This window comes from Scomber scombrus, chromosome 2 (assembly GCF_963691925.1).
Source record: "Scomber scombrus chromosome 2, fScoSco1.1, whole genome shotgun sequence".
NCBI classification, from domain to species: domain Eukaryota; kingdom Metazoa; phylum Chordata; class Actinopteri; order Scombriformes; family Scombridae; genus Scomber; species Scomber scombrus.
Window position 1 is genome coordinate 10836548 of NC_084971.1, and position 71610 is coordinate 10908157.

The 71610-nt window shown below is 38.3% G+C and overlaps 7 protein-coding genes across 7 annotated transcripts in view; 5 read left to right on the plus strand and 2 right to left on the minus strand.

Annotated features, from left to right (window-relative positions):
- Positions 1-1799: 1799 nt before the first annotated feature.
- rasd2b (RASD family member 2b) lies at positions 1800-3131 on the plus strand. The gene is made up of 2 exons (XM_062437053.1): positions 1800-2433; positions 2587-3131. Exons 1-2 carry the CDS (start codon positions 1800-1802, stop codon positions 3129-3131), a joined length of 1179 nt encoding a protein of 392 aa, XP_062293037.1.
- Positions 3132-8461: 5330 nt separating this feature from the next.
- On the plus strand, positions 8462-15960 carry LOC134001718 (uncharacterized). Its single transcript, XM_062441074.1, has 6 exons — positions 8462-8928; positions 9048-9153; positions 10150-11002; positions 11099-11106; positions 12360-12431; positions 14064-15960. The coding sequence occupies exons 2-6, from the start codon at positions 9060-9062 to the stop codon at positions 14993-14995; spliced, it is 1959 nt and encodes a 652-aa protein (XP_062297058.1). The 5' UTR covers positions 8462-8928; positions 9048-9059; the 3' UTR covers positions 14996-15960.
- Positions 15961-17338: 1378 nt separating this feature from the next.
- On the minus strand, positions 17339-19983 carry LOC133987847 (GTPase IMAP family member 7-like). The gene is made up of 2 exons (XM_062427321.1): positions 19817-19983; positions 17339-19711 (listed from the first exon to the last, which is right to left on the minus strand). Exons 1-2 carry the CDS (start codon positions 19836-19838, stop codon positions 18858-18860), a joined length of 876 nt encoding a protein of 291 aa, XP_062283305.1. The 5' UTR covers positions 19839-19983; the 3' UTR covers positions 17339-18857.
- Positions 19984-21616: 1633 nt separating this feature from the next.
- On the minus strand, positions 21617-23071 carry LOC133987838 (GTPase IMAP family member 9-like). Its single transcript, XM_062427310.1, has 2 exons — positions 22904-23071; positions 21617-22798 (listed from the first exon to the last, which is right to left on the minus strand). The coding sequence occupies exons 1-2, from the start codon at positions 22923-22925 to the stop codon at positions 21936-21938; spliced, it is 885 nt and encodes a 294-aa protein (XP_062283294.1). The 5' UTR covers positions 22926-23071; the 3' UTR covers positions 21617-21935.
- Positions 23072-25074: 2003 nt separating this feature from the next.
- Positions 25075-26933, plus strand: LOC133987867 (claudin-9-like). Its single transcript, XM_062427345.1, has 2 exons — positions 25075-25162; positions 25413-26933. Exon 2 carries the CDS (start codon positions 25655-25657, stop codon positions 26321-26323), a length of 669 nt encoding a protein of 222 aa, XP_062283329.1. The 5' UTR covers positions 25075-25162; positions 25413-25654; the 3' UTR covers positions 26324-26933.
- A 3678-nt stretch (positions 26934-30611) lies between these two features.
- On the plus strand, positions 30612-43790 carry slc25a10b (solute carrier family 25 member 10b). The gene is made up of 11 exons (XM_062427333.1): positions 30612-31012; positions 37601-37720; positions 38304-38418; positions 38636-38684; positions 38795-38836; positions 38933-38976; positions 39071-39141; positions 40142-40234; positions 40342-40419; positions 40536-40592; positions 41510-43790. Exons 1-11 carry the CDS (start codon positions 30923-30925, stop codon positions 41609-41611), a joined length of 861 nt encoding a protein of 286 aa, XP_062283317.1. The 5' UTR covers positions 30612-30922; the 3' UTR covers positions 41612-43790.
- Positions 43791-63839: 20049 nt separating this feature from the next.
- Positions 63840-71610, plus strand: part of gcgrb (glucagon receptor b) — a 44498-nt gene continuing 36727 nt past the window's right edge. The window contains exon 1 of the mRNA XM_062430548.1: positions 63840-63864. The gene's annotated coding sequence lies outside the window, so the exon portion shown is untranslated. The remainder of the gene's footprint in view (positions 63865-71610) is intronic.

Sequence of the window (71610 nt, forward strand, 5' to 3'; positions counted from 1 at the left end):
ATTTCTCTTTATCCAACAGGGCCTGATTCGTTTCCATGGCCACAACAACAATTAGCAGTCCATTGCTTTTGTGTTTGACTTCCCATCCTACATGTTTTCTTTACAGATTCGCAGATTAATGCTTTATTGCAGGGGGCAGGAGATGCCCTTGGCCCTTAAAGAAAGAAATTGCTGCAGCGCTAACAGTACGTCTTTGAAAAACACTCTACCAAAACACTGAACAGTACAGAATTATTTTATGGTTAAGATTTGGTGTATTTCCTGCTCTGATTTAAGGCACCGCATTATTATTATATTTGTATTATATATTATTAGATTATATTCATACACAGGTAAAGTACAGTCCATTCATTTTCACAGACAATGCTCTAAAACAGGTGAAGAGGTGACAGTCAGAGAGGAGGAAGAGACGGACAGCTTACCTGGATGAGATAGTGGTCTTAACTCCTTCGGTGTCTGTCTGCGGCTCATCTGTCTCAGTTAACAAACGCACCCTTAATGCACATTAGCATCTAGCGTTAGCTAAAAACGCGGTAGCCGTGCTAAACTCTGCGATAAGCTTGATGGAAAAAGGCTGTTCTCGCACAAAACCTATTATTGTAAGTCGTGTATCGGTGGGTTACGAATCTGATGTTTGGCAAAACCCCTGACACTTCCATATTGTGTTCCTTTTTTTAGCTTTACAACTTAAACCAGTTAAGGTTAAAGTTTTCTGTCGAGCTTCTCTCCGTTTGTCACCTGCTGCTTCGTAACCATGGTAACGGACGCTTAACAACCGAAGAGCAACAGAGTTTCTTGCTTTCTTTCTTTTGTCAATATCTCATTTTAGTTCAAGGGGTCATACTGTATACAGCCCAATTTGATCTCAAGTGGGCCGGACCAGTAAAACCATGACACAATTACCTATAAATAACAGCCTATATAATATAGATATAATATATAATATATAGGCCTACAGTAGGCTATTATAACGTACTACTATAATAAACAGTCTATTTACAAAACAGATGAACAGCCTCAGCTGTCTTAAAAAAAGAGGGCAATTTCAACAATATCATGTCTCAGTTTTTTTCAGATTATTTTGCACAGAAGCTGCTGATTGACGTCATTTTGCATGATATTCACTGGCTATATGACTGGTTAAAATATGTCAACAATAGTTGTTCATTGTTTTTCAGATGATTGTATTCTGGTCGGAAAACCCTCTGAAGCAGCAGAAAATTTGGAATTACTTTTTTGCAATCTACATACTCTGCAAAGCTATCCCGTTGGCCGAATTGGACCCCTTGGAGGGCCGGATCTAGCCCACGGGCCGTATGTTTGACACCCCTGGTTTAAGAGTTAGGGAACAACAATTAAGACAAAAACTAAATTTCAGACACATGGAGGTATAAGGACAGAGGAAGAGCAACGTAAACAGGTTATAGACCGGGATATCATTATCATCATTAATTGTTGTTGTTGTTGTTGTTATTATTATTATTGTTATTATAGTCTAGCATCTAAAAGCTAGCCTAATATTAGGTGCACACTTCAAGTTACTGAGGTGCTTCAGTAAATCTTAGACCAGAATGCTGTCTGTGGTCAGCTGTAGTCTACATTAATTCCTCGATACACTGTGTTCTCCTGAGGAGCGCAACAATATTCTGTCAATCATCGTGACGTGGATGAACCACGAGGGTAAAGACAGCCTATATAAGGACGGACATCAGCCACCGCGCCACAGAGAAGTTTGAGCGTCTCCAAAACGCCTCATCATAGTTTCTTTCCACCTTGTTGCGCGACACCATCCCAAAACGATGGAAATGAGCCGCATGTCCACCAGCGCACACAGCTCCACCATCCGCACTTCCATTCCGCACCAGCTCAGCTGCTCCAAGCCAGATGGCCCCCAGTTTCATGGAAATAGGGACGGGCAGTGCGCCGGCTCCTCCAAGGTCTTACTTGCATACAAAAACGCATCGCAGCACCTGAGTTCGTCAGGAATTAAAGCGGGGTTGGGGATAATTAAAATGGCCACGTCTCAGTGGAAACAAGACAAGAAGACGCGATCCGGGGCAACCGTGAGGCAAATGACAACTGCCAACAGCAGCAATACTTGCAAGAGATCCCCACTGGATCAGCTGGCAGCTCTGGTTCTGCACGGCCAAACCCGGCAACGCCAAGTTGTCCAAGAGCACCGACAAGACCCGCTGCACTCCACCAAACCGCAGAACTGTAAGCGCATCGTGGTTCTTGGTGCGCCACGGGTCGGCAAGACCTCCATCCTAAGAAGATATCTTCGGGATGGATTTGTGGAGGAGTACAATCCCACCTCCGAGGATTTCCTCAGGAAACTCTTTCGTATCCGAGGGGAGACATACCAAATTGACATCCTGGACGCGTCCAGGGAAAGGGACTTTCCAGCCAAGCGGCGACTGTCCATCCTTACTGGTGCGTATTGGCTCAAGCATAATCTGTAATAATCATAATAATTGATCACTGTAAGAGATGATTAAATTAAATAAGTATTACATAAAGAAAACAATCTATTAGCGGGAAATAAGTTGATTTTTTTTTTTTTCATTTTAATATTTTTTTTTGCAGGGGACATTTTTCTTCTAGTGTTCAGTCTGGACGACCGGGGCTCTTTCGAAGAGTTGTGCGCACTACGAACGGAGATTCTGGCTGCTAAATCCAAGCTCACCAAATCCTCCATGCCGGATCAGTGCGCACAGCTGCAGGTGCCCCTGGTGGTCTGCGCCAACAAGGTGGATCTCCTGGAGTCCGAGAGAGAAATATCTCAGGCTGAAGTGCTCCAAGTGCTCGGTGATAACTGTGCGTATTTTGAAACGTCAGCAAAGGAGAGCACTAATCTGGACAGAGTCTTCGAGACTTTAGCAAAGCGAGGTGGGCTTCCGACTGAAACTGGCCCGTCTCAGCACCGCAAAGTATCCCTCCGGTCATACCAGGCAATACGGACAGGCCGTGTGCTGGGGATGGGCAGCCAGACGCCTGGGCGAGATGATGCCTGTGGGGCCTTGTACCCACTGGCCCGTAGGCCGAGTTTTAGCACGGATCTCCGACAAGTAATTGGGCCACAAACTGCACGAAAGAGCGGCAAAGCACTGGAGAAATGTCAGATTCAGTGAAAGACAAATGGACTACTAATGAAACGACAAATACAGCACTGATATCCATTTAATATGAATGAATTGTAAAAGTTACATGCACATAATGATAATGATGATGTTTTCGAAATAAAATCTTTTTGTAATAGAATAATGGTCTGTTTATTAATGCAGGAGGCAGCATACAGAGCCAAACAACACATGAGTCTGGTTACTCCTTACATTGCTTGCTTTTTGAGTCTTACTTCTACAACTGCCTATTGATTTACATCTCTTTCTCTCTCTGTATTGTGTGTGTGTGTGTGTGTGTGTGTGTGTGTGTGTGTGTGTGTGTGTGTGTGTGTGTGTGTGTGTGTGTGTGTGTGTGTGTGTGTGTGTGTTTGTGTGCTAACTATTCACACAACTGTGATGGAGAAAGTGGGAGGATGTTGAGTCAGGAACTTGATTATTTGATATATTGTACGAGTATTGCATAACCTGCATTCAGAAATCTATTAGATCTATTAGATAGCAACACTTTGTCTCGCCCACTCTTTTTTCTTCTTTCTCTTCCTGTGTGAGTGTGTTTGTGCTGGAGTCGTGATTTCCTGTTGGCATATACCTTCCCATCCTACACTGCTCTATAAATGACTTCTCAGACAGGCCTGCCACTCAGTGGGCCTTTCATGCTCCTCAATCTTGAATTCATACAAATTATTTAGCTTTTATGCCCCTATATGCTTGATTGTTAGCTCAGTCTTGATTTTGTGAAGCTACAGAATGAGCCTTTATAAAAAGCACTGCTCTGTGCAAGACAAGGTCATGAGGGAGAATCAGTGACAGGCAGTCATCTTGTCTCCCAAAACAAAGAATGGTTGTGCTGAGACATGACACAAATAATATAAAAAATTAAAAATACAAAGTCAAGAGAAAAGACACCAAGCATCTGCCCCTTTGTAATTGATGTGTGTGCTGCCTGTGGAAAACAAAGGACATTTATTTCTCATGCTGGAGGTACTGTTGGGGGAAAAAAAGACCACTCAGGCTTTACTTTAACAAAAGACCTCATCCCATTTATTCCTTTGTGCCCATTTGTAAAAAGCAAAAATAGAATTACGCCGCCTCTGATGGGCAGTGACAGATGGATTAATAATGGCCTTCTCACACGGTCACCTAAATGCGTTAACTGTCCAACCTCTTCTCTACGCATTAAACACTCACTATCAAAGTGCCCCTGCGCATTTTTCTCAAAAAAGAAAATGTGTGACAGTAGTTTTTTTTCTTTTTTACTTACAGAGCTCTAATTGGGTGTACCATTGTAAAGAAGCGAGGCTTGGATATGTGAGTCATGATGTCTGAAAGCCTCAGAACAATGTCTGTACCAGGATCAGACACACATACAAAACTTTTTTTCCCCCTCTTTGAGTAAAGAGAACCGCTCTTCATAGTGCATATACTGTAGGGTAGAATCAGGCTAATATCTATAATCATCTGAAGAACCATAACCTTTTTCTTCTTTTGTGCCATTCAGTGGATGAGCATTGAGAGTAGTTCCCCACCTTAAAAACCTTAAATCCTCAGTTCACCTGGTCCAAACAAGTTATAGCTAGACACAGATGGTAAGCTTGTGTTCAAGTAATCATGCATTGACAATCAACATTTCATCATTGTCTATTATATTTATGTCTTATAACTCACCAAAAGACAAATAATATTTTAACAGAAAGAAATAAGTTATTGTTTATAATCCCTGCTTCCTTATTCACTTGTAAACGTTCTTGCATGGCACATAACTGAGTCAGATTTATGACTCTGATGTGTTTGTAACATTTAAAATCACCAAAGTAGGCCATTCATTTCTAGACTGTGGATTATCCGTTTTTCCGGCTAAACTAATACCTGTCTCTGGCAGTTTTTACAACATTAGCTCCATGAGTTGGTAAAAAAAAGCACCTTGTCCAGCTTATTTTGTTAATGTTTCCAGATGACTTGTTTTTAACTAATCAATCTACAAGTGACTTGAATATGTAGCTGATGGTTACGTGCGTGATAAACATTGAGGCTAAGCCACAGGTGAAACATCAGCAGCCTCATTAGTTCATGTAGAAGACAACAAAGAAATAAAGAAACAAATTCTTGCATTGCACAGTAGAGCTAGCTTGTACTGTAAGTATGACAAAGGAAATGAAAATGTAAAACAATCAATGAAACCTTTTTGCAAGTGAAAATATAACTTTTCCATGGAAATGATTTGATAAATTGAATTGTCTGATTGTGTCTGCTTGATCTATGTCGAATGGTCTGTTCATGGTGTCTTTCTCTGCAGGTTGAACTGAACCCTTTTGGGTATTTTCACGTGCTGGGAAGTTCACATTGCAGGAAACTGCTTCCATATTCACTCCTGTGTGGCCCCAGAGACTTTATTGCACGTGCAGTGGCACTTTTTCTATGTTATAGCAATCACTGCAAACACACAAGACAGACACACACACACACACACACACACACACACACACACACACACACACACACACACACACACACACACACACACACACACACACACACACACACACACACACACACACACACACACACACACACAATTGTACAGCTAAACACTTATGACAAGATGCTCCTAGCTCTGTTTACACGTGAGGAGGATTCACACACGCACACACACAAATTGCTTCTAAACATGGACCACTGAAACGTGATGCTGTTTTTCTACTTATCATGGTCCTTCCCTAGTACAATTGCTTTTCTACAGAGGCAGATCACAATCGTCAGCTGCCCGGTCTGCAAACCTGATGTGTAGCTTCGTCTTTTGTTACTCACACATTGTGGATGATTGGCTGGGCACACAAACTCAACATGGAGGCCATACTGTTGTTTTGGTTTAAAGGTGGTTTAAGTTTGGTCTAATAGTAGAGTTTGGAGGATCTGAGTTTGCAGCTCAGGAAGATAAATTAATGTGTTTTTACTACCTGTTGCAGTTTTCTGTTCAGTTTGTAAAATCATGAAATAATCTATAAGTCTTTTTCTTAAATTGCATTGCTTCCCTTTTCAGTGGCGTTGTGACATGTTTTCCTTGTTTTGTTGAGACCTTGTGCTGGTTTGGGAACTGATGCTGACGCAGCCCACAAAGCCCAGTGAGATTTTAAGATTGAGACGTACCGATTAGATAAAATTGAATTGTTGATTTTTCTGTCTCTCTGCCACTCTGGCTTGTTTGTAAAAGTCTCATCGGGAACAAGGCTAGTCTATTAATGTTAAACTTATCACCTGCCAATTGATGATTCCAGGTCTACCGATGTTTAAAGCACAAGAACAGGGGTATCAGAACATCTACCAATGCAATCAAGACTCATCACATCATTTCCTGACTTTCTATAACTTCAAACATGAGGTGGAAATGTTAGAACGTCTACACCTGGTGTACACAGAGTTGTGTTTGTCAACGGTCCAATCAGTCACTAGTTCACAGTAGCTGGGCAGAGATCATGCCATGAAGATAAGGATGGATGGAGGCGGGCAGCTTGTCACGCAAATAGATGACAGACATATTAAATGATAGTGAGGGAACAAGCACAAACACACACACTGGCACCTGCCACCAGTGGATCCTTTTTTTTTTGATTGGTCTCTTTGGTTTGGCCTGCTCAGTGGGTATTTGTTTCAGTTGGTCTTAGGGCTGGATATCACTACTCAATACCTGTAAGGTATCAACTGAAATAACCCAGTACTAAGTAGTATTCAAACTTCTCCAGTCAAACATTCCCTGCATTCGATCCTTTTTATATAGATCCAGAAAAAAAATACTATTTGTATGGTTTTGCTAGCAGCCAATCACTGCAAGCGCTCTTCAATTTAATGCAACATTAGCCGACTACCACAGAAGCTACAACCCATATAGTCTGTGGTGGTGAAGTCAAGCAGGGTGTGTATTTGACAGTTGGCAGTTCAGTGTGCTGAGATACCAAATACATAAATGTTTTAATAATTTTAACATACTAAATATACTAAAATGCACTCATGTAAAAATCATTTGGATGCGGAGGAGTGGTGTCATTTTATGACAATATCAACAAAATGCTTCCATTTATATGATGGGTACTCCATTGGTATCAGTATCACTTTAAGGGTTTAAGGTACTGGTTTCACCATTTTTTAAATGATACCCAGCCCCAGTTGGTCTTTAATAGCTGTTTTCAAATTGAAATAAAATTGTGTGATGCTAATGTTAAACATGAAACTTGAACACTTCAACACAATCCCTGCCTGTGTTCTATACTGGGCTGTAAAAAGATCCTTCACCTACCAACAAATCACATAGTTGAAGAAACACTTGCTTTGGTAGGTTGAAAACATTTTTTCCTCCAATAATGGAATACTTGCCTATATGAGTATAACCAAATAATGTTTTTAATTACAGTCTGATTTGTTTACAATATTTTATTTGAATTGAAAGTCAAACTTTTTATCTTTTGAGATTATAGTTACAGAAAGGAAATGCTTTGACCTCGAGTTTCACCCTGCTTGTGCTGATCACAGTATGTGGGCAAATCCTGACAGCTCACAACCTCAACTCCACACTCAAAACAAAAGTAAATCATATATACAAGGTTAAAGGAGCCATAGATGAGGACTTTGATTAAAAACCAAACAAAGTGACAGTGAGAGCAAAGACTGTCATACTGTATGTATGACAGGAGAGAAGAATGAATGATGAATGTAGCTTTACTTGCCGCAGGCTGCAATGCTTTCTAATTCCCACTGGAGGGCAGACAGAGTACACAGATTTGTATTCAGGAGTCTTTTTTTTGTTTTTTTTGTTTGTTTTAAAATCAAGTCAGAGGAGATATCTTTAGAATATGAATCACACACACATCATTTAATTGAGTAATTTAATCACTGACACCAGCGTTCTTTATAAATGGTCTACAGATGCTGGATGACAACAAAGGAGAACAGACTCATAAAATGAGGAGGAGGAGGAATACTTTACAGGAGAGACGGTATCCAAAAGGGAGGCAATTGTCCTCGTAAAATGGCTATCATGCAGTTTATTAAGAGGGACTAATTTTACATGCAATATAGTTGAATAAAATGTCTTCTAACTTGTAACTTGAACAGAGATACCTGCCTTAATGCATATATTTACCATCGACAAGTTCCTCAGTCCTAGAAACATTTTGCTTTCTGATTATAACAGCAAATGTAGTAGCTTTAAGTTGAGATCCTGGCGAACAAATCAAAAGTAGGACAGCACTCCACTTAAATAGTTCACAGGTGAGCTGTATACACCTTGTTTATTGCACGGATTAAACACACACGATATTTGTTATTAGCAGGCTACAGGAAAAATGAGATTTGTAAAGTGTTTTTTTCTGTCCTAGCTGCTCATAGGCTACTGTAAAATCCAGAAAAAGTCAGAAACCGAAAAGCATTTGTTCTGTACTAAAATATGTATCCAACCTAAATGTCTGCATTGATACTAAAACTGACAATTTGTCACTTTTTCAAAACGTCTCGTTGTTGGCGTGTCTGAGCGGCTCAGACAAGCTTTATCTTAGGGGGCGGACCACAGTGTTTTCAGTTCTGCTTCTAGTGAAATGAAACTCAGTGATAAATCAGTGATGTTTAAGCCAAACCTGAAACTGTACCAGGAAACAGTTCCGCATCAGATACATGGGTGTATCCTGGTGTGTGCTATAAAACCTCATGTCCACCTGCACACATAAACAGCTAAAAGTTTGCTGAGCGAAGTTTGCAGACTGCGGAGCGAACCTGAGGAAGCTGCAGGCGAAGCACGTTGTTCGTTTGAAATAAAGTCACAGTAAGTGACACTGTTCAGCGTATGTTGGTTAATTTTTTACTTTTCATTTATATTTGCAGGTAAGAAAGATTCTTATCCTAAATCTTGTTGACCTTTATTTACTTCTTACTTTAACACAGACTACACCAGAGATGTTGCGAGGAAAAAGTTGGATCCCAGATTGCGTCCTGCTTGTGCTGGCCACGTCATGCAGTCAAACTGCTCACTGCCAAGATCAACACAGAGGTAAATAATATAAAGGTAACACTGTGTGTTTGTCATGAGAATGAAAGACATGAAGCCCTTAAACTGAATGAAGTAAAAGCTCAAAAGGTATCTATCAATCAGTTAATAAGTAAATGAATTTATAGTATAACCTTTATTAATCTCACTTGTTCATTTTTATTTAATTTTTAAATTACTTTTCTAAAAATACTGTTGGCTAAGCACTTTCTGCATGCAAACTACTGTACCTGAAGCTAACATAAATCATATAACTGCACAAGCTAGTGCAGGTCATGTTATCAAAAATAGCAAAATAAGATTAAAAAGCTGATCAGTGAGAAATCGACATTCAGCTGAGACAGCATTAAAATGCCCAAATAATAAGATAACTAAGAAATATGTGGAGTCATGATTTCTCACTGTGTAGTTTCCTGTAATATGATTTATGTTTAGTGAGGGTGGAACATCCTCTGTTGGCTACACTGTTGCATTTGATTTTATAGATAAGCTAATTGTGCATAGTTGTAACATTTGTGCCAGTTTGAACACTGAGGAACAGCAGGTCCCTCAAACAATTTAAGTGGAGTGCTGTCCTACTTCTGTTTTTTACTTTGAATATTATGTACTATACGTGCTGATGTTGAGCGCATGTGTTTATACCTTATACAGTGTTGACATTCTCAGCATGTTAACTGTGACTGCAGTGAAATGCTTTATCCTCATAACAAATGCATACCTTAACTTCATCAAGGACCACAATGTAAAAACGTATTTTGTCATCCTTAACATTTTGTAGATGATGATTTAATGTCTCCTTTCTCATAATCAAACCAATTAAACTAAAAACTGCACTAGCTTGTTAGCTTTTTCTTTCCAGCTGTTGTAAGAGTTTTTTTTAGTGATAATACAGTAGTGCAGTGGGGGGCTACATTACATGGAGAATGAACATCACCTCCACTGGTTGGTGTAGTTTTAATGAAAGTTAATACTAACCAATGGCTGATTAACTGTTCACAGGTTCTACAGACCTGGAAGACCTGAGACTCATTCTGGTTGGAAAAACTGGAGCAGGAAAGAGTGCTTCTGGGAACACCATCTTGGGCCGTAAAGATGCCTTTAAAGCGAGCATGTCACCTGAGTCTGTGACTAAAGGCTGTAATAGACAAGAAGTACAAGATGATGACAGGGATATTGTTGTCATTGACACCCCAGGGCTGTTTGACACAAACTACACACAAGCAGATCTGAAAGTAGAAATTGAGGAGTGTATTAATCAGTCAGTTCCCGGACCTCATGCCTTTCTGCTAGTGATCAGTCTGAAGTCAAGATTCACAGATGAGGAGAAGGCAGCTGTGAAGTGGATCCAGGATAATTTTGGCACAGATGCTTCTCTATATACCATTGTCCTATTCACACATGCTGACTTGCTAGATGGGAAATCTGTGCAAGACTTCATAAAGGAGAGTAACGATCTGCTCAGATTGATCAACCAGTGCGGGGGGAGATACTATTCGCTCATCAATGACAAGAGGCGGAGCAGAATGCAGGTCCAAAACCTTCTAGAGATGATAGACAAAATGGTGAAGGATAATGGAGGAAAACACTACACCAATGAGATGTACCAGGAAGCCCAGAAAAAACTTAAAAAGGAGATGAAAAAGAAGAAGGAGGAGGAAGAACGAACGAGGAAGGAAGAGGAAGCGAGGATCAGAGAGGAGGAGAAAATGATTGCTCGTTGTAAAGCGATGGCTCTGGTTTCTGTAGCGATTTTTAGCACAGGAGCATACTATACCTCTTATTTTCTCATGACTGCGGGTACAGCTCTTGGACTCACTGAAGGTTTTAATTGCACTATGGATATGTTTTTTTAGTTGTGGCGCCTGTGACTACAAGAAAATATAAAGACAAACAGAGAAACACATAAATGCCTTCAGACAGACCTTTTTATGTTTTTGGTGTTGTGTAGTATGTCAAGTATGTCAAACAGCAATATCAGGCTATCTTGGCTCAATTGTTGAGTGTCTATGGGATCAAATAACATTATGATCTCGTAGGCATCCAGGAAATAAAACTTTGAAAACCCCTGGTTTAAGTACTGTTTAAGAAAATGAAACCAGAGTCAGTGATGTTAAAGTGAAACCTGAAACTGTACCAGTAAACAGCAGGTGTGAAAAAAATTAGGTAACAGGCATGTAATTGCTGGCTTAAAATAGCCCCCACTATGATTTCTGTTAACTGAATCTTGAATTGAAAAATCAGTGTACATGCTTTGTTTGTGATTGGGAATTAGGAATGTGCTTCATGCATATGTTTGTCTGTAATTGTGTGGGCTAAAAACATTTGGCAATAAAGCCTGTAATTCAGTTTACGTCTCCTGGGATTCATTACCAGTTCATGCATATTTATTTATTTTGCAGTAGTCTTGACAACATTTTATATGTTCGCCATGTGAGACAAACTAGTTTGTAATGTCACAGAAAGTGATGTGTAGATACATTTTCCTCATTTTGAACATAAAAATTAATATTTAAAAGTAAAAAGTAAAAGAAATAAAACTAGGCTAATAGAAGTCACAATGACTTGGTTTTGATGGGAGGGGAAGTCAACAATGGAAGGATGTGATGCCCTCCAGAGGGATCTCTTGTTTCCTCACTTTTAAACAACCAGTCTTCATTATGTGGTTATAGTAAGATAACCTTATGTTATTAAGAGAAAGAGCTTGACTGCTGTTCATGTGTTGCTGTTTCACTTTTTTAACATACTGGTAATGTCTGTACACATACATACTCGACATCTTCAGAGAGCAGTGGACAGCCCCTCTGAGGATGCACATTTTCAGATGTAGTCTAGAGACAATACAAGGAAATAGGAAGCCCCCGGACATAGGCCAGGCTTCCAGAAGTTTCCCAGCAAACTAATGCGTAAGTCAAGCAAAAGAGCTAAGTAAGTTAACAAGTTCACAACTCAGGCCTGGAAAAACCCATTTGGCCACCTGGGCACTGGAAAAGTTAGATCTACAGTATGGCTGAAGGTAAGACTATCTATCTGACTTATTATTAAAAAACAAAAAACAGTATTGATTCTTTGATTGCTGTAATATGTAACACTTACTGTGATCCTGTGACACTGGGATGAACACGAGGGAAAGATAAAAAAGCTTGATAATGATGTCATTGATTAATAACCTGGTTTCATTTGGTTCTCAATGGTATTCTTTATTATCACAGCAATACCACTACGAGAAAAGAAGCAGAGAACTCTACCTCGGTCTGATGGGTGTGGTCTGAATAACTTTGACGGTATGCTCATTCATTGTCTCAGAATCTCTCACTATAATTAGAAATATATATTTGTACAATTTCTAATAAGGAACACTTTTATAAAGGCTTTATTAATGTTAATACATGGCTTATTTTTAGATTAGTAACAACTTTGGTTGCCAAATTGTGAAAAAAAAACTGTCTGGTGTGTATTAATCGCTTAGTTTTGTTTTTGTAGCCGCTCATTTACAATTACATTTTGCTGGCTTTTGAGGCTTTATTAATAATGACTTAAAACATCTAGACTTAAAGGGTAACTACACACTATATATGTTTTATGTTGTACAAATAATTACATAGCTGAACATGTTGGTATATATGTTAACAGAGGTGTTTAAAAAACACTTATTGTGGGTAAACTGCTTTTTCTGCTCAAAATGAGCTTATCTCTGTCTTTGGTTTGGAAATTCAGTTCAGCCAAATCCTCTGGCCCACTCTAATCATGACGTAATAGACAAGTCACCGTAGTCTGTTTCATATATCAGCTGATCACCAAGTGTAAATATTATAACACTGTATATAACTGTAACTGTAGCCTCAGTTTGTGCCTCCCACACACAGCTGCTGTTAACATTAGTGGGTTGGATAAGAGTCACTAGTCAGAGAACTAATAATCCAAAGAAAATGGGTTCCAGTGACTGTGCTATACCACAGACTGTGTACTGTAAGGATGGACACAGCGAGGTGTAACTTCACCCACTGGTTTGCATTGGAGCCAGTTTGAAGCTCAGGGTTGCTGCTTATGGTTGATGCCGTCTTTTCAGTTTGGAGTCAGGAAATTCCCAGTAGTGCACGGTGTTGCTTTTCATGCTCTAAGCTGACAGTTGACAACACTGAGCAGCGCATACTTGGGCTAACATTAGCTACTTAAGCTAAATTGTGGGCAGGTATCATATAACAATGTCAAAATGTCAAATAACATTAAATTTCATGAAATATTGCGACAGTAGTGCAACTCAGTGCAAATGCTGGAGCTGAGGTGAGCAGCATATGAGCTACTATGTCTTCAAATATTATTTTCAAAAGAAATCATTTCAAAATGATCACCATAGGGCCCAAATTTTGGTGATAATGACTCACTGAAAAAGAAAAGAAAAGACTATTCATCTAGAGAGAAGTTGATGCTTTTTGCATCAGCATTGTTCTGTAATGTACTTTTGCACTGAATTCAGCCTAAAACTGTGTTACTTGCTACTTGACAGCAAAGCTGACGGGCAGCACTATATGCAGCTCTCTTAATATATCTGTGGTTTACATGCAAGCTTTGGAGCTTGCAGTCATTGTCCTCGTTTATTAGCACACTGCTTAAATCATTTTTGCCTTGCAGCCACCAACTGAGTGTATGTGTATCCTTGTGTGTGTGCACAATACAAACCAAACAAAACATTGCTCTACAGTGCTAGTGGTCAAAGCTCAACAGGCTACCTTAAAAGAGATAGCTAAAAATAAAGGGAGTTATGCTAGAAGAAGATATACACCAAAAAGATTTTACACAACCTAGGCAACCCAAGTGGTACCCATGAATCAAATCACTCACTGTAGACTAACATGTCAAAGAAAGGATTCACTTTAGCCTTGTGCTCAATATTGATTTTGCTTCTGCTGTTACAGCTCTGGATTTGTCTGGAGGGCTAAGAATAGTCCTGGTGGGCAAGACCGGTTCAGGGAAGAGTGCATCAGGAAACACCATCCTTGGTAGGGCTGCCTTCAAAGAAGACCCGAGCCCTGTGTCTGTGACCAAACACTGTGAGACACAGAACGGGGAAGTGGACGGGACTGCAGTCCAGGTCATTGACACTCCAGGTCTGTTTGATACAGGCATCACAGAGGAAGAGTTAAAAACAAGAGTAGAGGAGTGCGTCAAGATGTCGGTGCCCGGCCCTCATGCCTTCCTCCTGGTGATCAGGCTTGGGGTAAGGTTCACCGAGGAAGAGAGAAATGCTGTGAAGTGGATCCAGGATAACTTTGGAGACGATGCCTCCATGTACACGATCATGTTGTTTACGTGTAAGGATCAGGCTAAAGCTGACAATGCTCTGAAGGAGTGCAAGGAGCTGAGGAGACTCTCAATTACATTTGGACGCAGATACCACGCCTTCAACAACAATGACGCAGATGACCGCACACAGGTCAAAGAACTGGTCACCATGGTCAAGGAAATGGTATATGATAATGGAGGGAAACACTACACAAATGAGATGTATGAGAAAGCTCAGAGAAAGCTGAGAGAAGAGGAGGACATGAAGAAACAAGAGGAGGAAAAGCAGAAAGAGGAGGAGAAGAAAATGTGGGATGAAGAGAGGGAGAAGATGGAGAAAGAGAAAGAAAAGAAGAAAAAGGCCAAAAGAAAGAACATACGTGTAGCCTCTGCTGCTGCTGTTGTGTTGGTGTTAGCTGGGGTGGTTATAGCAGTGGGAGCTGGAACCACAGTGGCTCTGGCTCTAGGAGCCCCTGCACTCGTCCTGGGAGTGTTATGTGGCTTAGCTGCCATTTGTTTATGGAAAGGAATGACATGTAAACCTAAAGCAAATTTTCCAGTATAACTAGGCAATGTCATGTGACAAGGACATGTTGATCCACCTGCAGTATGTGACGCTGAATATAGAAATTTTACAAAAACAGCACATATTACTTTTTACTGTTAGAACTTATCAATTGATTTTATGTTGTGCTCACCTTTTCTGCCTTCTGCTTTTTAAACATTTTGAAACAACATTGTAGTAACAGGAGTATGTGGATTTAAAGTGGAAATAGACAACTTGTTTGCTTTAACTTGTCATTATGAAGTAAATGTTGATTAATAAATGTAATGGCTATAGAATAATGGCATCATTAGCGTTTTGATTGGTTTTCTATAAGCCTCGCTTTCACTATGCAATCCTATCTGCTAACAGGTTAGATATCCCAGGAAAATGAAGGGCCTATTTACAGCACAAGGAAGTGCGTCAACCACTTCACAACCAGAAGAGGAACACTTCTGCAATTTTGTTTTCCTTGGTAGCTATTAGTAGCTATATCTCATAATCATTTGTTTGGTGGTCAACCTCTTTCTATTGTCTTATTGCTATATGATAAATTTGTAATATTGCACAGACAAATCTCATTACACACCACTTTTATGTGTGTAAATTATGTGCGTGCTGCATTTTAGTTGCATCGAGTATGCTACCTGAATAAATGTGTCTTCTCAGCTTTTACAACAGCTTTTGCCTATTCCTAAATTCAATATAAAACTGACAATTTCAGTTTATCTCCTCAGTGAATTAGTTTATTTCTTATTTCCAAAGTGGTATTGATAATTTCTTCACAGAGCTATACTCTGAGGAAGACACAAAGCGATCTGGTTGTTTTTGCGACAGAGATGCAAACAAAACTACAACTTGAAAACGCTGAGGGGGAGTGGAAAAGTTGTCTGTTTCCACTTTAATAACAACAAACGGTATGAAATACAATACTTGTTTTCTTTTTTTTCTTTTTTTTTGGTTTAAGTCTTTGTTATGTATAAAACCTCAACCATGAGATATATTAGATAGATATGTTTTGGCTTATGATAAACAGTTTGAATCTTAATAAATAATGTAAGAACATATTGACATATTGTTTATTCAATTTTGCAAATACACTTTGGCACATTTTAATCTTTCATAAGTCATGCGATAATGCTCGTATAGAATATTCATGCAGATTTATTTCTGTTGTGTTTAAACTATGACGGCATTGTTTTATTATTAGTAACATTACGAGCTCACATCCTGAAAGGATGTGAGAGACAATGCTAAATGTCTGCCAACCAAGTGAGGAAGTGACGAAACATTCTTAACAGATCAACTATGTCACTGCCAGCACCTATTCAACTGTATAAACAACCATCAGCCACAGATTAATCAATGTTGTGGGACACACAAAAACATTTGGCTGAATGTTTACATTATACATATAATGATATGGTATGCATAATGGTGTTAAAGAATTATATTATTATCTATGAAAGAGATGATCATACTGTACATTTCTGTGCCATCACAACACTATGTACTCTTTGCTTAAAGGAAACTAAGTCATCACAAAATCATTTTGGCAGCCATCACCACACTTCCTCCATTCCACCTCCATTGTGAATACAGAGAGCACAATAAATGACCTTTTATGTAAAATAGAGCCTGTTAACTATTATAATCATAGTTGTAATACCATACGTATGCTGTTATCAATATATATTGATGAATTATACCTAATTATAATTCATTGTTTGGGCAAGTTGTTTGTTTTCAATCAATCAATCAATCAATCAATCAATCAATCTTTATTTGTATAGCGCCAAATCACAACAAAGTCATCTCAGGCACTTTACACATAGAGCAGGTTCTAAACCGTACTCTTCAGGTTTTAATTTTAAAGAGACCCAACATTCCCATATGAGCAAGCACTTGGCGACAGTGGCAGAAAAAACTCCCTTTTAACAGGAAGAAACCTCAGGCAGAACCAGGCTAAAAGTGGGCGGCCTTCTGCCTCGACCGGTTGGGGTAGAGAGGAGAGAGAGGAAGGATAATAGGTTTTGTGATGCTCTCATAAGTAACTCAACTCTTTATTTACAGTTTACCTGGATAAACAGGTTATTGGATCCTTGAGTGAGAAAAACACACCAAAAAAAATGATTTATACTAACTGGACCATTCACTACTCACTGGTTGGTGATACTTGTGTCATCATGGAAACTGAATTGATTCTTTTAAACAGTACCTACAATGACTCTGTCAGTACCAGCTTGCTCTCATGAATTCACTTCAATTAGTTTATCTCAAACTAGCAACAGCTCTGGCTGCTTTTTTAAATCTTGATTTTCTTATAATGCACACAACAGACAACATCACACAAAAATTGTTTATTTCACAGTTTATTACTTACTGGTTTGTTTTGATAATTGATATTAGTGTTCTCCACACAAGAGGGGATTAAGATAAGATAGATTGTCATTACATGTATTTATCATTTAAAGCATGTATGCTGTGATCAACAACAACAAAAAATGGCATAATTGTGTCTCCAAATGAAGCAGTTTTGTCATTGGAATTAAAATATCATGACCATTTGTACCAACGAATGGCCATTAGATGGCAGCAGATGGCGTATGAAATTGTGGCATAGGGCTGTGCCATTGTGGATATACTCAATCAAGAAAGGGTAAGAAAACAATATTTGTTACTTGTTACTTTGTTGCTTTTGATGATGAAGGGGACACAGACCACAGTAAATGACAGACCACAGTAAATGACTCATTTACTCAAGAAGTTCATAACAGGTGAAGAAAACAGCAAAGTGAATCTTGATATACAGTTTCATTATTTTGAAGGTCTGGCAGGTTGAGTATACATGATGGTGTGATATTCATAATGGTAGAGACCGGAAAACAACAACAACAATAACAAAAATAGATGAATAAATATGAATTAATCTTATTAGGTAACTAAAGAAAATTTACAGTCGTTTTCTTGTGGTTTCAGACTTTCCCCTCAATTTGCTGGATTTATGTACATTCTAAAGTCAACTTTATATATAGAGCACATTTGAAAATAACTGGAGCTGACCACAATGTTTTACAAATTACTGTCAAAAGTGCAAGTGCAAGAAATTAGTGGAAAGAGGCATGAGTAGTAGACAAATGCATTCATGCATAAATGTAAAACATATAACAGAATACAAATGGCAAGATACATACAAGATACTATAATTGAAGATTATTTAAAGAGTCATCAAAAACACCCAAAGGCCATTGGAAATATGTTATGTGAAAATATGTATTGAGTTTTGCTTTCAAAATGTCAAAATGTCAGTGGATTGGTACATCAATCGTGGAATAGTTAAAGCAAGTGATCTGAGGATCTAAAAGACCTGGTCTTGGAAAAGGAGCATATAAGTTCAGAAATGTACTAAGGTGCCAACCCATGTATGGCTTTAAAAACAAATAAAAGAACCTTGGAGTCAAGTCATGTATTTGACAGGCAGCCAATGCAAGATTTTAGTGGTAGTAAATATTTTCATTATGTAGCTCGGGCCGCTTTTGTAGGAATTCTTGACTTAATTCATTGGAAAACATACAACATCACACAACAGTTGTTGAAGTTTATTTTAGAATTCATTATTGACTGGTTTCTTTTGATAATTGACATTAATGTTCTCCACACAACAGAAGATCAAAAGCATCAACACTTCGTAGATTGTCATTACAGGTTTATTTATTATTTAAAGCAGGCAAGCTGTGATCAACGTGTATGAATGTAGAGTGATGCTAACAAGAAATGCAATAAAATCTTGTCCAAAAGAAGTAATGAATTGGCACGTATGTACAGTATGAAAAGGTAATAAATGGAATGACTTCAAAGGTTGACTTAATGGGTCATGAATTAACTAAGTGTCTTTTGTTTTAGGTTTCATCCACTTCCCCAGAGCTTTAGACATTGTTGCACCTGAAGCCATGACAGCTGATCCTACTTTGGCCATAGCTCCTGTTTCCTTTGCCAGTATGGCAACTCCTGCAAGTCGCGGGCTAACTGCAGCTGCGGCTGCTACTAACAGAACATCACCTACAGTACTCATAGTGCCTCCCCACTTTCTCCACCATTCATCATTATTTATCTTTTTCTGGACCTCTTCATATATGCTGCTAGTATAATGGTTCCCATTTATCTGCACTATCTTGTCTATCTTTTCAAACAGATCAGCCACCTGAGTGCGATTTTCCATTCTTGTGTTGTCAAACACAATGTATCCAGCTTTACAGTCACTGATGACCTCCTTGAGTTCAGGAGTTTTGTCCAAAATGGTTTCAATTTGCTTTCTTTTGACTTTGTCCCCCCTAGTGAAAAGCACCAGTGTATAGTTGGAGGCCTCCTCACCAAAGTTGTCCCTGATCCACTTAACGGTGTTCCTCTCCTCCTCTGTGAACCGCACATCCAGTCTGATCACTAGCAGGAATATATGAGGTCCTGGGAGAGACAGCATGATACAATTCTCTATTTCACTTTTCAACTTGGGCTCAGTCATCGATGTGTCGAATATCCCAGGGGTGTCGATGACACTCACGGTTCTTTCATCAAAGTGGCTGGTTTCTTTTTTACAGTGAATTGTCACAGATGACATTGAGATGTTCTCTGTGAAAAAAGCCTCCTGTCTCAGGATGGTGTTTCCTGTTGCACTCTTTCCTGATCCAGTCTTCCCCAGCAGGACAATCCTCAAGTCCCTAACAACTGGAGAGCTAGAGACTGTGAACAAAAAGAATGAATCACTGGGTTTTGGCTCAGCTCACAGAGAGACAATAAAATATGAGCATATAAACTTTATGCCTACAGAAAAGTGAAGACACTCACCTTCAATAAACTTTAAATCCATGTTGTTGTAGAGAAGAAATCCCAGAAAACACAGGTCAAAGTGTATTTTGAGCAACAAAACTTGTCTGTGCGTCTCTTAAACTTTCTCCCAGATCACAGTGTGTCTGTGACTGTGTGATCTTGTTTTTCCTCTCTATTTCACCGTCTCTCCCCCCACCACTGGTTTCCCTGGAAAGTGAAACTTTCAGAAAGCCATAAGCAGAACCATGAGATGGCTTTTACAGTAGGTGGAGACTAAAGTCCCACCCTAATCTGCCTCTGATTGGCTGGTAATCGTTGCCTTCATTTGTTAGGTTTGAGGAATGAGGGGAACACTTGATAAAAGCAGAAGACTATCCCAAAGCTTTATGGCAGTTACTGAAAAAAAGATTCAGATTTGCTTACATCACCTCAATATTTTGATTAATAATTCAATCCCCTCTCTTTGTGGCTACATATGTAAGGGAAAATAAGTCCCTCAGGCTTATTTCTTTGTCCAGATGAACAGTATGTTTGGGCCAAAACACATTTATTCTATTAGCAAGTTTCCTATTCAGTCCAAGACTCAAACTCAGAGAGAATAATGTGGTGTAAGATATTAAATACTGTATTTTCTATTAAAATTTAACTAGAAAAAATAATATTTTATCACATGCAGTATTACCTATTTATAATAGTTGTTTTATGTGGAGTAACCTGGAAATAAAACTTGAGCAAAAACTGGAGTTGTGTAAAATAATAGCATTTACAGGTTACATGCCTAAAGTAACAGCTGAATTTGTCACATTTACAGCGCATGCATGAAATGCACAGTGCCTGTCAAACACAGCCCAGTCCCCTTTTTTATTATTATAATCAACTTCATAGGTTTTTTTGTTTTTAAGATGTTTTTTTTTTTTTCTTTATTCATCAGTTGACAGTTGTGACACAGGCAGGAAATGGGGGTGTGGGGTGTGTATGATATGCAACAAGGGTCCCCAGGCAGATTTGAATATGGTATTAGCGTTAACCATTCAGCTACCAGTGCACTCTAAGGTGCACGGGTCTGGTTTTGACTTTTGGATGAACATTTTTTGTCACAAAGTAGTTGTGCATGTGCACTTGCTTTCTATCTCTCTTTTCTCTACACATGTGTGCATAGATAAAGACCCTGACTCTGTGCCCCTGTGACATCAGAGGTCACCTGAGAGGCTGGGGCTCACCTGTGTGTGTGTCTAGTCATAATGTACACTTCAGTGCAAACATAACAATATATCCTCTTTGCTTGAATCAAAGTATGAGTCATCACAAAGGCATTTTGGAAAGCAGAACGTTCCATTGTGAATACAGAGAACCCAATGAACGATGTTTTATATACAACAGACCCAGTTAAGTATTATAATAGTTGCAATGCCATACATATGCTGTTATCAGCCATCAATATATATTAATGAATTATACATACATTATAATTCATTGTGTGGATAAGTTTTTTTTTATGCTCCCATGAATAATTAAACTTTGTATTTACAGTATACCTGAAAAAACAAGTTATTGGACCCTTAAGTAAGAAAAACACACCAACATATTTATAGTAAACACTCCTTTCACTTGATAACTAACTGTGGCATCATGGTGACTGAATTGATTATTTTAAACAGTACCTACAATGACCCTGTGACCCAATGACTCAGTGCTAGTGTAAGCTTATGAATTCACTTCAATGAGTTTATCTCAAACTAGCAACAGCTTTGTCTACTTTTGTAATTCTTGATTTCATCACTGGTATTTTCTTATAATGCACGCAACAGAGAACATCACACAACAGTTGTTCAAGTTTATTTTATAGTTTATTACTTACTGGTTTATTTTGTTGACTGATTTTAGTGTTCTCCACACAAGAGAGGACAAAGATATTAATGTATAGCATCAACATTTAGTAGATTGTCATTACAGGTTTATTTATCATTTAAAGTAGGCAAGCTGTGATCAACATGTATGAATGTAGAGTGATGCTAACAAGAAATGCAATAAAATCTTGCCCAAAAGAAGTAATGAATTTGCATATATGTACAGTATGAAAAGGTAATAAATGGAATTACTTCAAAGGTTTGCTTAAAGGGTCATGGCTTGACATGACTTAGCTATCTTTTGTTTTAGGTTTCATCCACTTCCCCAGAGCTTTAGAAATCATTCCACCTGAAGCCATGAGAGCTGATCCTACTCTGGCCATAACTGCTGTTTCCTCTGCCAGTATGGCAACTCCTGCTACAGGTGGGATAGCTGCAGTCGCTGCAGTTGCAGCAGCTGCAAACAGAACATGACCTACATTGTCCATATTTTCTGCCCGCTTTCCCCACCATTCGTTATTATTTATCTGTCTCTGGACCTCTTCATATATGCTGCTAGTATAATGGTTCCCATTTATCTGCACTATCTTGTCTATCTTTTCAAACAGATCAGCCACCTGAGTGCGATTTTCCATTCTTGTGTTGTCAAACACAATGTATCCAGCTTTACAGTCACTGATGACCTCCTTGAGTTCAGGAGTTTTGTCCAAAATGGTTTCAATTTGCTCTTCTTTGACTTTGTCCCCCCTAGTGAAAAGCACCAGTGTATAGTTGGAGGCTTCCTCACCAAAGTTGTCCCTGATCCACTTAACGGTGTTCCTTTCCTCCTCTGTGAACCGCACATCCAGTCTGATCACTAGCAGGAATATATGAGGTCCTGGGAGAGACAGCATGATACAATTCTCTATTTCACTTTTCAACTGGGGCTCAGTCATCGATGTGTCGAAAATCCCAGGGGTGTCTATGACACTCACGGTTCTTTCATCAAAGTGACTGGTCTCTTGTTGACAGTGAATTGTCAGAGATGACATTGAAATGTCCTCTGTGAAAAAAGCCTCCTGTCTCAGGATGGTGTTTCCTGTTGCACTCTTTCCTGATCCAGTCTTCCCCAGCAGGACAATCCTCAGGTTGCTGACAACTGGAGAGCTGGAGTCTGTGAACAAAAATAATTAGTCACTGGGTTTTAGCTCAGCTCACAGAGGGAGAGTAAAATATGAGCATATAAACTTTATGCCTACACAAAAGTGAAGACACTCACCTTCGATAGAGTTTAAACCCATGTTGTTGTAGAGAAGAAATCCCAGAAAACACAGGTCAAAGTGTATTTTGAGCCACAAAACCTGTTTGTGCGTCTCCTAAACTTTTGTCCCAGATCACAGTGTGTCTGTGACTGTGTGATCTTGTTTTTCTTCTCTCTCTCACCTTCTCTCCCTCCACCACTGGTTTCCCTGGAAAGTGAAACTCAGAAAGCCATAAACAAAACCATGAGATGGCTGCTGGAGTTCAGTCAAATAGCTTATAGGTGGAGACTTCTCACATACTTAAGTCCCGCCCTAATCTTCCTCTGATTGGCTGGTGATCGTTGCTTTCGTTAGGTTTCAAGAGGGAAGGGATCACTGGATTTAAAGGAGAAGACTATTCAAAAGCTCTTGCATTATTTGATTTGTCAAAATACTGTTTTGCAACAAGTGTGTTTTTTTTTAAGTGAGAAAGGAAGAAAAATCAATCAATGTCATCAATCCATTTTGATATGTCTATAGCTGTTTATAAGTGAAAAACTAGGGACATCACATCAACTTAGGAAGCAAGGTTTTTAGGAGCTATCTCTAAACTACCTACCACCCTGGAAAAAGACTTTCAATACAAAAGCATTTAGTCATTACTTGGCAATAAAATGAATATTAAATGATAAAAAATATTAATAAGCAAATTTGTCTTACAGCTCTGTTAGCATTACTTCTCTCAAATACGCAATGGTCATCATTTCTACATCTCCTTTATCTTTTATTTCCACACTCTTCTCATCTTCACTCAGCCTCCTTCTTGTCTGACCAACCCAAGGTCCTTCCTTCTTGCCTCTTCTGCATTGGCTTAGTGTCCTTCTCTTTTTTTCCTGCCACTCTCTCTGTTTTCCTCTACTGCTCGCTCTTTTTTACATATCTCTTCTAACAGCATGTTAAGCTCAGTCATTATGACTGTGTTTCCAGCTCTTAGAGCATTATCTAATACAAATTTACAGATGTGTCTTTACATTTACAGATGTCTATACTTTTGTACACAACTTGTACACACAATACATTTAAACAGAAAACTGAATACACATTTGGAGATTATTTCTCCATTTACAAATCTGATTACACACATGCTGATTGAGAGTTTTCCCAGTCTCAACACAAATTTGCAAATGATATTGCTACAGTAATATCCCCATTGATTTATTTTCATAGCCAAACTAGTGGTGTTATTTAAAAGTATCCAACAAAATGGAGGAGCTCGAGTTGCAAAACTATCAGCAAGCTTGACTCGTCAGCCAACATTTTGCTTCCAGGATGTGAGGCATCCTAGCAGGCAGTTTATCACCAGCTCACCTCTTTCGGCAATGAGCAGAAAATAGGGTGAATAGCATTAAGAATGTGGCCACTAATTTGGATATGGTCGATGTTGCTCTGACGACATCTAGTGGCTGATTACAGAACTTTAAATGTACCCACCACCATCAAGTTTTTGAAATTCTGACTAAAATAATCAGTACATTATAATCATCACATTAATTATATTACAAAGTTATCACCATAGGGGTTATCTTCATTACTTGATACTATGGCAATGTATATATATATATATATATATATATATATATATATATATATATATATATATATATATATATATATATATACACATATACACAGTACCAGTCAAAGGTTTGGACACACTTTCTTTTTCAAGTGAATGGAAAAGTGTGTCCAAACTTTTGACTGGTACTGTATATATACAGTATATATAAATGGATACACACCTGTATCCATATATTTTTGCACTATATTGTGACATGGAGGTTGTTTCATGTTGTGCTTATTTGATCACCTATGCATCAGGTTCTTCTTTGGTCTCATCCTTCACCTCAATCTGGTCACTCCAGCTCCAAGAAATGACAACGTGATAGCAATCATAAGCATATTCTTTTAGACCATGTGTTACTCACAATGTTTATAACAGAGTGTCCTTGTGCTGTCCCTTTTTGCATAACTAGCTGTGTATGTGTGTGTGTGTTAGTGTGTGTGTGTGTGTGTGCGTGCGCATGTGTGTGTGTGTGTGTGTTTAGTATGCAGTATTACACACTGCTTCCCTCCTACACCCCTATGTATGAGTTCCAGAGACACAAGCTGTCCAGCCATAGTAGAAGTCAGACTTACACAGACTACTCACATCATCCTTCTTAACCACCAAGAAACACACAGAAGACCAACAAAACACCATCTGTGGACATTGGATTGCTTTATTATTGGTTTAAAAAGTAAGTTTTATGGAGCTCATAGAGTTTAGCTGGAACTAATTTGCGAATTGCCTGAAACAAGGGAAACAGATCCAGGTGGAGTCGGTGTCACTTTATTTACATAGGACAATTTTATGTTGTCCAGTACTACTTTTAAATAATTTCAATTGTCATGTCTTGTTCATACTTGTTCATATTTTAAATGTGCTTCTACATCATACAAGTACATTACTAGAAGTCAATGTCATCTTTACAGTATATTCCTGCATAGGTTTTAAATGAGAAAGGACGCTGAGGAGAAGAAGGGGATTCATCTACGAACAGCATACCCTAATGAATGACTGAGGATATACAGTGTGGACCTTTTACATCTACTCAAGACATCTTCACATTGAGTAATTGACTCTCTTTAACTTGCAAGAAACCTTTAACTTCTGTAAGAAAAGTTTAGTCTGGGTTTTTTTGGAAACATTCTTTCAGACCGACAGCTTTTCTTAAGTTTCTTCAGCGACTATGCCGTCAACAGGTCTTCAGCTGCTGGGTTTGGTCCTGGCTGTGCTGGGTTGGGTGTGTGGGGCACTGGTGTGTGCGGCTCCTCTGTGGCGTGTGTCTGCCTTCGTAGGTGGGGAGCTGGTTATTGCCCAGGTTTTGTGGGAAGGACTGTGGATGAACTGCCTGTCTCAGACCACGGGCCACATCCAGTGTAAGAACTATGACTCCACCTTAGCCCTGTCCAAGTCTGCCCAAGCTGCCCGGGCCCTCACTGTTATCTCCCTGCTGCTCTGCCTACTGGCCCTTATGCTCGGGGTGGCAGGAGCCAAATGTACTCACTGCATGGGTGATGGTAACCAGGCCTCCAAGGCGCGTCTTGCTAGGATAGCAGGGGTGCTCTTCCTTGTGGCTGGCCTGGCCTACTTGATACCCATCTGCTGGACTGCCTATGCGATAATCAAGGACTTCTATGATCCAAATGTTGCAGCACCTTTAAAAAGAGAGTTGGGACCAGCACTCTACTTGGGCTGGGGGGCTAGTGTGCTTCTCCTGCTGGGGGGTGCTCTGCTGCATGTCGGCTCCTCTCCAGCAGGAGGACGAGCGCTGCCTGTTTACGGAGGAGCAGCAAAGGACAACACACGTACAGGGGCAGCAGGAGAGGTGAAGCAACAGGAAAAATCATTCGTATAAGATGATTTTATTGGACATATGAGATTCGAACAAACATGAAAGTCACAACTTTGTCAGAAAAGCCTGTGGAAATTGCAAGGTGTCAATACACTACGAATACTCAGCCTGTATTGTGTGCTATGTTGGTTATGTTATGAGGCTGAGTTAATCAATTCAATAATAAGTATCTAAGGGTTTCTAATAGAACACTATTTTGTGCTTCACTTTGTGTCAGCGTGGGTGTTGAAATGAGATGTGGGAGGATTTTAGATGTTTAGATGGTTACTAATGTGTGTGACTTACATTTCTCAAATTCCACTCTGCCTCTGCTTGTGTGTTTGTGTTTGTGTATGTGTGTGTGTGTGCGTGAGTGAGTGAGTGGGTGATCTGTGTACAGAAGGTCAGTGTACATAGTATAGCTGTGTATGTTGATGTGTTCACCAAAAATGTGTGTGGGCAGTCAAAGCACTGCTCTTTTTCTGATGTACTTTTTTAAGGTTTTTGTGTATTTGGGGGTTTCTAAGCTAATTTTTACCCTTTAAAGAGGTTGTTTTTTCTGTTCTTATTTATTTCTTTATTCTTGTTTACATTTGTTTTTACTGTGGTTCTGTAATATAGATTTTATCCCCTTCTGTTGATGTCAGTTTGACGCTTGTATTTTTTTAGAGAAAGCTTGTTACTTTTTCATACAAAAAATTATTATAAATGTTAACATTATTTCTAGTAGTACTAGTTTTGCTAATTTAGTTTAACAAAATAAATGTATTGCTGATGTGAACAAAAATGTGCCTTTTGCCCCATCAAGTGACTGAAGTATATCAGTGAATTATTTACTACAACAATTACCATAATATATTGTAAATATATTTACTGTATTAGGATTAGGTTTAAAATTGTGTTTGGCTATGGTCAGAGTTAGGTTATAAATTCTACAGATGCAGCAAGTGGTAGCTAAAAGTTGACGTAATAACATTATGCAGTATTAAATTGACATTAGTGTGACATTGCATTATTCACCTTTTCTTTTTGTCAGTGACTGTTAATGTTAATATATCATCACTTACACACAATAAATAGATATGTTTGCTTTCCATTACGACTGCTTGTCTTCTAAACATTTAAACTTGCTAAAACAGGATGGATTCTGTGTTTATGTGCTGAATATATATGCTGAACTCTTTCACAGATGTTGTACACTTTTTCTATTTTCTATGAATGTCCCTCCAGTTATTCCCAAGATTTTTTCTGGAGGTTAAATATTTTGTTGCCGCTAAAAGGGCACTACTGTCACAGAGAAATGAGCGACAAACTATTTTAGAAGGTGCTAAGCAATTAGAAATCATAAACTATGAAAAGAATGCCACCTGCACACACACCCAAAACCACATATATATTTATACAATTTGAGCCCAGACTATTATTTAACCACAATCAGTAGTGAGAGCAGACATAATACACTTGGGGGCAGTAGACACTAAGTAATTGATGTGCTCTCAACAGAAAGGACTTGTCCTTACCAAATTATATCATGACAACTATCCTGGTTATTTATAATCAGCAACAACTCACCATGGTAGTCCTATTTGTCCGTGTGATGTTAGTTTTTCTTGTTCTATGAAAAGTGAAATATATGAAATAATTTAGCTGTTTTTTTGTGTGTCTAAGCTTTGGTGATGTTGCCTATTTACAGCCATGTTACATAGAAAACTAACTAAAAGTATTAATTACCACACCTCCTTTGGAACAAACACATTCTACTATTTGTTTGTACATGTTGATTTATCAGGTTGAACTGCTATAATTTTGCTCAGAGTGATCCAGATTTTTTTATGTGTGGGAAAAAAGTCTGTAAAAGATACAACACACAACTTGTATAATATACATTATATTACAGAAACTGACACAGCACAGTGCCAACAGTCATCCAACAAAATGAACAGATTTCCACCAGTGTCTCCATGTAGCCTTTCCCTGCAAGGGGCCCTACTAACTGTGCACAACACACACAAACTGATTTAAAGCACAGTGCAAAACGATGGCATGCAGAATCCCGCTGCTCTCTGGACTGTGCCAAAAGTGCATGCCTCTCTCTTGGAAAGGAACAAGTCTGTAACTTTCCTGATTAAGGCCTTTGTAATTTAAACCCTGCAAGTTTATTTTCAGTGTGTCCTTCCTCTCCTCTCTAGCTATAATGAGAAAAGATATTTCTAGCAGGCCAAATAGATAAAAAGTAGGTAAAATTGCAAAATTCAAATTTGAACAGGTGAAATTCTGACAAAATTTGACACGCAGTACATGTCAATTGTAAGCATTAAAATAAGTACTCCCCTTTTAAACTTAGCTTCACCCACACTGATATCACACCAATGAGATAATATGTCAATGGGATTAGTTATTAGTAGCTAATGATGCTTTTTATTTAGTCTTCCAAATATAATTTGCAATTATTTTGTATTCAGAGGTATGAAGCACCAAAACTGACTAAGGAAAGTAATTAAGTAAGCAAAAACTTGCCAAAATCAGTCAAAAATAGCCTATAATAGCTTACATCAATAAAGAAGTCACTTACATAGGCCTAATTAAGAGTGTAATTGAGTGTGAAAACAACTCTTCTATTGATCTTTTATTAGTTCATTTTATGTTTCAACTCCTTCATTCCCCCCCCCCCAAAAAAAAATATAATGATTTACCTATGTCCATTAGATTTGTGTGGCTTGCTATCTTAAATTCAGTGATCACTAGCCTTCTCAGCTAGCTCCTTAGCTAATGCCAATTGTCTTCATAAACCTCTATCAAGTAATGTTAATCATTTTATGTATTGTACATACTGTATAATACTTATACTACAATACTATAAAACCCCTGCAAAAATACACAATACACTCCTATAACAGTAGCATTTTAGCTGGCAAGCTAATGCTAACAAAGTTGGCAAAAAAAAAAAGCCAACAAAGTTGGCTAGCTTGGCAGTACTACGCTAGGAGTAGGTCGTTTGTATGATATATGGAGAAAGGAGACATATTATTAAAATATTTTAAGTTTTAATCTTTTATCAACTGACAGGAGGAACATGAAACAAATAATAAGCTATCTGTAAACCCAACTGATCAAAGGTAAGGTATCGGCTAACACTCTTGACACCTTTCACTAGACTACATTTTGTTATATGTAACAAAATATAGTCCAGAGCTGGACGCTCCAAAACAGAGATATTAGATCTGATATTAAAATATTCAGTGTGTCTCACCTGTATTCAAATGTATCTAACTGAATAGCCTACATTTAGTTGTAGTCAAGTACAATTTGAAGTACTTGTACTTTAGTATTTCCATTTCATGCTACTGTGTCCTTTTATTCCATTACATTGTACTGTTTAGTCGACATATATTTGCTACTTATGGGCTAGCTGCTACTTCTCAGATTAAGATTTTACATGAAATAATAATAAAAATAATACATTTTAATATTCTGTTGTTTTAAATCATCATCTCTATTGTATTTGTTTAAATGTGTTATGCAATTTGTGAAAGATGCTATAAACAGTGTAGTATTGTTGTTAAAAAAGTTGATACACAAAATATAATATTATGCAGTACCAGTAATCTCTCCATAGTGCACCTATAAAATTATCTCCATAATGACAAACTATAACATTTAAATGCTACGTGTATTTGACAGTAATGACAGCAAACAATATATTATACTAGAATAATATAACACTCCAAAAAAAAGCCAGTCTGCATGAGTTACCTACTTATACTTTTGACTACAGTATTTCTACATTTACTTCAGTAAAAGGACTGAATACTTCTTTTACCACTGCTTGTATCCAGCCAAACGTGTTTTTTCATTAAATGTACAGTACTGAACACTCTAAGTATTATTGTTTTATGTATTTAACGTTTTCTTTTACTTATTTAACACTGAAACCTGACAACCCAAAGTGTCTGTGATAAAACTTTGAATGTCGACATACATTAAACACTGCAGCCACTCTAAAAGTGTCTCAGTGTGATTTTTCATGGTCGTAACTGGCTCTTCTGCTTGGTTGAAAATATCGAGTATTGTCCTCTTAAAGAGACAGCATGCATTTTTGGACTCTGCACAGCTGCAGGACGATGCGTGTCACTTTAAACCCCACATGACAGCTCGTAGTGGGGAAAGTGGAGTATGTGAGTTTGTGCTGTTCGGGACTTTAGCTTTCTCATACCCCGCCGTCGACCTTTGGATCTTCGGCCCCTGGGCGGGTAGGCAGCTCCGCGGTCCACGGTGGCAATTGGCTGCGCTCCCCTCCTCTGTGTACAGCTGCTTCCTATTGCGCCGTGCATCGTGGCAGCTACACAGCAGGCTGTGCACACGCACACAGTCTTTACATGCATACACGCACATTATGTGGCGTGAGTGTGCACGGAGCCCAAAGTCCCCCTTGCCGCGGTGCAGTCTCTTATCGGAATGTTTGAAGATTAACGAGGTTGTCCGTGTCCTGTAGACCACAAGCGACTGACAGCTGTACCCTGAAGGCTAGGAAGGAGACAGAGCGGGCAGCCAGCGCGTCGAGGCGGACTGAGATAAAGGAAGTCAACGCTGCAGTTGCACCGGACAACGCTAAAGCACGGAGCCATGACCGAGAAACGGATGTCACGGTGGTACTTTGGTGGGCTGGCATCATGCGGGGCCGCTTGCTGCACGCATCCTCTGGATCTCCTCAAGGTGAGGGGGGTGAAGGGGGCAGTGGGTGACCCCCCCAGTGGTGTGCAGAGGGGTGCAGGCCTGAAAAGCAGGCTATGTCTTTCCAGTTATAGTTACAAATGGCACACTGCAGTTATTTACCTCCTGACGACTCACGTTACTGTGTGCCTATAAATTATCCTCAGTTGTAGTGAGCCTTTAGTGACCATGCCACTGCTAAGTTATCTCATGTTTCATGTGGTATCACTGCAATGTGTACTAGGATGTGCAAGGCTGTTAAAAGACAGAGGGCAGAAAATAAGGCACATGGCAAATGAGAGTGTTGGTCAGCCAAATACAGCCAGTGAAAAACAGTTGAATTAAGTACTTACCTCAACATTTACATTTGATAGTTGTATGTTAAATTGAGATAAATATCTGGTGAGATCACACCGACCAGAGGAACGCATGTCATTAACCCAAATGTCATTGCCTGACAATAGGGGGGTGTGTGTGTGTGTGTGGAGTTAGACATGTTAATTCTTGTTTATCTTTGCCTCAGCCTAGTATAGGCCTACAGAGAGGAGATGAACACCAGTATACTTCACTTGCATGGTAACATTGAGGACGGCCTCAAATGACCCTGATGGGGCTAACTGGCCCTCAGGAAGTCATGTGGTGTGTAACTATGTAGACCATGCCAGCAATCTTCGCAAACCTCAGTTTGTAGGAAAACTGACAGCTGTGGTGCATTTCTGCTCCAACCTGCTTGTTAGTTTGCGGTGCCACATAAAACTATAGTAAAAACACCCTGTTAAACTTCAAAGTTCACTTGAAATAGACTTTTTCTTTACGTTGTTTAGTCTATGAGTTATTTCAGATTGTCTTCATCACTGCACTGCATATAGTATTTCAGTGACAGGACTGACAGAACTTAATATCCAGATTGAAAGCACATGACAGTATCTGGGTCAATATGTGGGACTACTTGGAAAAAGACAAAGAATGTGTCCTTCATGTGAGACTTTAGAGCGAGCGTGAGAAGCGTCATTAATCTACAAAATCACACAACTTGATACCCTCTCTCTGTTTAATTCCCTGTTGTAAAATACAATAGGTGTACTTGGTGGATTCTCTTGAGTTTTGATCTAATCAGCTGAAACAGTTTTAAAGAGATTAAGTCGCCAAAAAGTGAGACTATTTTAAGGAACAGTTGGCACCCTTTACTGAGAACATTTTCATCAAAATAACCTGACATAATAACGAATGCAACCCCTTTTAAAAGTGCTTTATGAAAAAAAGATATGAAAGGTCATTTTTCATGTTATCTACCTCACCTCACCTTGTTTAAATCCAAGAGATAGAAAAGGTTGAACAGAAGCATCTTGGGTCATATTCTTGTCTAAGGTAATGGAGTTTACTCTCCTCCTTGAAACCATTTGTGTAAATAATACTTTGTTGATTCTGTTTTGTTTGCTTGTCAGCTTAAGGTTTAGAACAGGAAAGCTTTGTTTTTTTTGTGCAGTTTTGTTATCTCCACCATCTCTTAAAAATGTATTTTTCTTCAAGTCCTTAATTTCAAACTCCTATTCAGTCAGTTTCATATTCAGTCAATCAGTTTCCTTTAAATACACTGCAACTGAACACCTCATTTAGCCTTTGCCTTCTTGCACATTAGGGTGTTGTATGATAATGACCATTAGGGGACAAGAGTGCTTATTGAGGACATGATTTCATGCTGTGATAAAAGCAAACAACACTTAACAAAGTACATTTTACAAGGAAGATATTAAGACAATGACTTCCAAAGAACAATTTTCACAGCAGTCATTTAGGGTTTTTCCCACATGAATCATACAGAATGTGGCGTTGGGTGAGTTGAGTAGTGTGCAGGCCTTCAGTGCGTTACTTTTAGCGTCTGAGGGTGACTCTTTCCCTCCAATGACATTGGCTACAACTGTCACCCTGCTCAATCAATCAAACTATATTTATATAGCACCTTTCATACAGTTTAATGTAGTTCAAAGTGCTTCACAGTTGATTTACCGATTTAATAAGACGGAACAAGTGTAGACCAAGGGCAACATAAAGAAAAAGAATAAAAACGATGAAGGGAGAAAGACAAAGAACAAATTACAAAGAAAATAACACCATTTTAAAACATGAAAACAGATCAAAACAGATCAAATAAAATTAGCATAAAAAGACTTTACTTTTAAAAATGTTGACACTTCCAGCTGTTCTCAGATCCTCAGGCAGACTGTTCCAACAGCTTGTAGCATAATAGCTAAAGGCTGTCATAGGTTTTAGTTTTGCACTTGAAACAACTAACAGACCCCTGCTAGAGGACCTGATGAGCCGTGCTGGTTCAAACACTGTCAGCAGTTGAACTATATATGCCGGTGCAAGAGCATGAAGTGCTTTAAAGTAAAATAATTTTAAAATCAATATGGAAACTAATTGGTAACCAATGTAAGGACTTAAAAATGGGTTTAATGTATTCTCTTCTTCTGGTCCTGGTCAGCACTCGGATTGCAGAGTTCTGAATCAGTTGTAGTTAATTTAGGAGGGTTTAGGGTATAAAAGCGTGCATTACAGTAGTCCACTGCTAGTGATAAGAGTGAGATTAGTTTCTCAGTGTCACTCAGAGAAAGAAACGGTTGCACTTTAGCAATGTTTTTGATGTGATAAAAAGCAGATTTGGTGACATGCCCCATATGAGCCTTGAAGTTCAACTCTGAGTCAAATACCACATCAAGGTTTCTTGCTTGTTGGGTTGAGGCATGTCTAAGGGATTTTAATTTTGCGACCATTTTCTCTCTCTGGGTTTCAGTTTTATCCTGCCTGAGCTGTAAAAGGTTTTGTGACATCCAGACATTAATATTTAAAATATAATTAAAAAGGGAGTCAATTGGTCCTGTACACTCAATATGCTTATAAACTGCCTCAAATTCAATCTGAACCTGAGAACTTAATCCTCAGTGATTTATTTTTTTTTTTTTTTAAATCTTGGGTCTGTTGTGCCAGCAGAACAAAAGAGTGTATCACTGTCCAAACACTTACAGATTGAACTGTGCTGTATCTGCTCATGTGATGTCAGACAATTCAAACTGCTGCAGTTGCTGTCAGATGAGGAATGTTAGCGGTGTTGGATGTAAGTGACACCGCTTGGCTCACAATCAAGACCAGTGCTTTCATGAGGAGATACTCCACCCCGCTGGGTCAAGAAGAGGTCCTTCTTTTATTTAAATGCATCTCAAGTGTTGTCAAGTTGTTGTTGATTACAAAAATATTAAAACATGCCTTTAATACAATACAACAATACAATAATACTCTGACTCCGGCATACAAAAGGAGGAAACTGTGTTTCACATGATGCTTCATCAGATTCACTCTGTACTTGATTGCCATCAAGTGTGCCTTTTTAAATAATCAGGTTCTGATTAGCGGAGAATCTACCAGTTCACATTCATACAGCATCTAATTTTCCAACACAAATACATTTCAAAAAGTCAATAATAATAGGCAATATCAGCAAATACTTAAACATTAAAACTGAACTTAAAGAACACTACAAACTCATCCTCATTGAGTAAGCATCCCTCATGCTCTCTGAACTGTAAGCGAGGGGGCCTTGTGTATTTTACATGACTGCAACTTGAATGACACTCTGGTTAGTTTTTAAAATTTCAAGGACAGCTAATACTTAGAAGAAGCAGTGTCATAATCAGTGTTATCTACTGTGGCAGAGTGGACACAGGGAACATTTCAACTCCTTCAGCAATGGATGCATGAGTTACACAATGAAAAGAGGTTTAATGATTGTTTTTCACATAAATAAACCAGTGTTAACTTTTTTGCTCTAAGGCTTGGTGACATGGTAAATCATGACTGATGAGTATGTTTTCTAATATCATGATGAAAATAAATTTTTAAAATGACATAAAATAATAAAAGCAACAAAAAGTGCCCCACTGTTTTATACTACATGAGATCAAGTCTTCCTACAGGTAAAACAAAAACTTGAGTAACTAATTTAGTTAATTTTTGATCACAGCTTGCTTATTCTTTAATTTAGGTAAAGATTATTATGCTGACAGTTGGTAAATGATAAAATGATCACTCAGCCCTCCTGTGCTGCATAAATATCAAATTTGGCCCAACACATGCATGAATTAAATAACATTATTGCACATTGCCATTGTAGAATGAAAAACAAACAAACACAAATACAGCCAACCTCCAAGCTGTTATCTGTGTCATGATAGTGAAGCAGATGATGAGCTTAAAAAGTTCATGGCTTTATAATGCGGCACCACATTCCTGCTAAAGAGCTAAAGAGAGTGAGGGAGGAGTAGAGAGAGAGAGAGTACAGAACATGTGAATGTGCTTCCTAGCAAAGAAGTAGGGCTTTAATAAACAGACATCACAAGGTAGAGTGCTGAGTCATGTTTTAAAGATTTCCTCTTTGCGTTAACTCAGACATCTTTTACACCATCTGACATGCTGCTCTCTTAATCTCTTAAACTGATGCAACAGAGTTTGTCTGAGCTCACCTAAAAAAAAATCAGGCTTTGAGCCAGACAAACTCATCTGAGTGTAATATTTCACCACCATGCATGAGTGGACATGAGCATGCACACGTAAGTGGCTGATGGCTCAGTATGGTGTCTGAACGTGTTTTTGAGCACACACACACACACACACACACACACATTGTGGTACCCTTTATCAGAGCTTTAAAGAAAATGCCAAAGTAACAGCTCAGTTAAAATTAATTCTGCCAACATGTGGTTTAAATTCCCTGAAGTTATTGTTTAAGAAATTGATTTTTTTCCTCAGTGTAAATAAATAAATAAATAAATGTCCAGTAATTAAAGATGCTTATAGATTTTTAGCAGCGTCACCACTTTGGTCCTGAATGAAGTATCTTGACAAATAATGGGTGAGTGTGGTGCTAATTAGCAAATGTTAGCATGCTAACACGCTAAACTAAGGTGGTGAATATTATACTTACTAATCAGTTGTTACATTGTCTGTGTAAGCATGTGTGTGTGCTGATGTAAGCATATAGCTCAAAGCTTCACTGTGCAAAAATACGGCCACACAGATGTTTTCATTTCTTCATTGAGAGGTCATGTGATGAAAGAAAAGTCCATTGAAATGACGTGACAGGTACTATGAAGGAATTTGCCAGAAAAATAAGAAGTTTAGGCCATTTTTGAGGGACCCTTTGACACAAGCTAGGTTTGACACTCATGTTCAAAGTTGTGGAATCGTTATTGTTACAAATGATGACTCATAGTACAAAATAATTGAAAACATACATTTTCATGACGACAGCAGCATATGTTACATATGCATATGTGACAGTATCGTAATATATTTCCTGTTTTTGAAACCAGTAGTTCTCCCAAACCTTAATCTTTCCTCCAAGGTCAGTGCTGATAGTCTGAGACTCAGCGAGATGAAGGGTGTTTTGGGATTCGTTGGTGCTTTAACAAATTGTTTGGTCTAGTGTTTAATAAAACAGATTAAATTATTAAAAGAATGATGAGCTGAATCAAGTGTCCCTTCAAAGACAGTGATGGGACAAGAAAAACACTGATTTTTGAAGGACTCAGTGGCCTTCAAACTCAAATACTGATTAGAAAAGAGGACAAAGGCTACATTGTAGAGCTACTGATCACCTCAGACAGGGATAACACACACACACACACACACACACACACACACACACACACACACACACACACACACACACACACACACACACACACACACACACACTGTTACGATGTTTAGAAGTCTTTGGTATAATATAACAGTCTGTTACATTATTAAGTCTGAGACACTTAACCCGATGATATCATAGTGATTTCATTAGCAAATAAAAGAGATATCAGAAAGCCTGCATTACAAACTGGAGGTGTGGGGTTTTAAAGACTTAGACAGAGAGTGAGTTGCATTATGGGAAGTATAGGATTCAGTGTTTTTTAGCCACACTAAGGATAAAATGTCAGCATATTTAGGACTATGCTGCTCAAATGTTGACGATTACACTAAATCACTGGAGTACAGGGCTGCACCTAATGATTATTTTCATTATTGGTTAATCTGTTGATTATTTTCTGTTGTAATCGGTTAGTTATTTGGTCCAGAAAATGGCAAAATATGTAAATCATAGTTTCCCAAAGCCAAAGCTGACGTCCTCATATGTCTTGTTTTGTCCCGACCAACAGTCCACAACCCAAGATACTCAGTTTACTGTCATACAGAACTAAAGAAACCAGAAAATACTCATATTTGAGAAACTGGAATCAGAGAATTTTGAGTTTATTTTCTTTAAAAAAAAACCCATTAATCGTTTATTAATCACCAACTATTAAATTAATCACCAACTATTAAATTAATCACCAACCATTTAATAGTTAGCAACCAATAATGTAATCATTGCAGCTTTACTGGAGTACTCTTTTGACTGTATTGACACATTTCATTACCTACATTTTTTAGCTGGTTTCTCTAAGTCACTCAGAAAAAAAAGGACTGTGTATTGTTGTGCCGTTCACGTCTAGATTTGAAGTGTTTGAAAACAGCATCAATCTTACCCCATGACTGTTTTTTCAGGTACACCTGCAGACACAGCAAGAGGTGAAGATGAGGATGTTGGGGATGGCTGTTCATGTGGTGAAGAACAACGGAGTGATGGCTCTTTACAACGGCCTCTCTGCTTCCCTTTGTCGACAGGTGTGTTTGTGTATGTTTGGCTAAGTGCTTTTGAACATGTTGTGCTTTTGAACATTGTGTAAGCCTGCAAGTTTTCATCAGTAGTATGTAATTGTAGTATGTATGTAGTGTTTTTTTTCTGGTCAGACGAAGTAGTAGTAGTAGCAGTTGACTCATTAGGTTTGCTGTTTAAACAGGAAAAATTACTTTGTCACACACCCTTAACTTTGCAGGCTACCAAGATAATTTTTATCAATGCATTGTGTTGCCCTACAAGAGGAAAATTCAGTGTGCTGACAAAGCCTCCTTTTTCCTTTTGTAGACATCTGTTCGCACTACTCCCCTTCTTTGCTGTTGAATTGTCATATTGTAATACTGACTTCACATGATAGAATTATTAGCACATGAACAAATATTGGGTTGTGGTAGCTGGGTATAGCATTCTGTTGACCATGCCTGTTGTAAGATCCCTGATATATGAATGGAAGCACCTTTGTTACCATCGTCTCCCCCTAGTGGTCAAAAAGGAAAATGTTAAATAATGAGGACAGAAAAGAACAGAGCCCTCTGCTGCACTGATTTGTTTCTCCTCCTCTCCTTTCAGATGTCCTATTCCCTCACTAGGTTTGCCATCTATGAGACAGTGAGGGACATGATAGGCAGCACAAGCAAGGGCCCCATGCCCTTCTACCAGAAGGTCCTGCTGGGAGCCTTTGGAGGTGGGAACAAACACACACACACACACACACACACACACACACACACACACACACACACACACACACACACACACACACACACACACACACACACACACACACACAAACACACAGACATACAGACACACAGACACACACTCTCTGATTTACCCCCACTGTCTCACATCCAGTATCTTCCAAGCAAGTTTGTGTGCCAACAAGGTTTCTCTGCCAACAGGTTTCACTGGTGGGTTTATTGGCACGCCGGCAGACATGGTGAATGTCAGGTAACATGAAGTGACACTACTCATATTTGCATTAATGTACACTCAGTGAAAAGATTTATTTTTTGGTCCTGGCTTTAGGACAATAAATAGCATTCTGATTTTGCTTCTAGGATGCAGAATGACATGAAACTACCAGCAGAACAGAGGAGAAAGTGAGTGTTGTCACTAACAGATATCTGAAAATCACCAATAAAGATGTTCCAACTGTTTTTTTCATGTTTAACCTTTAATGCGTGTGTTTCCTGCAGCTATAAACATGCCGTCGATGGACTCTTCAGAGTCTTCAGAGAAGGTAAATCCCAAGCACAACATTGTACAACATGTAACTTAATTCAAAGCACACAGGAACATCATCCCTGACCTCTGACCTGTCTCCTGTCCTGCAGAGGGTGTGAGGAAACTGTTCTCAGGAGCCACCATGGCCTCCAGCAGAGGAGCGCTGGTCACTGTCGGACAGGTGAGTCACATCCCTCACAGCCTGGTGATAGGCTGAATTCATCATCGTGAACCTTTTGGGGTTTTTTTTTGGTATTGCAATAGAAAACTTCCTTTAAAATGCTTGCAGATGTTTCTTAGACAAGTGAAGAGCAAAGATTGATTTATTTCTCTGTTTATTCTACTTGCACTAACACAATCACAGCTTAAAGAAAAAATATCTTACATTATGAAGAAGATTTTTATTAGTCACATTAAAGGGTACATCAAATTGATTAATAAGTACATTCTGTGATAAGATTACTGATTTGAATTGAGTTAAATTAGAGGTACATTAATATATCATTGCTGAATCAATTTCGTAGATGAATAGGCTGCTTGCTCAAATGGTTCCATTTAAGCATTAATGCATTATACATGAATCCATACAGCCTCAGCATCACTTAACTCTTTCAAAGTCTGTATTGGTTAAGCCTTCCAATGGAAACTGGCTTCATGCTGTAGCACCAGTGCTGCCATTTACATTAATTAGTTCAAAACATTCATCAATCCAATATATACTTGTACAAATTAATTGTACATATCAGGTTTGAATACCCATAATCTTGTGTTGTGTAAAATACATTGTAGGTTAAAACAAAACTAGGTGTTATCTAAATATACCACAAGCAGATTCATTCAGACTTGTACCGGTTTTTCCTTTAATTTGTCACACGTCTGTATGAGAGCCATGTTTCACATCAGGGCAGACCTGATTTGAAAGCAGTGAATGATTGTGGGTATTTGAGTCTTCTCATGACATGGTGGCGGCACACAGTGAGGTAATTTGATTTCATCTCCAACTGCTCCCATGAGTAATATCAAGCAAGTCGTTTCCTGAGGCTCATTACACACAGTTATGGGGAAGTCAGCCTGTTGTGAGAATGAGAAATGGGGCTTCATGTGGTAAAGTCCATCAGCACTGATTCTTCTTCACGTTTTTTTTCTTCTTTTATCATTAAATCTCTTTTTTTCCTTCATAGTTGGCGTGTTACGACCAAGCCAAGCAGCTCGTGTTGGGAACAGGGATGATGGGAGACAACATTCTCACACACTTTCTCTCCAGCTTCATTGCTGTAAGTATCAGTCTGCTTTAAAGGTTTGACTGGTGTCTACTGGAAAACTGATATAGTCAGTGAAAAGTTTTTTTTTTATCCAACTGATCTCAGTGTGATCTCTTTAGGGAGGCTGTGCTACATTCTTGTGTCAACCATTGGATGTGATGAAGACGAGGCTGATGAACTCGAAGGGAGAGTACACAGTAAGTCCTTATCTTTCATCATTGTTCCTGTAATCCTTTCATTCCTTTCCGTCTCTGCTTATCGGTTTTCTCCATTTGTCAGAGTTCATTCTAACCCAACATGTCCCTCTCTTCAGGGGGTGACACACTGCTTGCAAGAAACTGCCAAGCTGGGTCCTCTGGCATTTTACAAGGTTAGAAATCATTCCTACACATACGCAGTTACTACTGATGGTTATGTAGTGCCAGTTTTAATCAGAGGGGATTTACAAGCACTCGTGATGTATCATTTAAGTATTTTTACTTCCTGTCAGGAACTCTTTTGAATGATCCTATTCATCTGAACCAGTTAGTGCAGTTTCTTGGCTGTAGTCGGCAGTCAAAGAGTCAAATCCTATCCTGTCTCACCATTCAAGTCAGAAGAATTTAGCTGTAAAAGAAACTTGAAACAAGAAACTGCAAACTTCATCTCAAAGTTTAAAAGTGACAAACCTGGACCAAGTGCCCAATCACTGATATGTCTACTGACAATGGGGCAATACTGACATTGAACTGCACAATTAAGGAGCATGACAATTGCTAACCAGTTGTCAATTAACAACAATACAATTTGTTAGAATACTTGAAGTCAATGCTAAAGAACTATTGTGTTTTTAAGTTTAGATTCTAGCACACAGCCCAGAGCTCTGCCATAGTTGTACATAGTTTAGTACCTGTCATAGTTAAACACTCTTTGAGGGCTCTTTGAGTGTGCCCTATTAGAGATGGAGAGTGTAAAGTCTTATAAGGAAAGGCAAATACGGTATTGTGCAAAAAGCACTAAAAGTGAGGAAGTTTTCAAAAATAATGCTATAAATAGTTTTTATTCATCAATTAACCTCATACAAAGTTCAATAAACAGAAGAAACCTAAATGAAATCAATATTTGGTGAAACCACGCTTTGCCTTAAAATCAGCAGCAGTTCTTCTTGTTACACCTGCACACAGATTTAAAAGACAAAGTATTTGTATCTATGCTAAAGCGTTGATTAAGTGTAGTAGCTTTAAAACGACAGATGTAATTGGAAAAAAAACTTACAAATTGTAATCTGCTACCTCATTTTTGTTGCAGGGATTGGTCCCAGCAGGGATCCGCTTGATTCCTCACACAGTGCTCACCTTTATCTTCCTCGAACAGCTCAAACAAAACTTTGGCATTCGCATCATCTCCTGAGTAAGCTCTCTGTGAACGGCCAGTCTTCAACCCCCACGGACACTATCAGCGCTGCTCACGACGCCCTGTCATCGCTCCGCTCTTACCATTTACAAGAAAAGAAGGGAAGAAAGGAAGTCATGTGCAGTTTTATGGGCTTGTGCATGTTTTCCTTTTCCTTTTTGTTCTACCTCTGTCTCACAGCTAGAAGCAAAATGATTTTGAAAATGAACAGCACCACCTTCTGGGAGTGACTAATACTAGAACAGTAGATGATTTACTAAGTGTGGAATATCAACATGATGCCAAGAAAGAAGCTTAATGTAAAGGTGATGGTAATGGGGTTATTAGAATGACCTGCCAACTTCAGAGACAAGATTAAAATGAGCTCTAGGTGTCCATTATAATTTCAGGTACAGTTAGTGTCAGGATGAGACATATACTCAGATTCAGTGTTAATTTTGAGTTTAAGATACCCTAACACTGTCATGATGATGGCAGACTAAATATTGTCTTTGACTAATTCCAAATCAGATTTTGTGATTTATGTTTTAATCTCTGCAGTAAAACTCAATCTACCAGTGGTGTATAGCAGACATGTATTTCTTATAGTCCTCAAAAACACTTAACTAGGCCAAAACTGTGTCGATGATTTATTGCAAAGTACAAAGTGTACTTGAAAAGCTGTAAACTAACAGAATGTAGCCTTGATATCAGTGCCATTATGACCAGACTGTCCCAAAAGCCATTACTAAGACATGACTTACTGAACTGTTGTGAAATTACTTAGTAATCATTCCCACTAGTGGTGACCAAGTGTGATGCACCCTACATTTTACAGTGTTGATTTTTTTTTTTTTTTTTTTTTTTGTATTCTTATTACCTAATTATTATTTTAGACCTGGAAATCAGCTACTAATTGGTTCAGGTGTCATTAACGTTTAGCCCTTTGCTTCATTCCAATCCACTGTCATCATTTCACTCTCAAATCTTTTGGAAAGAGAGGAGGACCAAGCTTGTTTGTCTCGTGTTTTTAAGCAAGGTGAGAGTTAGTGGGGGAAAACTGTGAAGCAGATGATGACTTTTTTTCTTCTTTTTTTTATTAACATAATTTCTGTACGACCACTTGATCTCTAAAATCTTTCTGTTGGAATAGAGATGCCTGTTGATGAAGCCTGTAGAGAACTGCTGTACGGTACAAGTATACATGTAACATTTCCACCTGTAATGTTACTGTTTTGTTTTAGCTGAATGCATGTCAAACTTTATGACTCAGGATGCTACTCTGTTTTATAAGGCACTTTATGAAAACCCTGGATTCGTACTGACTAACCTGCTGCGTAGAAAGACATGTTGTTTACTTTAACATGTTGTGAAAGTATATATGAAAATGTTTTGAAATTAAAATGTTAATGGTTACTTTAGAGAGCTGTCTGGGATGTTTCACAGCCCTCGTCAGATATTGTCCCATGATAAGTTTGATAACATTTTATTTTACAGGTCCTTTTTAATTTTATGCAAATGTACTGGAAATGTTCTTTGTAATTTAAGATATTTTACAGAAAGGTGGAGGAAGGTGGTGGTGGAATTTGGTAAAAACAACAACATATGAACTCAAATATAGTGAGAGGGCAATTACAAACTAAACCTACTTTACACTGTTTTTTCCCCTTATAATTAGTACCAAATTGCACCCTCTTGTTAAAATGTCCAATACATTAACTGTTTAATACCTGCAAATTACTAAATTAGTAAATTAGTATAAAATGAAGGGCCTGTAACATAAAGTGTTTCACCTTGGTTCAGTGATTTAATGGTGAAATTTAGCATTCTCTGTGCTGTGCCTGCTATGTTGCCTTATAGTATATGCCCTGCAGGGGGCATTATAGTAATGTGTGAATGATATCAATACTAACAGCCTGAAAAATCCTCCTATTAGCATTTTAATAACCCTGCACCTTCATCCCAGGATTATTTAAAAAGAGAGCCACAAGCTCAGTACAACCTCAGAGAATGACTTTGCGGTGCATGTTCTTATGTTCAAGAGCTCCTCAGCTTTGGGAGTTACTGTCAGAGCAGCCATAACAAGTTATGGTAAGCCCTACTTTGTGAACACAGAAATGAAACTGGAGGGACCTGCAGTGTGAATTTTGTAAATCATTAATGAATGATTTTGGAATTAAAATGCTAATGGAAAATATGTCTGTTGTTGTGCCGTTTTTAAATACAATATGTCAGGCTATAAAATTTTATTTGGGTTGGAAATCAGATTGCTGTAAATCATATCACATTTTTATTATTGAGTCAGCAGCTGAGTCCTCCGCCCATGAGTTAAATCCATATCATGTAACAGATGGGGTGATCCTTGTGTGTTTCTGTGTTTTCTGCTGGACTTACAGTACAATGATGCTGGCTGTGACTGAATCAAGCGTCAACCTCTGGGATTCGCCCTCAATAGTAGGAGGACATAGGTTAATGTTTGCTCTGGTAGTCCTTTACATGAGACCTAAGATCAGTTCTAATTTTGCAGAGTTACGGCCTCGCAGTCTGCACTATGTGGCAGTTCCATCTACAGTTAAGAGATATTCAGCCATACAATGATGAATGACTGCAGTGTGACTCTGTCCTTGTGCTTCAATGAACACTGCTGCACATTGCTTTATTAATACTATCCATCACATGCAAAGTGGTAATGACTGTGACCATTCACCTCTACCTTCACATGTATGTGTTTGAATTCATGAGCTGTAGGCGTCTGCGCTCATTCTGCTTATTCACAGTCCTCAGGAGTGCTATTGCAGCACATGTGACAAGGAAAATCAAGCCTGCCTACATGATGTGATGTTTTCACTTCAGACAGGATGCAGTTTGATTTCAGGAGGAACCATCAAACCATAAATCTGTGTGCTGTGTGTCTATAAATAGACAATGAGCTGTAATAGATCACACACTGATCACATGCATACAAGAGGAATCAAAAGAGATGTCTTCTTTTCCTTTGTCTTCCTTTTTTATCTTGTGTTTCTATGTGAGTTCTTATGTAGTATGACCTTCTTATATGAGCACAGTATGAATTGTTAATGTGCCATTAATTCTTAATTTTTAATAATTGTAACCAGTAGTAATAGTAGTAGTGATGGTGGTCATGCGGTTCAGGTCCTCTTCTGTTTTGGTGGTACCTGGAAGCTGCTTGGCATCCTCATCATCACATTCTTCATATATAATAAATCCATTATAATCTAGCTTCTGTTCAATGCTGTATTCTGTAATTTTTCCTCTTGTTCTATTCTTAACACACATCTCATGCACGTTTGTCTTTCCTCTGTTGCTCTTCCTGAGGTTCTGTTGTTTTGTGTTGTTTCTTCAGGGCGTTTTAGGGAGTTTCCTTATTTGAGCTGAGGAATCTAAGGACAAGAGGTGTTGAATTGCTATACAGACTGTAAAGCCCCCTGAGGTAAATTTGTGATTTTTGGCTATACCAATAAAAATTGACTTGAAGAGTCTGAGGGGAGGGTTGGTTTAGTTTAGTTTATTAAGATCTTCATTGGCTATTATAGATGGTAATAGTTATTTTTTCTTCTATCCTTCCACACAGAACATATTCAACAATATACACACAAGAAAAATACACAATGAAGTTAACAAAGAAAGAACAAAGAACAATAATAAGATAAAATATGAAATGATATCAACACAATATATAATAAAATAATATAAAACAAATGAACTCTGATAATGAGTGAGTGAACAACACATTTTAGTTTGTAAGATATGTTTTTAGTCTTAAAAAAAAAAGAAGGTTCATTCCACCTGTGATCTGTGATCTCTAAAGGTCGGGAGCTCCGAAATGACATTGCTCTGTACATCACTGTTCTCCTTGTTGCATTTGATGTAGGTCTGGGCATTGTGAATTGAACCATCACTACATGCCTGGTGTTATAACTATGTCTGTTACTGTATACGTGTAATGTGTAAAATCATATAAACATGTAACAAGCTGACAATCTGTGTTCTACCATTAGCCTTGAAAGGCTCTGACGCATTTTTAAAATGTTGAACTGACTTTTGCACGTACGAGCAAGTCATGCTGCCTTATTTTGGGCTATTTGTGGTTTCCCCAGATCCTTTTTAGCTGCACTGGACAATAATTGAGGTGGGACAGCATCAAAGTCTGGATAATCTGGACAGCACAAGCTGGTGTTAAATGCTCTGCAAGTCTCTTAATCATGGACAGCCCCCTTCCCATTTTCTTAATATGAGTGGACCAAGATAGACAACTGTCTAATGTGATGCCAAGTAATTTTGTTTCACATACTTGTTAAATTCCCAAACCTTAGAGATAAATTGAGTTTTGGGTTTGACTTTATCATGTGATACGAGCCAAAGACAATATATTTCATTTGATGTTTAGGACTATCGTGTTATCTACAACCCAATCTGAAATAAGTTGTAACTACTTGTTTAGAGGTACAGAAATTAGTAGATGACATATACACTGCTGTGTCATCTGCATACATGGCCACATTGGCCCTCTCTCTAATGGCGCTTTTCCACTACACAGTTCCAGCACGACTCGACTCGGTATGGTTCCAGGAACGAACTTTTCCATTACAAAAAAGTACCCACTCAACGTGGGCGGGGTCGTCATAGCACGGCTCCGCGAAACCGCCGTGACTTCGCTTTATGCGCGACACAAAACACATAAACAATGGAGGACATTGAGGCAGTGGTGTACTTGCTGCTGTATGTGGCTTTTTGTCACACACAAAGCAAGAAAATTGAGCCGTATGGCTGTAACGCTGCTGCCGGTATTTATAAATACCGGGTTTGATTCTTGTGTGGGACGGCTCATGACTCTTCCAGCGACAACTCTTCTGACCAATCAGTGGCCGGCAGTCTGTTGACGTCACATTTAGTATCGGCTCGGCTCGCTTGGAACCTCACCAGAGCAGGTACTAAAAAAGAACCAGGTACCAGGTACTATCCCTAGTGGAAACCTAAAAAAACCTGAGTCAAGTTGAGCCGACTCGTGCTGGAACTGTGTAGTGGAAAAGCGTCATAAGACTAGGGGCAGATTGTTTGTGAATATGGTAAACAGTAATGGCCCCAGGCAGCTCCCTTGTGGAATGCCAAAATGTACATATTTGATATCTGGTCGATTCCCATGAAAGAAGACTCCTGCGATCTGTTAGATAAGAATCTTTTTATCCACCTTTTGAGAAACCATAATAGGAGAGTTTGTGTAACAGTAGATTGTGATCATTAACACAAAGGCAGCAGTGAAATCCAACAATACTGATTCTCTTATTGTCTACCTCCCTTAGACAATCACCTGCTATCTGTGTAAGTGCTGTACATGTTGAATGCCCATCTCAGTAGGCATGTTGAAAGTAAGACTGAATTTGGTTTAAGGCCATTTGTTTAGCAAGAACTGGCAAGATGCTTATGGGGAGGCTGTTTACACCCGTGAGGTTCATTTTTGTATTTTTAGGTAATGGGATAACTTAAGCTTCCTTCCATACTTGTGGGCACACACCCTAATTCAGACTCTTATTAAAAATGTGAGTAACTGTTTTGGCCACTAAGTGCTATGATCCTTAACACCGCCAGTTATCCAGGCCTGAGGCCTCTCCCTATATAGTGAAAGTAGAAGCTACTCCACTTTATCAGGGCTAATGGGATTAAATACAAACTTACAGCTTTTATCCAGCATTATTTTGTTTAGTAATGAAGAAACACATTTCACATCATTATAAGACATATCCTTTCTTAAATATTTAGTTTGCAGATGAAGGAATCAGTAAAGTACTGAGAAATGTCACGTGGCTCAGCTTCAATAACGCCAGCTTCAATAAATGAGGAAACTGTTAGAACCCCTACCCAAAACAATGTTCAATGTTTTCCACAATAGATAACATTCATTTTTTAAATTTAATTTGTCCTTGTTTGAAAATAACATTTTTTTTCTTTCTATTCAATTTTGTCACATTATTCCTTAACTTACACAGTAGTAATTCTGTCAGTCAGCCAGACAAAAGATTCAATTGCAAGTTTACATATTTCTTTGTGCCACATTATTTTTCAATTCATTGTTAATTCAAGGTGCTCGCGCTGTTTTGACTTTATGTTTTTTAATTGGAGCATGACAGTCGGCTACTGACAATAATAACTGCAGAAACTCATTCAGGGCTAGCTCTGGATTCTTCTCTTATGCAATATGCCATGTTTGGTTTGTTTTTTCAGATCTTTTAAAAATAAGTCCTCACTGAAGTTCTTGTAAGATATTTTGTAGATTACTTTTGGAACTGCTTTTGAATTTTTCAACGTTGTGGTCAGTGCAGCTCATAGGCACTGAAATCACAGTTGAGCACAAACCAGCTGCATTTGGGTAAATATAGTCAATACAGGTAGAGGAGTTGCCAGCTATGACCTTTTGAATTCTGGTTGGCTGGTTAACTAACTGTGTTAAGTTGAATGTAGCATGGAGTGTCTTTTTAAGTGAGCATGTTGTGGAGAACCAGTTAATAATCAGATCTCCAATCACATATAATTCCTTGTTATGGACACCCTGTCCATCTCACATACATTGGTGTGGGTGTGGTTAAGGAGATAATATGATGTGCTGTATAATGTATTTGTTTTACGTTTATAATTCCTTTTTTTGTCTTTGTCTCATGTTTATTTATGTTAAAAAAATAATTTAAAAATATTCTCCAAAAAAAACGAGAAGAAGGATCAAAAGAGACAGCTAGCTTTAAGAAAGCAGATTTCGTTATTTCTGACCAAGTTCCTGAGAGAAATCTGGTTCAGTTCATTTTGCTGGTATAAAATACAAAGCAGAAAAACAGTCTAATACTGTGTCGCAACAGTGTGAAATTTTAGCAATTATTTTACCTTTTTGTTGTATTGTGTTATAGGGAAAATATCAACACTGATTTGTTTTCTGTATTTCCTGATTGAGTCATCATGAAATAGGAGACGTGTTGGTTTTTCAGACACCAGCACGAATACAGATGAATAGATTGAATTCAATATCTGTAAAAAAAAAAAAAAAAAAAAAAAAAGTTGGAAAAAAACACCTCTCATAATTCTTCAGGTCAGGACTAAGTTATGGCAACAGCTGTGCCATCTGCAACTGACAGTTATCAGAAAATATGGGTCACTTCTGTTTTCCTGGTGAGTGTAATGAAGTTATGTTCATTACAGCAAATTATTTAATTTAATCTTCAAATGTCTTAATTATTGTTCTTGACTATCATCATTCACTGTTTTCCCAATAAGACAGTCAGAGTGAGTATGAAGAGGGGAAATAAAAAAAGATTTATAACAGGTCGGACTCAAGTTGAGCAGACCAATAGTGTGAAGGACCTTGACACGGGAACAAACGTTTGCCCATTCAAGTCATAGAAGGAGAAAGATACAAAGCTATATTCATAAACAGGTAGGCAAGTTGAGTTTGTCCTTATAATTTAGATTTTTGTACGTTTGTATGAAAGAGAGCTGGTGATAGAGGCTGTGAAATTGTTTTAAGGGATTTGGACAGTTTTGTTTTCAGAAGTATGATCCACAAATGTACCAGTTTATATTTCATAGGATAAATACGCGGCACCAACTCTACTGAGTTTTTTTAAGCCCCTTTTTCTGTTGCTCTTTAGCTTTACTCTAGATTTACTGTTAGGTTCACTGTAACTGCTCACATCAACCTAGTTTCCAGCAGCAGTGGGCAACTGTTTTCCATGAAAACAAAATTTGGTACAAATTATAATAAAAAAACTGAAAAAAAAGTGATACGTTGGTTTATTTGGTGCCCACTGCACAAAACCTGTCCTACACAGAACGGCAGACAAATCCACTAGTTGTGGAGTATAAGTCTAAAATGGCCAGAAAAAGTCAACTCATGCATGTAGAGTGAAAACTTCCATTCATTCAGCTCTGTCAATTTTGTGGTTGATTTGTTTCAACACAGCATCTGCTGAGTGAATGGAAGTTATCACTCTATCTCTGAAATGGTAAAATTTTGAACTGCATGAGTGTTATTCCTGCTCACGGAGGGCTGTGAGTAGGAATAATAAAGTTATTCCGCACTTCACTGGCCAGCTAATCTGAGCATCATAGAGGGCTCAGAGAAAAGTGATTGTGTGAGCTGTGGCTGGACGGATATTACTTCAAAGGTCACGGTGAAACTTTGGTGACAGAGTGAAGGAGCGTTAAGAATTTCCAGCCTGTTACAAAGCAAACAGTAACCGTGCTGGTTAGAGGTACATTTAGAATATGATGAACTGCTTCGTACAAACATGATGTGAAATACTTAGTGTGTGTGATTTAAGATACAACTGAAGATACACTAAAAAGACAAGTGACAATATTTTAAAAAATTGATCTAAACAAACATCAGTGAGAGAGATTCTTCCCCTGACAACTTGTGCCTTCACAACAGTTGATCAGATCTGCTCTTCTCTCACTACCACTGAGTCCCTCCACTTACATTATAATGACTCTAATTCCCATCGCCATCAGCCCAGATCTAAGTAGTCATCTAAAAAGATCTTTCATCTAACAGGCAAGAGAGAAGCACTTTGAATTGTCTTTGTGTATGATAAATAAAAGAAAGGAATCTACCTACCGTCACAATTTCAGTGCTACCTGTGTTATCATAATCAGGGTTTAATGTATACAAATGTGACTTACACATAGCTTACACATACTGCAACAAGTGTCACATCCAATATTTTTAATTGGTATAGATCATTTCAGTTCATTAAATGGAATAAATGAAATCTCTCACTTCCTCTCACTTCAGCCATCATCCTCCCACCCTCTCACATACATAAATGTTGAAGAATAACATCTACAGAACTCAAAATAGAAATTAACAGAATAATTATGAAAAATTCAAATGATTCATAAAATGTGTGTGTTCCTCAAAATATGTACCAGGGTTTTAAAAAAAAATGACACAGGAAATAAATGAAGTAGTAAACAAGTCTGAAATGTTCCCAAAAATTATGATAAATTTAAAAAAAAAGAATATGACATTGTCTCTGTATTGATTGATTTCTTCACATATTTACTCATATTTCTGTCTAGATCCCCCCCCCCCATTTTTAAATTTGATTATTTCCTTCTATATTTAGTTTTTCATTCTGTATATTTCCACATTCCTTTAGTTCATCATGTTATTTATCCCCTTTATTTTGGGCCCTGATAAGAACTGTAAACTGTGTGTGTAAAAATGCAATGCTATATATTTATTGTACATTGTGTACAACTCAGTTAACTGAGTCAGTGTGGTCCCATAGACCTCTGACAGCAAACACTGCTGCAATGCTGCACGCCTCCTCACCTGCAGCTGGTGATGTGCTCCTTTATAGGATGACTATCATTAGAAAGACGGTGGCGAGTATACCTGCAGAGAAAACCACAGGCTGGAACATTTCTTTCCATAAAGGGACTGTTTTCTTTGCTAATTCGAGCAGAGAACTCTTTGATACGAGCCTGCACAACTGGATCCTGTAATAATATGACAGACCTCCAGCAGGCACCTCCCACAAAACTTCTTTGCCAGATGTTTGATCAAAGCCTTACAGACGTTATTCATGTCCAGAGACAAGCCTTCAGTTACCGTGAACCCCTCCAAAGTCTGGTTCACCAGTCTCTTTGTGGCGGTGAAAAGGCAGGCAAGCCCCTACAATGTGACTGTGTAATCAGATGTATGTGTCCACTGCTACACACACACACCTCACAGTCACTTACAGGGACAGTACAGGGTTCAATACCTGCTGTCACTCCACATTCTGCCCCACTTTATCAGCTCTTGGGGTCATGACTTCCTCACCACTAACAGGGTTCAGCAGTAACTGATCAATAGACTACATTTCAGAGATATTACAGCTCTTTGTTCAGATGTCTTTCCACATCAGTGAGATGGTTGATGAGGATGCTTGCATATTTAAGCAAGTAGACTCTTGACTGCATCAGTCACAGCAGCAGGAGCTAAAAACAGGTTGGCACAGTCTGTCAAGCAAACCATATCCCACTTACACCAGAATGTGGTGTGTCTGATTACAACATTAGCTAGTTTAGTAACAGTTTGATACCTCAACAGCTCATTTAAGCACACTTATGAACACCATCTACTTATTGTTTTTGTATAATTGTCTGCAAACCACAAAAAACAGGGCTTTGGTGCATTTTTTAGAGAAGAAATTTGCATTCACTTCTGTAAAATAAAAAGCTTCCTGCATTTTACACTCTACTATCTGTTATTTATTTGAAACAATTATGTTTCCCTTTTCTTCTAGTTTCTTGGCACCAGTTTGACATTTTAGGATTCGTGGCTAATATGAGGATAGCAAGAAAAAGGGTTATGGTTATGGTTAGGGTTCTTTACTCTACCCTTTAAGTACTGTACACATGAGATTTGTCAAGCCCCTATGCTATGTTGGCTTTCTGTGCTAACCTGTGTAGAGTCACAATGAATAAGAAGAGAAGTATTTATTGATACAGTAGGAAAGAGTATGAAGAATGGCACAGCGTCTCTCGTTTTTGTACACACTCAGACCCAAACACATACTTCATTAAAACCAAGACTGATGCGTCTGCCAACAACAGTGTTATAAATTTGGGGTGCAACAGGAAGAAAATTCTCCCAGGCCCACACACTATATTGCTGCTGCGAGGGAATATGTGAACGATCATAACTCACTCTCCCACTGATTGTGGGACAAACAGGGCAGCTGCAGAATACTCCCTGCTTGTATACACAGGCAGGGTGTGTGTGTGGCCGTTAGTGTGCATCAGAATGAGCTCTCCTTTGATCAATGGTGTTAAGATAAATATCAGGCTTTGTGGTTTATGACCCAGGAGAATACTTCTTGACCCAGGCTTGTGCACTGAGTGCTTTCCTGCCACCACATCAAAAACAAATGTCAAGGGCTTAGAGACAAATTGTGCCTGTGTGCTGTAATTACCTGTCTTCCATTGTGACAAATTTAACTCAGCATGCGTGTGTGTGTGTGTGTGCGTGCGTGCATGATCGGTTGACACTGAATTACTGTGTTGTAGGTGTGGGCGAGAGCATCAGGAAGGATTAGACGAATTGAAAGAAAGGATGAAAAAGGCGTATTTATGACTGTGTGGATGTGTTATATATATATGTGCATACATGTCTAAGGTTGTGTAGACAGGCCTGATCTATGAATGCAATTTGGCTACAATTAGGTTTATGTCTTGAGTGTAACTGAAGTGATGTGTATCTGTCTTCTCTCTCTGCTTCCCTTTCTCCTCTCTTTCTTTCTCTATCTCTCTATTCCTAGTTATGGGTCACAGTGATTTTTTTGTAAGCTGTGCAAGAAAGGATGTGAGGTGTGTATGTATTTGAAGTTGTGGGAAATGTGAACCTGCAGATAGATAGATTGATTGATTGATTGATTGAAATTGTTATTCATGTGTCATGCATACGAATATGGTCAGTCCACATGGGCTTACAAGACACCACAAAATCAAATATGCCAGGGTTAAAATACGGTGTACGCCTTTTCAAATAACAATGACAAAGACCAGCTGATCAATAGAAATATGAAAATCAGAAAAAATAAGGTCAAAAAACAACAACAAAAAGAAATAAACAAGAGAAGAAAAAAATACTGAAAAATCTATTTTGCATTCTTCTCCAGGCTTTTGCCACAAAACTTGCAAACTTAAATACATCAAAATTAAATAGACATTCCATTCTATTTAGCAGATTGTTGTTATATTGTCTCACTGGGCATTGAAGTAATAAAGGACTGAGTTATGAAACCACTAACTAGTTCTTAGAAATGAAGAAGAGGGAGAGAAGTTATGCCAGCTGGAAAAAAGCACAGCTGCAACATTATTTGCACATGATGAGTCTCATTCATGTCTGTTTCAGATGCAACTGGTTTATATTCAAGGCAACAAGAATTTACTGGAACTTTATTAAATACATAACTGGAGAAAACATGGCAACAGTTTGAAGTAATTATTTAAAAGCATGATTTAATTTTCCTGGAGGACGCTTTGAATGTATGAGACATTTTTTTTTTTTTAAAGCTTTATTTCAAAATAATTATTTATCTATCCAGAAAATGTTTTTTCAATCACTGCTTTGCATCACACTTTTGAGGTTGTACACATTTATATTCATGAACGTGAGCTAACTCTAATCAGCCTCAGGATGAGCTGGACATGCGCATACTTGTTTCAGAAAAAAAGAGCACTCAACATCTCCTTTGCACCCCTGGTCACTCCACATTCGTCTATATGAAATAATTATCCTCATAGATCTTCAAATGAGTAAACAATGGTAAACAATATCCCTTTTGTTTGTCAGTATTGTTGAACTGAAAATCACATCATAATATACAGACGTAATAACTATAATGACCGCAACTCCAATACCCAAAACAACCAGAATCATCATTCAGGAGGAAGTTAGAATAAACTGTCTTTGTTTTAGAGGCTAAAATGCAATTCAATTATTTATGCCTGATTGATGCCTGTCAGTGGCATCAGTGGTGAGCAAAACAATTACATCAGTGGCATCAGTGGAAAGCAATATGAAGGCTTTGGATTTGCAGGGGGTAATGGAAATCAAAGCTACTGGGGGAGAAGCATCATGTTGAGGCTGATAATGACCATCTAGTCATCAGTGTCTAATGGTTTTAATTTCTCTAGAGTAATGAGCTGCAAATTCTTATAGGCTCATACTGTCACCAGATAGGGGCTGATGACAAGTTTATTTTAGTTAGGGTTTTGGGTGTTTCTTGCAATTGTATCAGAGATGTAGCTAACTGTGTTGCCCTTGTGTCATTAGGTGCTGTGCTAAAATATAAAAAAAACCCTAATGAAACTGATCAAATATATAAAGATACTTCATAAACAGCACTTTTAATGAGAAACTACAATACAAGATTGACAAAATAACTATAACATACAAAACCATACAACACAAAGAGACAAAGAGGTGCATATTCACAAAGAAAAAAACTAAATTCTAAAAGTAGTTGTTAAATAGGAGAAAATAAAAATAAAAGGACCTCTTCAGTTTTCTGATTAATTCACAAAGTCAGCTCCTGAGTCAGAAAGAGGCATCCAGATAATTGCCCAAAATTACTCAGCTGCTGCTGGCCTTAGTGAATCTGTGTTTTGGAAAAATTGGAAAATAATGAACTTTTAAAAGCATATTATGGTGGTAGTTGAGTAATGATGACTTACATGACTATCCACTACTTGAACACTTGAAAGCAGTTTCCAGCAATGATGAATTTCTTGGTCATCAACTGTGGTGTAAGCAGAAATTGTATTTTGGTGGGACAATACAAAAGTGGGTGGGCCATTTTTTCCCATAAAAACTGCCCTATGAAAAGTTAGAAGAAGAAAAAATAGACGTACAAGTGACCAGTTTATTTTGCAACATTCTGCGTCACAAAGGCAATAACAGCAAAACACTGCCAGTCCAACAGGCTGTACATAACAGTATAGACAAAAAGTGTCTTTTACAGAATGTTCAATCTAAAAATCAGTATATTTACACTGGCTGCTCATCAGCGCTAAAGCACACAGCAATGTTAAGTAACTATTCTATTGCAAAAAGTAACAACTAAACATAAACCCAGACAGCAGAGAAGGTGTTCACTTAATCAGAAACATATAACCCATAGCCCACTGCCATTGTTGCTTCAGTACCAGTCAGCTGTGTCCTTACACCCTATTCTATCAAGAAAAATACCTGCAACACTGTGATGATTGATTTTACATTCTTGGCTGTGCAGGGAAATACATTTGGCTGTGAATGTGATTCATAAATGACACATAAATCGTCATGTGAAACCATAACTATGTCTGCGACAGCGTGATTTCAGTTGGGGGTGCAGGAGTGTTCACTATTAAAAGGTTTATTGAAAACTTGCAGCGATCCCGACGCAACAGAAATGATAAGTGCGTCTCCTTACCAGAGGTGGGAAGTAACAAAGTATTTGTTCTTTGTTACTGTACTTAAGTAGATTTTCCAGGTATCTGTAGGGGAGAACTGGGTTGGTTGTCATACTTTTTACTTTCCTTCGAATTCCTCATAAACTGTATACTGAATAGATTTTCTTTTAATTTGTAATGAAAGTCTAAAGTGTCAGGTGGGAATAGAGTGGTCTTACTCTCCTTTAGCTGATTCTGTTCAAAATATATGGGCCGTCAAATATGTCTTGTGCACTTGTGACAACCGTCCCCATCGTGGGGTTGGTAGTCACACACTACAGGGTTGGTTGTCCCTGTGTTATTGTAATAGGGGAAAATCTAAAATGCAGACAATCTTAAAAAATTATTTAAAACGTTTAGTGTCATTGAAATACAACAACCTAATACATCTCCTGCACCAACAGAACAAAAACAGAAAAAAACATTCTATAAGTGCATTTTTTATCCTTATATAACAATATTGTGCATTTTCACCTCTCTGACTGTCCTGAGCTTTACATCTGGAGGAGTCTGGCCCTTGTTTGTCTTCCTGACAAAGTTCATGTTCATTTTGCTATCTTAAAAGAAAGAAATAACTGGATATAGCACACCATATATGTCTATACCAACATGTGACAACCAAACCCAAAGAGAATGTGACAAGTATCCCCAACTGGGATTTTTTGCTACCAGCAAAGCCATCAACCAAATGTTTTGGCGTAGCTAAGTGATTTGTTTGTATTATACCCTGCAAAACCAAAGAGAATGATTAGTTCACTCGTAAGAAAACATTTTATGAAATTAGAATGCAGCACTTAGTTTTTCTTTACAGTATGCCTAGAATAAGGCCCAGAAAGACAGACAGAGGCACACACTCCCTGTTTGAGTGTACAGCCAGCAAAGTTGCACAGGGACAGTCAGTAAGAGCAGCAGCAAAGCATCTGTTATGTGACTTTTTTTCAATTTATTAAGAAGAAGAAGAAATTAACAGAAAGTGAGGAGACATCAACTGTGAGCACAGGGTATCAATGTAGTGAAATCTACTTTTAACTTAATTCACATAATTGAAATCTAGTTACTACTAGAATAGTCACCTAGTCTAGCAAACATAGAAATAGACTTTTGCTTTAAATTCATATGATGTCTGATATCTAAAAGAGTTTGTACCATATACAAAACAATTTAAGAAACATATTGGACACTGCAGCAGTAATATGATTTTGCTTTGAGGTGTGCTTATAGTATTTGAGATACAGTGGGTTAATATGACTTATTTTTTCACTGTTACAATTTTCCCCACCAAGTGGGCAATAGTAACACTCTGACTTTCTGCAAGAAATGTAATATTATAGTCTTGTCCTTATTAATGAAAACATTTTAACTGCATTATTAATTAGAGCACAATTCAGTCCTACATAGTTGAGTCTTTTCACATTTGATGATCACAGCAGGAGACAACGTACTCATCTCTTTCAAAAAACAGCAGTGAGAAAGAATTCAATCTGCCTACTGCTGACAGGGAAAGGGCTGAATTAGCAGTCATGTATGTGTTGTTACATGGCACTTGTTGAGGAAACACTAGAACAGGAGTAGGTGTCTGGGTTGAGAATGATGGCTGACCGTGAGCTGAATTCTTTTCCCCTCATGATGTCTTTTTTAACAAAAATAACTTTGAAACCTTCGTTTTTTCACAACAACACAAATCACAGCCTTCATATTACTATGAAGTTGAATCGATGCCTCTGATCTTCTCAAAAAATCAGAACATTATGGCCTTCATCAGCTGTGTTAACCACTGAACTATTGTACTGTATAGTATCATTTTCAGTTATTTTACCAGATGTTTTATGTTATACTTTTTATAAAATGAATGAAATTGTGAAAACTGCACTTAATTAATACAATTTGTACTATTTGTACTACTATTTGTGTTTGTAACCCTAACCCTAACCCAACCCATGTGTTGTTTTAAATGATAAAATACTGTATTTTACAAGGCAGCAATGCCTGAACATCAGGACACTGTTATTACCTGCACAGTTGATTGAAATATGTCCATTTGCAGATGTTTTCTATACTGTATGTCTGCTGTATTCTGAAGTTGGGAGTTGTTTTGCTATGACTGTTCATGTGTGAAGTTTTGAATAAGTTTTTCATTAATTTTCTTAGAAACATCTGTGAATTTGCACCTGGTAGGTGGTTTTGATCAACAGCTGTTTAATTACAGTGACAATGAAAATTAGATGCATTCAAAGTAGACTTCACAGAGAGAAATGCTAGGCCAAGTACTATATGCAGTGACGTGCACAGACATTTTGGGGGGCAGGTGCTCAGTGAAAAATAAGGGCACTTTGTGTGGCATGTGGAACTGCCTGCTGCCTTATTATAGCAGTGTGAGATTTATCTCCCTCATCTTCCATGCTAGTAGAGAGAGCTGCTTCCCTGCTGTAGCTGCCTAGAGTAGAATAATAATAGTTTTAATAATAGCCTATTAAGGTAAATACAAGTCTGCAAGTCTTGTAACATAGAAATAACTTATGGTTGGTTATGGGTTAGGGTTAGGGGATATAGCTTCATGCCTGATTTAGTACCAAACCACTTTGTGTAGTTAAAATAAAATGTGGACAGCTTTTAAGATATTTCAATAGAATTAGAGGAACAGTTCAACTTTAAAACCTGAGCTTTAAAAGGCCCTAAACAGTTAACATGACTCTGGTCTTGACTCTGACCTTTCATCTTCATCTTCCTCTTCCTCCATGCTGCTGGTGGATGCTTTTATCCAGGAGAGCAGAGAGCTGCTTCCCTGGGCCCCCTGCTGTAGCTCCCTTTCTTTTTCCTTTACCCTCTCCTTTCTAGGGATTATGCTGCAATTAGTAAATAAAAAGAGACCAAAAGTATGAATAAGACTTGGTGACATTACAACAAGGCAGTAGGCTAAATAAATTACTGCAAGTGTTAATGATGTAGCCTAATGTAAACCTACACACTACTAAATATTCAGCTTAAGTATTCTGATAGATTCACATGCTGTACCAATGGCAAACTCTACCGACATTAGTTGTGTTGTGGTCATCACGTCATATCTGTTATTGATTTGGGCTAGCGTCGCTATAGCTTGTTAACTGAGACTTAAGGGGCAAACAATACACTCGACTCTATGGGGCATTATTGTCACACACTTTTAATCGTCCAGCATTTATAGATGATCATGTCAACAGTACACTGTTAAAAAAACAACAAAAAAAGAACTTTCTAAAGGGCACTTGCTTGGTCCAAAGGGGAAAGGGCAGGTGCTATAGCACCACCTAGTGTCTATCTGTGCACGTCACTGACTATATGTCATGCCAAACTGTATGTGCTCCCACTCACAGCCTGCACATTTGTAGGCTGGGAGATGTGTATTGTTTCAGTACACTCAAAGACATTCACACGATAAGAGACAACATTTAAAGAGGATTTGAAACCCAATTTGTTGGAAAAATTTAAAATCAACAATGATCAGATGATACGACTCTGTCTTAAGCAACAGATGGAAAAATGTCATTATGAAGATTGGCAGTTTGCATCTGCATAATTGATAGAACAATTGGCCAGATGCATACATCTACTCACTCAAAACTTCACTCCCTACTAATGTGTGATCAGAGCTGTCAGTCTATGCACGGCAGGAATAAAAAGTTTGCAGTGATGACTTTAACAAGGAAAATAACCTTTTATAAAAAATGTCAGATGTAAAACTGTGTGTCTGTAATGGATGTTGGGCTGATATCTGAATATGCGTCACTTGTTATTCTTCATATAAAAGCTTAAGTTTTAAGAGGATATATAATGTTTTTTTTCCGGTTTTCTGTAATTTATATACTGTTATAATGTTGGGTGTATATGTTAAACATGGTCAAAGTTCCAAAACTTGAGGTTAAAGTATAGAAATGCTCCCTGATAGTAAACTGTCCTGGCTTCAGCATGCCCTGAACGCTCTGCGATGATTTTTTCTATGTGGTCAATGAGTTGATGCCAGCCTGTTGTGCAAATAGCGGTCCATTCTGTAGCCTTGGTTGCTAAGGTTGTTGCTAAGGGGTTTCTGTGTGTTGTCTCCTCTGAGATTTTGGCTTGAACATGTATGATTGTATTTGAGAAGTTGACATTAAAGAACGAGAAAAGGTAGTGAGATCCGACTACCGCTGTTTGTTTTACGGTTTGTTAATGTCTGCAATGACGCAGTTTCCAGACGCTAATGAATCAGAACAGAGTGGGCTCATGAGGAGGTTGGGCTAAAAGAGACAGCCTGCTTTATACAGAGGCTGGACTGAATAAAGGGTCAGTATAACATAAATAAGGATTTTTTTGAACTGTAAATCATTCCAGTAGAGCCCCAGAATATAAATATAGATTTGCATTATATGCCCACTTTAGATCACTCTGTATCCATTACAATGTGTACTCTTCAAACCTGCACATGCATGAGACAGTGGACATGTAAATGTGGGCCTGTTTCCATTCCATACATTATAATATGTTTTAAAATCATCCTCTGTTATACAGCTGCTGTGATAGCTGTGATAGCTGGAGGTCAGAGGCCACATGGATATTGAATTGCATTTTTCATAAAGACCACCAGTAATATGACAGAGAGGAGGTAGAATGAGTGAGACAGAGTAGAGAGACAATAAAGCCTAGAAGTAAGACCGTTCACCATCTAACCTGAGATCAGCTTTCATTTGAGAATGCTGCACCAGACCTCATATTAATGGATTCTCATTTACATCTGCAGGTCCAGGCAAAAGTAAGATTCAGAGGTATCTAACAGGATCCTGCAGCTTTGTGCAATTGTCATTCAAAAGCTGTGGCAGTCGTGATGGCCAAATGAATTCCTGCTTTAAGCAAAAAAGCCTGACCAGTCACACCTGAATGATTGGAGCGCTATAAAAACCCTTTTTTCAGATGTTGTTTTGACTGAGTTTAGTAACCGTCTTTTAATGTCTCCATGAATCTCTATCCAATCATCCAACAAGTCGCAGAGTTTACAGCGACTTTCCAATACATTATGCAGGAACATCCACAGACACTAATTACAACTGAGTCCAAGCAAGCATCTTGAGCTGTCAGATGGTGGGACAGGTTGTAATGAAGAGGTGTTGAAAATGAAGGTGAACACAACCAGAAATGTGCATCAGCATGATGGGTTGCAGTGTTAAGCAGTGTGTATGCACAACTACAAAATTCGACTGATGTTTAACGTACATTTTTCTTAAATATTGTCATGTTCGCCTTTAATAAGTAGTTTAATAATATGATTAATTGTGCATTCGCCTTTATGGAGTCTATTGTAAAGTGGTGTCTTGTGGAGTTGTACTCAACTACAGTCAGATGCAGTCAAAGCATGTCCCCCTCCAATATTTTCGGAAGTAAACTGTAGCTGTTTTATTTCTAGGAGTGATTTAAATTTTGCAAGAACATTAACATGAAAATAAAGTGGAAGTCTGATTTTTTCATTTCTATTGGTGGTGATTTTCTGTTTGACTGAATGATTTTTTTTTTTGGCATTCCTGAACTTCCACATGTAACCTGGTTTTCCTTTTTCCGTAGGCTGAATATCCGTCGATATTGACGCACTGTGGCATACAGTCATTTTACAGAAGTGAGAGTCATGGGATAACACATAACACGCAGGGTCTCCAGTATCGTTTCCGTCATGAATCTCATTGCTTTATCGGCCTGTGGGCTTTGTGACACAGCTCTCACTTGGCTCTCATGCTTCGGCTGTCTCATCAGCCTACAGACTAACATCTGACTTGGTGCCATAGTACTACGCAGAGAAATGTTTTTGGAGATGACACTAAAAATACTATCTTGTATATGGAAAGTATGTATGTATGATTATAAAAGGCAGCTGAACAAGCAAATGTGCTGGAATGTGCAGTGCAAAAGGGGTCCGTCAAAGCTCAAATCTGAGGTGCACCTATACAAAAATGTTGCATCAAACATTTATCAGGAGAAATTAAGGTTTTGTTGACTCAATGTTAAAAAAAGGGGATGATGGAATAGAGTAATAAATCACACACACAGTCATGTTTTGTATTAGTTCCTGTTAATACAAAACAACATTTCTTGAACAATGTATGTCCCTATATCCACTCTTGCAGTACTTGCAAGAAGTCACGTTTCTACTTTTGTGATGTAGTTCATAAGCCAGACTTTTTAGGTCTTGTTATGTGGTTTGCAAACAGAACAAAGATACAAGTTTGTCTTTTATTCTAAAATAAAAACGGAACAAAAACCACATACACATACATATAAATATACATATACTAACCTCTAAACTCTGATCAAAGCAACATTTAAATTCAGATGCAAATGTTTTGCTTATATTTCTCATGTTTAGGTAGTACCTTTGGTATTTGAAAATGAAAAAGTCAGTTTAACAATTCTTAATGGTTAAGACAGTAAATTGATAATTATTTATGATTGAGTTTTAATTGAGATGTTGATAGTAATGAACATTTTCAAACATTTAAATGATTACTTTGACATTTATTTTTTTACTACATCCCACACAAACCACGAAAGAAAAAAAAAAGGTAAATTAATTTGATTGATTGCTTTCTTTTTAACACAGTCCTGAACTTACTGCAGACAGCTTTTCAGCTAAGTAAGGGGACAGACCACAGTGACTTTGTTGTCATAATAAAACTTCACAAAACATGAGGTAATACTTTTCATGGCACTTGGCTAATCCGCTAAGCTGTGTTAGTACTGGAACCATCCATGCTGCTTGTGTTACTGGTTTCCTCTGCTGGTTATTGTTTTCCTGATTCTGCATACCTGCTGCAGAGTGCAACCTGAGACCAACCTGTCAGTGACCTCTGATCCTCCTCCCCCCTGGGCATCTTTTCGCCCATACAGACACTGTGGTGTCCTTGTTCCTCATGAAGCAAACTATTCCGTTTTTAATAAAATATTGTGACATAGCCTCTAAAATTCCTTTGGACTGTGAGAAGGCCAACACTCCCTACCGTGAGTCAGGAAGGAAAAATATTCAATGACTGATTCACTTTCTGTTAAGAGTATCAGCTGAGAGCAGATCTGCGTAAAGTCCGCCGCATTTACACATAGTCATACCGGAAGTTATGAGGCTGACATTACAAAATAAAGCATTTGATTATTGTGGCACAATGTGCAAAATTACATCAATAAACATAAAATAATGGCAGATTCACTGATGTTTGGTTGCTTCAGCGCAGCTGAAAATGATACAGGTGGTTGAACTCCAGTTTCTTTATATAAAGGCAATTTAACAGACAAGCTGCAATGTTCTTTAACCTTCAGATCCTGTGCCTTTAAATCTAACTAAGGTTATGCTATGCCATTTACCAAACATAAGGACAACCTGAACCCTTTAGACTGATTTGATGCAGCTTTGGGAAAAAAATAACCTCTGCCTCACCCCTTCAAGTTGCAACTTTGAGGGCGATTGTGCATGTTTGTTTGTTTTTTTTACAGTTCTGTGCTCTGGACTTAATCCATTTAGCATCAACTTGCTCTGTAGCTGGTTTGTACTCAATCACTGGGATTGTTTTGTATCCTGTTATTTTTTTATGTACTCTAATAATGATATTGCTACCCCCTCACACACACACACACACACACACACACACACACACACACACACACACACACACACACATACACACACAAACACACACACACACACACACACACACACACACACACACACACACACACACATATATATATATATATTAACATACAAGCATATGCACTACATGTAGGATATAGTCAGTCATTTCACATACATTTCTTCATTTTTGATTTTGACATTGACCCTTTTCAGTTGTGTTTTGAAATTGTCTACCGGAAGTCCTCCTGTACACACATGCTGATTTGACAGAAATCAGCAGCGCAGAGCAGCAACAGCGGCGCATTAAAACCTCATCCAGCCCGACACACTTCAGTCTGATCTGCAGCAGGAGCGAGATTTAATCCAGAAAACAGACAGAGAAACAATCAAAAGACAAAACTGAGTCTAGAAAGAAACTTTGGGAGAAGAAGAGGAATTTATAGCCTCAACTCCATTTTCCCTCTCTCCCTCTTTCTTTCTTTCTTTGTTTTATTTTATTTCTTTCTTTCCCTTTTTCTTGCTTTCTTTCCATCCCATCCTTGGACACGGTTATGCGTCCGCGCTGTGTTCTCTGGACTGTACCTGTGGTGATGGGCCAGGCCGAGAGATGAGCAGCGGGTGGTGTGTGGGTGCCAGGGGCGCAAGAGGAGGTCTGCACGCTTAGGTAAAGAGTCTTTTTGTTGATGTTTGCTCTGTTTATCAGTTTACTCTGCGTTTGTCTTCTTTAAGCTTCAGAAAAGCTGGCCAGTGGTTGGCACATACTTTCTAAAAAAAAAAAAAGCACTAAAGTTGATGTAGCCTACCTCTCTTTTATTCTGGAGAAGAGTGCAGCCTCAACTTTTTGTAGTCTTTTTTTTCAGGAGCCACTGCTGGTTTATGTTTCCAGTTAAGGCGCTTTACACTATGTAGCTTACCCTGAAATATTTAGTCTCATATAGGCTACCGTAACACATTGTTCTACATTACAAGTCTTGGCTACTTTATGTATCCTCTGCGCGTCCACAACACAGAGCTTTTCACTCACTTTTAACGCTCGCGTGTTTTATGTCTTTTACGTGCAGATATTGTAATGCGTGCATGCGTTCGTGCGTGTGTGTGCATGTCTGTGCGTTGCCGGGCCCGGGATGTTACGTGAGCGCGCGGTCGCCTCATCACAATGAAGGAATTCAAGAACAATAAAAAAATGTTGTTTCCTCTTTCAATAATCTGTCACAAGTGTTGTTAATTCATTTATCCGCCTTTCTATGCTAATCATTTTGCGTGATGATGCAGGACTGATAAGTCAGTGTGGTCATTTGCACCGGTTTATGAGTCAAGCATGAAAAAGCAGAGGCTGAGGTGATACTACGGAACAACATGCACAGCACAGATTATGAATTAATTGCATTGTGGATTACGGCTTGTTTGCTGATGCTGAATGAGATATTTCAGTGTGATGAACATGTGTTGGAGCGATGTGCAGTAGGCTTGCAGAAGGCTCTATCGTAGCCTACTACATGATGGAGGTTCTTCTGTTTCCAGCATGATTTCTGCATGATTATTTCATGATCATGACACAACACAGGTTGTTTTCATGTGAAAGTGGAAATTTTTTTTCCCTAAAACAAGATTTCCTTGTTTGTTTAACCCTAAATGTCTTACTGTCTTGTGATCATTGCCTAAAGAGCGCCAGACTGAGCTCAGCTGTTAAGAGCAAACATTTTGACAATCTCTTTTTATTTTGCTGCTCATATTTGACATCTGCAAAGAAGAGTTTTTATAGCCTAATGCAGCTGCAAAAAAGGCCATAAGGGGCCAGGAGTGTCCCTGTGACCATCAGAAGTTTGTTTACAGTAGACTGTAGTGACCACATTAAACGTAAATCAATGTAGTCTAATTTTCTTGTGACAAGTTTCATATTGCAGTGACTAAGCCAAATCTAATTATGTCAAGATTGTAAAATTAATATTTTGTGACAAGAACATTAAAACACTTTGCACGTCACAGGCATGTTTCTGTGGAGAGAGGTTAACCGGGATTCTTGTCCCGGGCCATTTGAAAATTGTTTTCTGCTTTAAAAGTAGATGACAGGAGCTGATGTGATTACTGAAACTTGCCCCAAGAACAATCTATTTATTACACACATCCTGTTTTCCAGATTGTGTGCCACTGCACCAGGTTTGAACGTTTTTTCTATGGTCACACAGACATGCTCCTGAGCATAAATTCAACATCTTGAGTGCACTCAATTTCTGAAAAACAGTGGCCTGTCTTTCCCTCACTGTCGTTTCATCCCCCTATGTGTTGTCTTTCACTCTCCAAGAAGTAATATCCTAAGTTTACCTGCCTGAGGTTGCAGCGGTTTCACCAGACATCAGACCGCTCTTTTGTAATGGTATGATGGCTGGAGATTTGATTTGCCTGGTTGGGATGGACCGGAATACATACAGGGAACATTTATAAAGGATATTGATTTGCAGTCTTAAAACATGGAAGCAGACAAAGTGAGCTAATGTCTTTTTTTCCATTAACTTCTTCCCCTTTGCAGGACCCCTGTTGTCAAAAGCTGAGGTTTCACTGACTAAACTTTTTCCAATCAATAAACAAACAAAAGAAGGCTGCTGTGAAACAAGAGTGGGTCAGTTTCATTCAAAGGGAATGTGGTTGGATCCCGTGGCGGTCATTGATGGAAGAAAGTAATAGTTTTGACCTTTGTCTTGTAGTCCATTAATAAATTAAACCCTTGTGCAGCTCAAGAAGACTTTCCCTGTAAAAAGACACATTTTCAATTTACACATTCTTCATTAATTGTTTGGTCCATAAAATCTCTGAAAATGGTTAAAAATCTCAATCATTGTTTCCCAAAGCCCAAGGTGACATCTTCAAAGGCTTATTCTGCCACAACAGTCCACAAGCCAAATATATTCAGTTTACTCTCATATAAGACTAATTCAACCAGAACATTTTACATCTGAGAAACTGGAATCAGAGAATTTGGAGAAAAAAAATCTAATTCAAATGATCAATATTCAAAATAGCTGGCAATTAATAACAACAACCAATTCATTAACAAATCAATGCAGCTCTGCCTACATTCATATTTTTGCTATTGCTTCTACCTTGATGTGCTTGTAAATATCAAATCCTGCTTCATGCTCTCTCTATATTTACTATATCTCAGTTTCAAACAAAAAATCTGCATGCAACATAAAGTGGTAGATGACACACAACAACTTGTTGGGACAGTCACTTTCTTTTTTTGTATTGATGTGTGTCAGCTCTTCAGAAAAGTAGCTGTTTTATCACATTCACGCATTCGCTTCCTGGACTGCTGAACATGAACATTTTGTGTGTTCAGTTGATATTGAAATATTTCACTGGATATTGGAGAACTTGGACCTGCTGATGGCACCAGATGAAAAGTTGAGTAATAATCAGCAAGATAGATAGATAGATAGATAGATAGATAGATAGATAGATAGATAGATAGATAGATAGATAGATAGATAGATAGATAGATAGATAGATAGATAGATAGATAGATATACTTTATTGATCCCAAGCTGGGAAATTACAGTTCAAGTAATTAAGATTTATCCTCTGGAAAACCATGAATGTTTGAAATTTCATTTCAATAAATCAAATAGTTTCTGAAATATTTTAGTTTGCCCCAAAGTGATGGACCAACTGATAGACCAACAGACTGACATTGCTATGGTGCCAGCATGGCTAAAAATAAACCATTAAGAAGTGTATATGAAATGCATGGACCTGAATTTCAATGTAATACAGACACTTAAAGGTACCCAGTGCACTTTGGAGTGCTTTGAAGTTGTACTGGAAAAAGGTCAGCAATAGCTGGCTGCTTATCAAACTTCAGTTTGCGCTTGACAAGGTCTCCCCAGACAGTGCACCAAGCACTGAAAATGACATATTGTCATATCCCTGAGATATGCTGATGGCACCTGGCAGTATAGGGAAGCAGGACTTGCTAGTAGACATGGTGAATTCTTATGCAACACTGGATGGTGAATAAAGTTTTCAAATGATGATCTGTTCTTAAAGGTGGCTGAGTGAAAAAGGGAGATGAGCAGCGAGTGCACTGGGAGGAGGATGCTGTGTGGTTACTATCCTCTGATTGGGTAGTGAGTGCAAAGATCTTTCTCAGGTAAACCAAGAGCAAAGCCTGTCAGAGGGCAGAGCACATACAACATACAAGTATTACTACTGAAATACATACCAAAGTATATTGTACATCTTAATAAACAAGATAAATTAGTATGGTAAACTTAAGTAATTAAAGCAATAACACATACATTGAAAAGTAATGTGTACAGTAACTAAACATTAAACAATCGTCTTGTTCTATGAGGAGGGAAAAGCACTCAACATGTTTGTTAGATATCAAGAATACACATTGCATTTTGGTGAGTAACAATGATTGCAAATAGAACTTTCATTGGTTAACCAGAAAACTCCACAGGAAATTAACTTTAGGACTCTTCAGTTGTAGTGTTTGACACCATATGACAAGAAGAAAAACCTGGACCCAGACTCTGACCTCGCACCACAATACTGAGGTTGGATTACTGAGGATGCACCACAAACAGCCTGTTTATCACAAGCACACCTCATCATTGAGTCCCAAGGATCAGCAGAGAATTGAAACATTGAAACATTTGATCAATACTTTAATAAATGTATCAACATTAACGCCAGCCAGGAAAGACTTTGTAACAGAGCTCTTGATGTTGAACTTGAATTGCTCCACCTCCGATTAAATAAATCAACAGATGAATAAATAGTAACACCATCAGAGGCTGAACGGTGTTTTGTTTCTTGCAGTTCTTTTGTGCCTGGATGAACTCCAGTCTTTCCTTAGCAGATGATTTCCACAGGAAGAATGATATAAACACTGACATTTCAGCGCTCAGTTGAACTGCCAGTTATCACTCTCACCATGTTTTTATCAATGCCATCAAGCAGGGAAAATACAAGCTTGGTGTGATGTAACAGTAATACATGTATAACTAATGAAATGAAGCCTAGTACAACAAAGGCATTAATCAACATCTCTTATGTATCCAAGCACACACAGTGGATTCAGTTCAACCTTTATTACCAGAGCACTTCCAGCCACACATTATACTCTCTCCTGGGGAACCAGAACACACTAAATAAAATATATAATTCTGCAAGGAACCTTTTCAACAAGGCCTCTTAGTCAGGGAAGTCGAGGATACATTTTTACTTTCTGGCCAAAAATACACACAGACAAACACACATACTTAAACAAAAGCACTTATTGTTGTGTGGAAACATGATTCAGAATGATATTATATTCACACAACAGACAGCATATTTAATGCTGGTTGGACAGTTTGTGTGTCTGGTGGGATCTCCAAAGTTTCTGGATTTCCTTTGTTTGCTCAGAATGAAAGGGAGATTCATGTAAAAGGTACTCTTGCATTTTTCATGCTTATTTTCTATTGCAGACTCCTGTATTTGATCTCTGTTATTTATTCATAAGGGTGGGTTGAGGTGAAGGGTGAGTGATTATACAAGGAGCCTCACCAACAGTCATTGGTTTTTTAATCAACATTGGCCCAGGTTTCCTACGCATGCTGTGGTCACACACACACACACACACACACACACACACACACACACACACACACACACACACACACACACACACACACACACACACACACACACACACACACACACACACACACACACACACACACACACATGAATGAAGAGAGCACATTTCAAGCAGATTGCCCCTGACTTGTTAGACAAATATTTTATCTGGCAAAAATCACATTAATCAATCTTCCCAGCTTGTTGCCGAATTCATCAACGGGAGACACCCTTGTGGCCAATTAATCCAGGAAATGGCAGCAGGGCAGGGGGACGTGATGCTCTTACAGATGTTTTAAATTGGTGAACTTCTACTACAGATACAGTAGAGTTAAAGGTTAGGCAGAGTCTCATGTGAATAAAATAGAAAGTGGAACATAAGCAGGTTTTGAGTATGTAGTGTGTTCACTGGGAACACCGGGAATGTGACAAAATTAAGTCAAATCAAAATACTACAATAGAAAAATCGCTTGACTTTTGTACTGAAACTATTGTCTCATAATGGAATGCACAAAGGTAATGAAGGTATGATGCCAGGGAGAGCTCAACACGATGCACACACACACAGACACACACACAGTCATAACATACATAACCAATGCAAATACAGAGGCACAGGCATGCTATCAGTTATGTGATGCTGTGCAGTATTTTGAGCATAGCGGTGCTTTGAGCTAAATGCTCACATGAGATGTGAGAGGGAACAGAATAACAGAGAGATGACAAACAAAACTATAGATGTGATCATGCAAAAAGATGATCTTCATCAATCACATTCGATAAGCTTCATAGCCAATGTCTTGTGGTGTATAAATTATACTCATAATGATAGTACATTTAACAATGGCTATAATACTGTATAATAATAATGTTTATATTATAATAAAATAATAATGATAATTTAATAATGGCTATACTACAGATTAAGATGAAGGGTTAGGGATGAAATATGTTTATTCCAAACCTGCTGATTTAAAGTGCACTTACTGATTGAGTTTGCTGTATTGTAACCCACAGATTCAGTATGAACAATAACCAAATGAGAAAGTGTGTGAAACATGTAACCAAATATACATCATTTACATTATTTTTGTTTTAATATAGTAAGAGAAAAGACTAAACATAATGTTGTATTTTGAAGAGGTTTGTTTTAAAAGGAAAAAAACCAAGGCAAAGGTTTGACAATAGTGGTGTTGGTACAAAGTTTGTGTGTAATAGAAAAAAGAAAGCCAGTATGAGCCAGGATCGCTGTGGAGGAGAAAAGAGAGGGCCAGTATAGGCCAAGGAGGGGATGATACCCTTTGAGTTTTGCTTTGCAAATATAAAGTGCATCTTGTGTAGCAAAGAGCTTGTATGAAAAGGGACTAACATCAGGGCCAGGCTCTGAGATAAGCGCCAGGTGCGGAACGCTACTACAAGAGTGAGACCAGGCACAAGTCAAAGAGGGGTCTGTGGTGGAGGGGCAGAGAAAACAAGTGTGAGAGTGAGTGTAGAAATAAAATAAAAACCAGGATGGACATATTAGGGCAAGCGTGGGCATGGTTTAAGAAATACTAATGTCAGCAAAAAGTTAGGGATAAGATCATTGGAGGAGGTCTTAACACTTTCTAGCAAACATCAGCAGGTTTGTAGGTATAGAGGGTGCACAATATTAAATGTTATATCATTTTTCATAGATATTGTCTGTGTGTGATCTCGGGTTTTGCAGCCTGCAATAAATCTCTACTGCACTTCAACACAGAAGACTCCTGGTGATTTTTTTAAGACTCTTTGAGCAACTAAGAAAGTGCCTGAGTCTTAGCATTTTTGTGACACTTCAGTCTGCAATAATCAGAATGTTCAAACAACATCACTGACGCGTGGTCAACGGTCAAATTGGTGAACGTGTTTCTCAATTCACTTGTGTTTTATGTATTAGCAGCTTTTTTTCTTGAGTGGGATATGATGTTGTCTGCTTGTGTTTGCTGTTTGCATGTATGTTTCAAAGCCTGGAGCTCTCTCAGCCTTCCGAACTCTACGGTGCAGGCGTTCTCATTAAACATATAGCGCTTGTTAACTCGTACCCATTAATCCCCCTTAAACACGCAGCAATTTGAAATATCATCAAAACCATTAACTTTTATGTGTGTTCATGCATGTACCTGCCATACCGTTGAGTGTGCGTGTGCGTTCAGTGGTGACTATCTGAATGGATCTAATCTTTATTATGCTCTGTGAGTTCCCTGACTGACGGTGAAATTGAAAACCAAGAAACAAGTCCATCCCATTCACTGCATACCTGCATCATCCCCCCTCTCTTCACATCTCTTTTTTCCTCTCGCTTGATGTTCCGCGTTTCTGGCCTGTATCTAATTCTCTTATCTCACCCTGTTCACCCATTAATGGTAATAATCCTTCCTTTTTACACCCTGTTTGATAAGGAAGTCAGTTAAACACACTCCAACACAGTGTAGTTACTGTAAATCTGTTTATTTATGCAGCAGATCAGTAACCAGACTTCTCCCCTACCACCGACCTTTTAAAAGCATGCTTCCTGACTTCTTTTCTGTCTGTGTGTTGGACTTGAACAGTGCACACAGACATATAGAGGGGACCTCACAGTGCAAAGCTGTGTGAATTTAACTCTCAATTTAACACTCACATGTTCAGCAGTGAAAACCAACTTATTCAGACAGGTTGTACTCCAGTGCAGTTTGCTCAGCCAGACAGCTTTGACCACATGTCAAAATGCCGATAGTCAAGATTTTCTTGATGGTGCACCTGTAGAAGGTGCAACATATCCTTG

What these genes read in the sequence shown, in the direction of transcription:
- LOC133987867 (XM_062427345.1), top strand. Translation starts at nt 25,655, where the DNA reads ATGCCGTCAACAGGTCTTCAGCTGCTGGGTTTGGTCCTGGCTGTGCTG.
- LOC133987838 (XM_062427310.1), bottom strand. Translation starts at nt 22,925, where the DNA reads ATGGGTTTAAACTCTATCGAAG. An exon ending in GGGTTTAAACTCTATCGAAG is followed by an intron (nt 22,799 to 22,903) that starts GTGAGTGTCTTC and finishes TTTTGTTCACAG; the next exon opens with ACTCCAGCTCTCCAGTTGTC.
- LOC133987847 (XM_062427321.1), bottom strand. Translation starts at nt 19,838, where the DNA reads ATGGATTTAAAGTTTATTGAAG. An exon ending in GGATTTAAAGTTTATTGAAG is followed by an intron (nt 19,712 to 19,816) that starts GTGAGTGTCTTC and finishes TTTTGTTCACAG; the next exon opens with TCTCTAGCTCTCCAGTTGTT.
- rasd2b (XM_062437053.1), top strand. Translation starts at nt 1,800, where the DNA reads ATGGAAATGAGCCGCATGTCCACCAGCGCACACAGCTCCACCATCCGC. An exon ending in GCGACTGTCCATCCTTACTG is followed by an intron (nt 2,434 to 2,586) that starts GTGCGTATTGGC and finishes TTTTTTTTGCAG; the next exon opens with GGGACATTTTTCTTCTAGTG.
- slc25a10b (XM_062427333.1), top strand. Translation starts at nt 30,923, where the DNA reads ATGACCGAGAAACGGATGTCACGGTGGTACTTTGGTGGGCTGGCATCA. An exon ending in CTTCAGAGTCTTCAGAGAAG is followed by an intron (nt 38,977 to 39,070) that starts GTAAATCCCAAG and finishes CCTGTCCTGCAG; the next exon opens with AGGGTGTGAGGAAACTGTTC. An exon ending in ACTCGAAGGGAGAGTACACA is followed by an intron (nt 40,420 to 40,535) that starts GTAAGTCCTTAT and finishes CCCTCTCTTCAG; the next exon opens with GGGGTGACACACTGCTTGCA.
- LOC134001718 (XM_062441074.1), top strand. Translation starts at nt 9,060, where the DNA reads ATGTTGCGAGGAAAAAGTTGGATCCCAGATTGCGTCCTGCTTGTGCTG. An exon ending in CTGCCAAGATCAACACAGAG is followed by an intron (nt 9,154 to 10,149) that starts GTAAATAATATA and finishes AACTGTTCACAG; the next exon opens with GTTCTACAGACCTGGAAGAC. An exon ending in TGGTCTGAATAACTTTGACG is followed by an intron (nt 12,432 to 14,063) that starts GTATGCTCATTC and finishes CTGCTGTTACAG; the next exon opens with CTCTGGATTTGTCTGGAGGG.